Raw genomic sequence first — 72,089 nt, 5'->3', positions numbered from 1 at the left:
TATTGTTAAGGGCCCCTAAGGTGTTTAATCATGTGCTAGGGGAGCTGTGTTATCCACAGGGGAGAAGGAGGCATATGGATTTAAAGGAATAGTTCAGCGTGAACATAAAAACTGTGTAAACAGATAGGCTGTGCAAAATAAAAAATGTTTCTAATATAGTTAGTTAGCCAAAAATGTAATGCATAAAGACTGGAGTGACTGGATGTCTAACATAATAGCCTGAACACTACTTCCTGCTTTTCAGCTCTCTAACTCTGAGTTAGTCAGCGACTTGAAGGGGGGCCACATGGTACATATCTGTTCAGTGAGTTTGCAATTGATCTTCAGCATGCAGCTCAGATTCAAAAGCAACAAATATGACCCATGTGGCCCCCCTTCAAGTCTCTGATTGGTTACTGCCTGGTAACCATGGTAACCAGTCAGTGGAAACCAAGAGAGTTGAAAAGCAGGAAGTTGGGCTATGTTCTGTTATGTTAGACATCCAGTCACTCCAGTCTTTATACATTACATATTTGGCTAACTATATTAGAAACATTTTTTATTTTGCACAGTCTATCTATTTACCCAGTTTTTATTTTTACACTTAACAATTCCTTTAAGGTTATTCTTAATAGACTCAACTTTTTTCACATATTAATGTGGACATGGTCTTGTGTTAAAATGGGTGTGGTTTAAAGTGGGTGTGGTTTAAAGTGGGTGTGGCTTAAAACCCTGGCTTCCATTATCGGCCCTCCATCATGTAGGCCAGAAAAATTCACAGAAGTTGGACAGCACTGGTCTAGAGTATAGTACTTTACTCCTAGTGTTATCTGAGAGCAGTCTTGGTCTCCCTGGGCCTTGGATAGTATGTCATGATTCTCTTTGGATATGGTGTGGCAATAAGTCTGTTCTGCTTCAAACAGCATATTTTCTTCAGCTTTAATATTTGCCTTTTTGCCCTCTATAGTTGCATGTATAATATCAATAAGTTCCACTAGATACTGCCTTAGATGTTTCCCATACCACTAGGGGTGAAGCTGTATTTTGGTTAATGTCCCCGTATTCCCCAAATTCTTTTACACAGGTGTTGGCCACGGTTTGATCCGTAAGCCATACTGGGGAAAGGCACCAAAGTTGCCAGCAAGGGTGGTCCTATTCGGAGTTCTACCCATAATGGGGAGTGGTCTGAGTAATGTAGGTAAGTAGGAAATATTGTGGATATTGTAGTATTACATAGCGACCGTAGAAATCATTATGGACATTTAGTAATTCAAAAGGCGGCAAGATATACATGAACGACCCAATTTTTCTTAAGGGCTTACATTTTCTTCCCTGTAAAGTGGGTCTCATGGAGTAGCACAATGTCAGGTTTGTACTTATTGATATGATTAAGAATCAGTGCTCACCCTGGAAATATTTAACGGAGTGATCAAAAAGGCTTAGATGAAAATTAATTCAGTTATCTCTCCGTTGAACGCTGTTTTTTCAGTGAGGGCTAAATCCTCCCCAGCCAGCAATCAGGCTTTTTAGCCCTCAGTGAAAAAACAGCGTTCAACGGACATTGATTACAGGTAATGCTAAAATGCACATAAAATATAAAACAAGTTAGAGACCGCCATTCGGGGTTTACCTTGACGTGGTATGGTGGCTTATCAATTTTATGATCATAACTTTGTAACAAAATAACCCCTGTTTTGGGTACATATGCAATAGCATTTATTATACTTATATATATATACTTTAAAGCCTTTAGAGTGCTCCCACAACCCCCCTGTTTTGATATTATATATATATATATATATATATATATATATATATATATATACATATATATACATATATATATATATATATATATATATACACACACATACACACAGTATATTATATACGCATACATATTTTACTGGCTAACATGGTACAGCAACTACATACATAAATATATTATATATATATATATATATATATATATATATATATATATATATATTATATATATATATATATATATATATATATATATATATATATATATATATACATATACATACACATACATACATACACATACAGAAAGGCAATGCTTGGGGAAAGTGGAAGAGTAAATTAACACTGGCAGATAACAGAAAATTTTAAACCATACTTACCGAAATTTTCCTTTCCTGATAAGTAACATGGCAGTGGTCACTCATGGGTTAACACCCCGCTGGAATGTGAGGACAGGAAGTATCAAGCTAATAAAACTCCTCCCCCAAGACTCCCACCTCGTCTTTATTATACTGTTGGAATTGTAGAACCTTGGGAGGGGTTGTGACCACTGCCATGTTACGTATCAGGAAAGGAAAATTTCGGTAAGTATGGTTTAAAATTTTCTGTTTTCCTGATCCTCACGTGGCAGTGGTCACTCATGGGAAATACCAAAGCTTACCAAAAAATCAAGGGAGGGATTAATGCAAAAAAGTATTATTTATTATGTAGCGGAGACAGCCTCCAGTACTTTATGCCCTATATTAGCTTGGGCTGCTGAAAACACATCCACCTTGTAGTGAGATATGAAGGTGTTAACTGACGACCAAGCAGCTGCTTTGCAAATTTCTTCAGGGGAAACCTGAGCCCTGAATGCCCAAGACGTTGATAACGCTCTAGTAGAGTGCGCCCTTAAACTCTTCGGACTAGCCATTGCACTTAAGGAGTAAGTCTTGCTGATGCAGTCTTTGATCCATTTGGCTAAAATGTTCTTAGAAGCTTTTTTACCCTTTCTGGTTCCTTCTGGAAATACGAAGAGAGCTGTAGTACTTCTGAAACTTTCAGTTCTTGTCAGATAGCATTTGAGACACCTGACAACATCCAGGTTATGCCATAGAAGTTGTTCCTCATTTTGAGGATTAGAGAAGAAGGTAGGTAGCACCACTAGTTGATTGATGTGGAAATTTGATACCACTTTAGGCAAGAAATCGTCATTCAGTTTTAACACCGCTTTATCTGAAAAAATGGATAAATTTTTCTCAGCCATTGAGAGTGCATGTAGTTCACTGACTCTTTTAGCTGACACAATTGCCAGTAGAAACACCATCTTCAGTGTCAAAAAACTTAGAGGTATTTCTTCAATAGGCTCAAAAGGATCAGTCATCAACGCTTTTAACACTAATGGTAGATCCCATGGTGGTACTTTGTCTCTGCAGCTTGGTTTAAGGTGTTTAATGGCTTGGATAAATCTGATCACCAAAGGATGAGAGGCCCATTGTATTGACGTTAGGGCAGATAAAGCTGATATGTGACTTTTTAGTGTATTGATACTAAGTCCCTTATCCAGTCCTTGTTGAAGAAATTCTACTACCGATTTAGGTTTGGGATGGAGAAAACTCCCTCCCTGGGTATTGCACCAGTCAGAGAACACACCCCAGATTCTATAGTAGGTATTGGATGTAGAAGGTTTCCTGGAAGCCAACATTGTGTTTATCACTTTCTCTGAGAGGCCCTTTTCTTTCATGATTTGCCTTTCAACCTCCATGCCGTTAAAGCTAATCTTTCCAGGTTGGGGTGCACCAGAGGACCTTGAGATAACAGGTTGGGGATCAATGGAAGTTTGATCGGGTGATCCAAGGCCATCAAGAACAATTGTGGAAACCACGGTCTCCTCTGCCACCACGGCAAAACAATGATCACATCCGCATTGTCCTGACGAATCTTCCTGAGAACCTTTTGAATTACAGGAAATGGAGGGAAAATGAATGCCAGGGGAAATTCCCATTTCTTCGAAAAAGCATCCATGAACAGGGCTTCCTTCTGTGGGAACCTCGAGCAAAACGTCTTTACTTTTGTGTTGGTTCTGGTTGCCATGAGATCTATTAGGGGGGTTCCCCATATCTCTGTTAGTTTCTGAAATATTCTCTGGTTCAGAGACCATTCTCCTGGATAGACTTGACTTCTGCTGAGAAAGTCTGCTTCCGTGTTCAGTTTCCCAGGAATGTGAATAGCTGTTAAATTGGTTAGATGTTTCTCTGCCCAGTAGAGAATTTTCAAAGCGATTAAGAGCAGTGACGGACTCCGCGTTCCTCCTTGTTTGCTGATGTACTTGACCACTGAGGAATTGTCTGAAACAATTTTTACTGGTTTCCCCAGAATCTGTTCTTGGAAAGCTAGGATAGCCTTCCATACTGCCATCAGTTCTTTCTTGTTGGATGACCAGTTCTTTGCCTGTTGAGTTCAATGGACAAGAACTCCATCTAGGTGGGCCCCCCAGCCTGAAGCACTTGCGTCTGTAGTAATCTTTACCCAGGTTGGCTCCTTCAAACTTACTGCTTGATTTAGATTGTGGGGGTTCTCCCACCAGGTTAGATCTTTCATAGTGTGTGTACTTAGTATCACAGATTGTGACGAATTCTCTACCTTGTTCCATTGGAGTAGAAAGTCTTGTTGAAGCATCCTTGTGTGGCTCATGGCCCATTTGACCGCATCCATCGTGGAAACAAACTTCCCTATCATTTGTTGACACTGTTTTACGGATTTCTTGTTGTTCTTCCAAAAACTCTTTACTGTTTCTGTAATTGACCTTATTTTGTGCCTTGGGAGAGATATGATTTCCTTCTTTGTATTGAAGATTACGCCTAAATAGTTGAGCTTCTGAGTTGGGACTAGTTGAGATTTCTCTAGATTTACTATCCAGCCGTGTGTTTGTAGAGTCTTCAGCACAAACTGAGTGTGGACTTGTAATGCTTTTGGACTTTGACTTTTCACGAGAATGTCGTCTAAGTACGAGTATATTTGAATTCCTTGTAGTCTTAGGTGAGCGATAACTGGTGCTAGTACTTTTGTGAAGGTTCTGGGAGCAGTTGACAGGCCAAATGGTAGGGCTCTGTATTGGAAATGTTGGTCGAGAATGCAAAATCTGAGAAACCTCTGATGTTTTCTTGTTACTGGTATGTGGAGATAAGCATCTGTTAAATCGATCATCACCATCCAGTCCCCTTGCTGGACTTCTAGTGCAATGGTTCTGACAGATTCCATCCTGAAAGTTTGGACATTGAGTAATTGGTTTAAAAGGAATAGATCTAGAATCGGTCTGTATTCTCCTGATTTCTTCTCCTTCAGAAAGAATATAGAATAAATTCCTTTGAATTTTTGTCCTTGTTCCACTCTTTGTATGATCTGTTTTTGTAACAGACTCCTCAAAATCTTCCTTAATTGTCTCTTGATTCTGTGATTCTTTGGAGCACTGGATTTTATGAAGAAATCTTGTTTTGGCTGATGTTTGAATTCCAGAGAGTATCCTTCTGAGATAATGGTTTTTACCCATTTGTCTGATGTAGTGGTGGCCCAAACATCTTGGAACTTCATCAACCTTCCTCCTACTGACGATGATTGGGCCTTCGTACCTTCATGCTTGTTTTTTATTGATTCTGTCTTCCCTTTTAAAAGGACGAAAGGAATTACCCTGGTTTCCTTGCTTCCTCCAAGAGGGTTGATTGTAAAATCTTTTGCCCGGTCTATAGGATCTGGCTTCCTGAAAAGGCTGTTTATCCCTGGGAGTCCTGAAGTTTTTCTTTCCTCTTCTGTCTTGAGGAAGAAATGAGCTTTTCCCAGCTGAAGCTTTAGATATGATGTCATCAAGCTTTGATCCGAATAGTAATTGGCCTTGAAAAGGCAGTTTACATAAGTTGTGTTTAGATGGATTGTCCGCTTGCCAATGCTTAAGCCAAAGAGACCTTCTAGCTGCTACAGCTAATCCCATACTTTTGGCTGACCATCTGATGACATCCAGCGATGCTTCTGCTATGTAATCGGTAGCCAATTTGACTACTTGTAGGTCATCCAGAATTTGCTCTCTGCTTATTCTGTTATTTAAGGACTCTTCCAGGTTGAGTAACCACAGTTTTGTGGCCCTAGCAACTGAGGTAATAGCCACTGCTGGTTTGCATATTGATCCTGCAACTGTATAAGCCTTCTTTAAAGTGTTGTCCTGTCTTCTTTCCATGACGTCTCTTAGGGAGATGCCCTCATCCACCGGAAGAGTGGTTTTACGTGCCACCCTTGTGATGGCTGCATCCACTTTAGGGGGTTCTTCCCAATCCTTTATCTCTTCCTTATCAAATGGATACATCTTGCTCATCTTTTTGGTGACAAAGAACTTTTGGTCTGGTTGGTCCCATTGTGTCTTGATTTCTTCTTTGATCACCTTGTGTATTGGTAAGAGATGATTCTTCTTCTTTTGACACTTGAACATTTTGTCATGTCTGGTAGATGTATCTTCTTCCGAGTCTAAGTCTAGAATTTTCCTAAGAGCCAAAATGAGAGGTTCAACTTTTTCCAAGTCGAAGTTAGAATCTTTGTCTTTATCTGAATGCACATCAGTTTGGCTATCCTCAGATGAGTATGCTCCAGACTCTTCGGAATCAGTTAAAGAGATGGGTAGTTTAGCGGTTTTAGCAGGAACACTGACTGACATGGTTTTAACTGCTTTTTCTGTGCCTTTGGAAATAGCTGAAGCCATAGAATCCACAAAAGACGTCTGCATCCAATTCATGAGATGGGAGATTTGGTCTGAAGTGTTGGGGCCAGCTGCATTAGATAAGCAATCTTGGCAGAGTCTTTTATTTTCTAGGGCAGTGATCCCCAACCAGTAGCTCGTGAGCAACATGTTGCTCTCCAACCCCTTGGATGTTGCTCCCAGTGGCCTCAATGTTGGTGGCCTCAATGTTGGAGGCAAGTTTTAGTTGTATAAAAACCAGGTGTACTGCCAAACAGAGCCTCAATATAGGTTGACAATCCACATAGGGGCTACCAAATGGCCAATCACAGCCCTTATTTGGCACCCCAAGAACATTTTTCATGCTGGTGTTGCTCCCCAACTCCTTTTACTTCTGAATGTTGCTCACAGGTTCAAAAGGTTGGGGATCCCTGTTCTAGGGCATAATGGTCGCAAGCTTCACATTGCCTTCTGGAGATTTTCCTTCTGTGTTCCTCCAGTTCATCATTGTCCCTAGGGTCCCTATTAAAAATAAGGACACATTAAGCCTCCAAAATCAACAACATACATATAGGCATGCATATACATATATACATATATATACACAGACATCTATGCCAAAAAGCACAGGCTTGTATCAACTCACCCCCTGTGAGCAGAATGTGACCTTCTGTGGGAACTCATAGCTGCAAGAACAAGCAAGCATATTAGTAAGCCAATAATTCAGTTTGACACTGATGTTAGGCAGGTAAGTTATTTACCAGTTGTTTCTGTCACTTACTGCAAGGCTAGTCAGTGGTAACGGCGGGCAGAGCATCGCAGGAACGCCAGGAGCACCCTAAAAACTTTCGCGCCGGCTTTTAAATGGTCTCCGCATTGAAAAACCCGAACTTCCGGTTTCGCGTCATGCATTCCAGGCTGAACCGCAACGCCATTTTGATTCACCGCTGAAAGCTAATACACGCTTACCTGAATAGTTCCCTGGTCCCAGCAAAGCATGCCTCAAGAGGACTTAAAGCCTAGGATTGTGAAAGACAATCCCCATATGCCCAGGTCACTAAAAGGGCTCCTGGGAACGGTTGGCAATCAGCGTTACACCAGGACTTCAGCAGGAGGAGGCAGGCTGCTGGCACATAACGTAGATTCTCCTCACTCCAACAGGATAAAAAAAGACGAGGTGGGAGTCTTGGGGGAGGAGTTTTATTAGCTTGATACTTCCTGTCCTCACATTCCAGCGGGGTGTTAACCCATGAGTGACCACTGCCATGTGAGGATCAGGAAACAGTAGTTTGAGTAAAAATTCTATAGTTCTAACCACTATTCCCCCTGCACACAGTTTAGGTGGGGGGGGGGGGGAGTTCAGGGCAGAGGGGGAATCTGGAAAGCAGTCAGCCAGAAAGTTTTTTTTTTCCAAAGTGTTTTTTATTGTTTTCACACAAACATGTCATATGCATACAATAAGTAAAAACATAAACCAGCCACTAACTTACCCAGTTTTTCCAGAGCCCAGAGTGAAAGACAGTGGAACAGTGGGCAGGTCAAATCAATGTGAGGGTGCCTGTAGCTCTTAGGTTGTTCTGCTGTTCTGGCGCTCGTTTGCTCTCCCCTGACAAAGGAAGATAACCAGCAGGAGGCGGGCCTCAGATTGAAGACTATCGGGCAAACTTCTGTAAGTGTGCAGGAAGGAAAAGCTGCTCCTGGGTCCTAGTGGTGAGCGGTCTGCCGGCCCTGTGCTTCCCCCTCAGTCTGAGCAGCAGGGTAGTCCACAAAAATAAAATGCCTGCAGCTTACAAAAACGGGCGCAGTGTTTAATGATTGCAGTGCTGCATCAGGCAGCCCATTTAAACACAGGACAGAGCGGCCCCTCGGGCATTTGCCCGAATAGGCAGGTTATCAGTCCGGGCCTGTCCCACAGACTCCTTTATAATCAAATAATTCAATTTTTTAAAAATGATTTCCCTTTTCTCTGTAGTAATACAATAACCTTATATAGGTACCTGATCTCAACAAAATATGTAATTTATCCTTACTAGAGGCAAACTAATCCTGTTGGGTTTATTTAATGTTTAAATATTTTTTTAGTAGGCTTAAGGCAGTGCCACCCACCCAACTTCTGTGGTACAGAGGGCCGGCATATTTCTGCCCTACGTGGTGGAGGGCCAATGACGGAAGCCAGTGTTGACTATTCCCCCTTTTTAAGCCATACCTACTTTAAGCCACAGCCATGGTAACAGACAAATTCACTAAAGCACAATGCGCCTAACGTTAGCGCAAATTCGCCAGCGTGACATAATTTTGTTACTTCGCCGATTTACTAATGGGTGCTGGCGGAAATTCGCTAGCAAAGTGGACCTACTCTAGCGCTACTTCGCACCCTTACTCCAGGCGAAGGGTCAACGTAACTACGCTAATTCACTAACTTGAACGTTACCTCTTGCGCCAGACTTGCTTTCGCGACCTCAGACCAGGCGAAGTGCAATAGAGTAGATAGGGATTGCTTCAAAAAATTGAAATTTTGAAATTTTTTCTAAGTCCCAAAAATGCTGGCGTCTTTTCCTTTTTTTTAGTGGTAGGCTGAAAAAGATCTTAATTTTTTTGGGGGCACCCTCCTTCCCCCCTACATTTCCTAACAAATGACACCTAAACTATACAGTGGGCACATGTATAGGGCAAAATATCAACTCTACTTTATTTAATGAAGCTTTCCCAGCCTTGTGTAGTGTAATGTATTTGCTGCTACATATACGTCCATTCAACTTTAACTTGGCGCTGTATGCAAATTAGGCATCGCTAGCGTAACTTCACTTTGCTCGACGAATTAATGCTAGCGCAAATTCGCTACCGTTCACCTCCCTGAGCACAACTTCGGATTTTAGTGAATTAGCGGCTCCCTGGCGAAACTTTGCCTGGCGAAGTGCGTGCGAAGGCATCGCTAGTGCATTTTCGCTGCTTAGTGAATTTGCCTCAAAATGTCATGGCAGCAGACAAAAAAAAAAAAAAATTGCTTAACAGAAAGCCCCAGGTACCGAATATTCTGGATAACAGGTCCCATACCTGTACTACCGTTTGCACAAATGATAAAACAACATTTTAGTGTCAGGGCACAAACAACAGTTCATCAAGTAGATTTTCTGCATATGACTTGTGAAATCAATACACTGAAACAGACATGCCTGTTTATTTGTTGCAATACAATGTCATAAATGTAGTATAAAATCCTTGCATGCCACCAACAGTGGCAGCTCAGTGTTTCCAAAATACTCATTAGCCCATCAATCAAGTTTCACACCACTGGCTACATTAGTAGGTGTGAAATCTAGAATGTAAGATCTCTTCTACATCCCGCAGCATTTCTGAAGTTTACATAATAGAGATACAGGTATGGTACCTGCTATCCCAAATGCATGGGACCTAGTGTCTTCTAGATATTGGATTTTTCCATAATTTAGATTTTCACACTGAATATACTAGAAAATCAAGTAGACCTTAAATAACCCCAACAGTCTGGGTTTGCTTCCAATAAGGATTAATGGGGTTGTTCACCGTTCTATAACATAATAAAAGTTACCTTAAAGGTAAACCACCCCTTTAATTACATCTTAGTTTGGATCAAGTGTAAGGTAATTTCTCCTCCCTGGCTAGCTCTTATAGAAGGCAGGGAGGAGAAATAGAGTGCCACACAATGGATCGTTGCTCTGTCACCTTTTCTGAAGAGGAGCGCAAGCAGAGTATCGGTAAGTTATTTCTTAATAAAGACTTCGCAAATTTAAAGTAAAATGTGTCTTGGTGTTTTTTCCCCGTTATGTGCAAACTAATTTTTTTAAAAAAAAAAATCAGTTACTGGTCCTTTAAAGAGAAAAAGGAAATAATTTAAAAAAATGTATTATTTGGATAAAATAGAGCCTGTGGCATTTCTGTAATTCTGAGCTATCTGGTTAACGGGTTTCCAGATAACTTCTCATACCTGTAGTTATAAGCACTGATTATATTGCACCAGAAACATGTAATAGATAAAAATGCTAAATATCTTAGGATTTTTTTCTTTATGCTAAAAATCAGGTCACATTAGTATTGTGCAACTATGTAGAAGGTCCTTATAATTTATTAATTTATCATGGTGACATATGCTGTTGTTACCTTTAATATCCTTTGCTGCGTCCAGTCATTAAAAATTATGAATGTCGCCAGAAATGCGGGGCAGAGCAGCAGATGAGCTTTTAGAAAGGTCAGAACGGAGATGTGCAGAGCTGTGAGAAATAATCTTCCACTCAATCTCACACCAAGTAAAACAGACTATAATTGCCTAATATTTCAATGATTGGAACTGGTTATGTTTTATGGTTGCGCAGCTCCTGTAATTCGTACAAAAATAATTACGCATAAGCAGTGTTTATCTCAGCCAGAGAAGCGGCGGAACAAGTCCAATATGGGGGGGGGGGGAACGTGAAAGGTGTCTTTGGGGCAGTTATATATAAATATTAAGAGGGATGTAGTTTACATATTTCAACTGAATAGAGCAATAGGGGCATAGAGGTGCTGTCACACACAGGCCGTTTCATTTCTCACAATGCATGAATATTTTTTACTAGCCCCAAAGAAAGCAATTGGCCTGAAACAGTCCATCTTATAGAGTAAAACTAAAATGATCTGACAAGTGCCCATTTCAGCACTTGACAGGGAACAGCTACCTTAAAAAAAAAAAAAAAAAAAAAAAAAAAAAAAAAAAATCGCACAGGTGCTATGGAGGACTATTTCAGAAGCATTACCAGTGTGTTTTTCTGGGGCAAGTGTTTAAAGCACAGCCCTGTGTGGCATTGCCTTTCTCCAATCAATTAGGTTCGGATATGGACTATTTGACCACCCTAACTTTTCTTTGTTCAAATGGACCGGTCAACCTAAAAAATACCAAATTTGGTTTATGAGGTTAGTCAAGCAAAATAAACTTCACTTAAACGTTATAAATTATTTAAATCTGTTTTTTTGTTTAGTCTTGGAATTCAAAATCAAGTGAAACAGGCAGCAGCCATTTTGTGGACACTGTAATTAAGGCAGGCTTTAGACCATGCCAAAATCTTGTTTATGCACCAAAGTGGGCCTTCTGATGCCCATACCCTGGCTACAAAATCAAATGTTAGAGACGGAGGGGGGAGAGGAGGGGCAGGCAATATATGATTGACAGCAGAAAGTTTTTTAAATGTGTTTATAACCTGTATGGTTGTTTTAATTGAAAAAAATTGTAAAAGGACTTTTATAACAGATTCAGGTGTGGGTGAGAGGTGCCCTTTAATTCTAACCATCGGTTGCCTGCGGTTCTCCCCTTAGTTTCACACAAACTACATATACATGGGGTATTGGCTAAATACAGTGTAAAACCACAATTTCCTCACTGCTGTAAATGGTCATTTTCAGGGCAGTGCCATAAAATGTCCAAACTGAAGCACTTCCATACATCAATAGTGATATGGAGGATAAATTACTTTCTGCAATTCTTGCACTTTAAATTGATAGTGGGGAACAGTAGGGACTGCACATTGAGGTATAAAACAGTGTTAGAAATAATAGTTTCACAAAAGTGTTCATATAGATATAATAAATATATATATATATATATTAGACAAGTTCTGTATACAGTATATATATTTTTTTTAAATTACTACTGCTTCATGTGTGTATCCCTAGTCAGTCAACTTCCATGCTTGCAGGGTGGGGGAGAACACTTACTGGATTGGGAATCTGTCCAAATGGAAAATATCATCTGCTGATGTTAGCATGTACACAATACATTGGCAGCCAAGAACTGCAGCTGCCCTTCATGTAGTTAGGATGGCTCGGGCTGTCAAGTCTCAAAAAAACATTAGAGAAAGCAGCCATTCAGATGTATGGCCAGACTTAGATTAGTCACCTGTTCTAGCCATGGGCCAGTCAAAGATACCATGAAGGGTGAAGCAGTGTACAGCCAATTTAAAAGAAGCAGTAAAATATGGTATGTGGGGAGAAAGGAGTGCATTTGAGCCTCACAGTTTAGAAAGCATAATACTAGATAAGCTCTAATTACCCAGGAAAGCAATGGATAACCTAAGCACATAAAGTGGGATGCTGGACAGCAACTGGAGGGCCACAGGGTTTTAAAATCCTTTATGTCTGGGATTTTTCCCAACCATCCTGTTAAATTAACGGCAAAGTAATATTCAGCATTCAAAAGTACTCTTTTTCCTAGTCGTGACCAACCAGTACATTCATATGGGTAAACAATCTATAACCACAAAGTAGGCCTAGTAATTAATCAATCACACTAAAATTGGAATTCCCTGAAATTTCTTTCCAATGCAGTTATACAACGGTCATGGCAGCAACGTAAACACATGTAAATTTTCTAGAAATTATCTGACCTAGGCCAAAAGCTATTGCTTCTGTTCAGTCTGGACACTACTGAGCTTTAAAGTTTAAAAATAAAATTATTGCCATGCACACCAAGGCAGTAACCTACCACAGCAAAAACATTGACTATTTCAAAGGATTCTTTAGCTGGAGCTACATAAAAATACAAGAAACATAGGATACGCACAGAGGTTATCAAAAGCTGAAGGCCCCAACCTGTGCATTTTGCAGAAAAGCTGAAGAGTGAAGGTAGCTACAGACAAGACCAATCATACAAGATCTGGTAACAGATCAAGTTGCCAACCAGTTCTTATAGGTACTGAAAAAACAGAGACTACACAAACTACATATGATGGCAATTAAACATTCTGTGAGCCTGAGAATAAACAGACAATGCAATGTCAGTGTTTTTAAAATTCACATGAAATGAAGCGTGTATTGTTTCATACATGGCTAACATCAATAGCTTGGTCCTTTCTAAACCAACAGTACACTGTAAACACCCTACTCTACATTAGTCTAGCATAACCTTGGCAGAATGGGTAGTAGGGAAAAAGACAGTAGGGATATGCCCTAGATGTTTATGCAAGTCATTTAAATGTGAATAAACATGAGCTTGCTGCTGCATGCCCAGAATCCAGCCCCCTTTGGGTATCACTAATGCAAATTTGCGCACATTTAATATTTGTGAAGAAATGCAGCACTACACACTATACAGCAATTACATCTGCAGGGTCAGAGGATGGTTTAAAATGGATACAAAACAGGACTCCCAAACACACAGTGCAAGGGGTGTTTACTTGGGTGCTAGGTTTTATTCATTGGTAAGGTACAGTAAGGACTCAGACATTGTGGTTATTTGTGAGTATTTGGTTCATACTGTAGTCTCTGATTTGTATGGACCCATGTGCACTATATATCTACATTTTCTGCAGTCAGCAACTATCCAAATAGAGAATAGTCTGTGGGTTACCTAAAACTAATAAATTGTTTTGAACGTTATGATGATGATCAGGGGTGGATTGATCTAAATGCAAAATCAAAATGATCTTTAATGTTACTAGGAAGTAGAGTGCACACATTAGTGCCGCAGTATTCATATTTACCGTCTCCAACTCATACTGAGCACACCAAAAGAGGGCAAGTCAGAAGAGCTTACGACTTGGGCTACCTGGATTTGTCTGGTCACACGCTGGACTAACCTATGCCAAGTCAATAACAAACAGTCCTGAAAGAATTGATGCTCAGTGTTCCTCAGAAAAAAAAATAAACAAATGCTGGACGGGAAAACATTTGGCTGGGTGGGGGAGAATAAAAAAAAAAATGTGCTTCCCCAACCTCCCGTGCGCTAAAATGAATATTTTACAAAATGCTGATAGGACTATGTGCACAGTGCTACTGGCTTCTATATGAGAACTTTCCGTCTGAGCGCAATGTAGGGGCAAAGCAGAGCAGCGGAGAAAATAACCAGGCAATTCACCTAACTTAACTGCCTGGGAAGAACATTGGATGCCCTTACGTCAAACATACACAGCTGTTGTAACTGTTTTGATTGTTGGCTTGTCTATATTTCAGTCTTATTGCAGTCTGTCACTCACACCATTTGATCATATAAGTCTAAAGTTTAAGCTTTTGTAGAAATAAAGCAAATACAAGGTACCCTGGGGAGAAGGAAGGATAGGGGAAGCTCATAATTGTACTTGACCAAAGATATCAGTTTACTCTTCCTGGAAGGTTGACCTCCATCAACCAATTCAATGACCATTGCTGCGTGTCACAGGAACACACGCAATTAATTTCCCTGAGATATCATGACATGCCATACATACAAGTGGTAAAAACACAACTATCAATATATTTCTGCTGTTAATGGCAGACATGAAAAGGATCCAAAGCACCAAAATAAGTCTGCCATATGCCCTGCGATTTGCATAGAATATTAAGAAAATACAGGGCAGCTCTTCATATTCAATCAACTAAATTTTGCAATCATAAAAGCCCCAAGTGTAGAAACATAACCAAACTACTTTAGCAACAACAACAGTCAGGACCATTTAGGTAGGATACAGAAAACAATTGAGCACCCAATAACGATTTTACCAAGACTATCAAGAAAGAATTACTTTTGTTAATGAACAAAAGCAGCAGGATAAGTACATCTGTGGCAACCTCTATAAGCCACTACTTTGGAGCTGCAAAGTGAGGTATGTGACATACCTAGACATATACTGTCCTTCTTGAACGCAACAGAGGACAAGAGATAACTTTACATTTTATGAAAAACAAATTTATTCCAAAGACAGATAAAAGGTGTTTTATGTCCCCATAAAATCAAAATAGATTTTTTTTTTTACGGGAACCGGAAACAGATTTCCCAGAGTAATACATGCCTGTCTGTACAGAAAATCACAGCTCAATTTAAAAAAATAAAGCAATTTTTTTTTTGGAATGGGATGGGATATTAAAAATAAAATCATTATCCAACAGTTATAATGAACCCCTGATAAGAGGTTGGGGAAAGGCAGTGAGCTAGCAAGAAAGGGAAGAGATAAAAGCAGGAGTGCTTGGTCTGTAAATTCAATTTTATAGACCAAACAGATGTAAGGTAAATGCTCACCAAACAGAAAACAGATCTTAAGGAAGCTAAAAATCAAACCCCACAAAGTGAGGGTGAGATGGTTCCGCAAAATAGAAATAGGAAAAAAAAAAAAAAAAAAAAAGAGAAACAGACTGAAATAAAACAAGAGTCATGCAGAGGGTAAAGTCAGAAACATTTTTGGTTATGTTGGATGACACACAAACAAAATGGTGCCAGGAGGGGCAGCTCCACAAAAGTGTGTTATTTATTATGGACCAATTAAAATGTTTCTATGTTGTGCAAAAGGGAGGACTGCAGCATTGTTGCTACACTCCACTCAGGCTGACTTGGTCAATAAGTGTTTTTTTTGTAGAAGACGCGGTCAGCTTCTTTTTCGCACTAGAAGGACAGTGTGCTGACCTCCACTGGATACAGACAGGACCTCCCGGTCTTCAAGTTGTTTCCCAGTCATCTGCTCGGGACTCCAGACATCCTCTTCTTCACCAGTACCTAGCTGAAGGTTTGTACCCATGCCCCAGGCAAAGACACAACCTAAAAAAGAAACAAAAAGTGAGAAAGTCAGCACAAGAAAAAACAGGCATAAAAACTTTAAAAAGTAGGAAAACAAGAGCAGAGTAGCAAAAAATGCACTAACCATCAGTAGACACAGCATAGCTGACAGATGCTCCAGATGCAACAGAATTGATCTTAGGTAAGTCAGGAATTGGGGTGGGCTCACTCTGTTCTTCTGCATTTTCCCCAAGACCAAGTCTGCCATATTCTGCACGGCCAAGACTATAAGCCTTCCCTAAAAAAAAAAAAAAAAAAAAAAAAATGTTTTAGAATACAGAATTACAGGAAGCATTTGGCTGTGGAAAGAATATTACAAATGAAAGGTCTGTTAAAAAAAGTTGACTTTTTAAATTTTTTCAGAACCACTCACCTTCAGAGTCCACACAAACGGTGTGATGTTGTCCTCCAGAGAAACCGATCCAGGACTTGGTGGAGTTTTTAAATGATGTTAAGTTCTGTGGTGCATAGCAGGCCTGAGTGTTTTTTGTTCCTAAAATGGAAACAAGTATTTTATTCAATAACAGATTACAACTTTCATTTCAAAGGGGTTGTTCACCTTAACAACACTGTTTTCAGTTCATTTGTTTTCAGATATTTCAGCAGAAATAAAGCATCTAAAGTTATTCGGTCATGATTTTTTTATGTTTAGTTTTTATTTCTAAATCACACTGTTTACAATGCAAAAATTCACTCTACAATATTACATTTTATTCCTGAACCAGCAAGTGCATTTTTCTATGGAACTGCTTTCTGGCAGGCTGTCGCTTCTCCTGCTCAATGTAACTAAATGTGTCTCAGTGCTGTTCTTAGATCTACCAGGAAGCTGTTATCTTGTGTTAGGAAACCGTTATCTGGTTACCTTCCCATTTCCTGACGGGCTGCTGGGGGGAAAGGGAAGGTGGTGATAACATTCCAACTTGCAGTACAGCAATAAAGAGTGACTGAAGTTTTATCAGAGCACAAGTCACATAACTGGGGTCAGCTGGGAAACCGACAATATGTCTAGCCCAATGTCAGATTGCAAAATTAAATATAAAAAAAAATATATATGCTTGATCTTTTGAGAAACCGATTTCAGTGCCAAATTCTGCTGGAGCAGCATTATTAACGGATACATTTTGAAATAAAAACATTACAGTATCCCTACTTGTGACAGTCTTCGAATACTGAAATCCAGCTTTAATTTTTCACCTAAAGCAGCTCTGGGGGGGTCACAGATTATTATTTGACCCTGCCGAGCATTTCATAATGGCAGCTGTTAGAAGTGATACAATAATTGCAAATATTAGAGAGATGCTGCTGAGAAATATATCAACTAATGTAGCATATGCAACAGTTCAGAATCTGCACCTGGATTACTGGGCTGTCAGACCGAAACACCAGAGACTAATATTACACTTTGGTGAATTTTTGAAGGAAAAAAAAAATGGTACAAATATGAAAACAACTAAACTGAAAGAGTGTTTGGAAGGTGAAACCCCCCCTTTAAATCAGTGTGGGCAAAACAAAGCATTTTATATAACCAGAAAGTTATAATTATATATAAGGCACACTGGTTGTTGTCTTCCCCTCATCTAGATTAAAAGAGAGAGTTTATATAAACCCCCTTTGTTCTCACCAAGCTGATGATAATTTGAAAGACCAAAGCCATATACATGGCCTTCTTGGGACACCGCAAAGGTGAAGTATGCGCCACAAAACACATCCTGGAAATGCACACGCCCGCTTCCCTTTGCCTTTAGGTGGATACATTGTGGAACCAACAGTCTTTCTGCAAAGGGGAAAAGAACAATTATATTTAGATGGTTAAAATACTACAAGTAAACACACAGTTAAGAACATTATAAAGACATCTTAGAAGTAATTAGTTACCACATTGCATCAACAGTTTGATATTCTTAAGATTTTGAACCATGGATTTAACATCTCTACTGTAGATCGAAAGTTTGGAATTTGTTTGGAATTTTGTTGCTTTTTAAAACAAAGATTTTGAATGGTGTAAAAAGTATTTGTAAGTGTAATTGTTAAAAAGCAGCATTTATCACTTTATGTCCTCCAGTTAAATTGTTTTAAAAATCAGTTCTCCTCTATACCTTTAAAGCAGCTGGCATAAAACAATGTAAGAACAGAGAAGCTGCTTTTAAAAGGACACGGAAATTGGGGGTGCCAAAACAGATTTTAGAAGACTAAACTTCAACCAATTACAAATGTATAAGAGGTATATATGATTGATCTTCAATTTGTGTAAAAATAAATAAAAAAAAAGCATAATGGATGGCAGAGATACACAGAAAAAAAAATACAGATAGTTTATAAAGTTGACTAGCAAATGTGCTTCTGCATTAAGCTCACCCTAAACAGCTCGCAAATGCTTCTCTCACTCTGCTGTGGAGTGAGACTAATTGCAGCCCATGATGAGAACTTGGAGAACAAGATGTTCTCATAAGACATGGCTACAAGAGTTTTACATTTGTTCTTATGATTAGATTCTGGTTTAAATTAATTTGGTTGACAAGCAAGAAGAGACATGGTCACTTACCTAGCCCTTTGCGCCCTCCACGATTGGTAAATCTCTCTGGAACTCTTCCCAACTGACCCTGCTCTCCGCATCCCGACGTGTATAGGTCACCATCCACGGTAAGCAACACAAGATGATCATTACCTGTCATGGAGGGGGGGGGATGAAGTTTAGAAAGACAGCCACAGAATTTTAAAGAAATGTTTGCATGCTTGTATTCCACCTTACCAGAGGCTATTTTAATTACTGGCGTGTTTATTTGCACTTGAACAGGCACCATGCTTTTCTTCATAGGTTCCAGTAATCCAATAACACCGTTATTATCCTACAGAAGGAAAATAAAAAAAAAATAAAAAAAAAAGTTATTGCAGTGGAGCAGAAGCAGTTTATGGCTGCAACAATGTGTTTACTTTGTCTCTGTTAAGCTCTATGAAAACAGGATTTTTGTTACTCACCGTTAAATCTGTTTCTCTGTGGTCGATAGGGGGACACAGGGACTATGGGGTTAAGCTCCACCCTCCAGGAGGCAGGACACTTATGTTAATGAAAAAGGGGGCGTGCCAGGTAGTGTGGCTTAACCCCAGACTGTAGTGAAACCATTCAGTTGGTACCAAAGACACTGCGAACGATAAAACAGAAGTCATAGAAAAAATGCAAAACTGGTAACTCAGGGAGAACATTCCCATAGACCAACAGGTCAACTCGCACAGGGATGGGAAGCCCTGTGTCCCCCTATCGACCACAGAGAAACAGATTTAACGGTGAGTAACAAAAATCCTGTTTTCTCTGTTGTCTCAAGGGGGACACAGGGACTATGGGGACTTAACAAAGCAGCCCCAAAAGTAGGGTGGGAGCGAGGAGAGACACGTCATTGCACGACCGCGTGCAGCACCTTACGGCCGAAAGCGGCCTCTGCAGATGAAAACGTGTCAAGTTTGTAAAATCGTGTGAAGGTGTGAACAGAGGACCAAGTGGCCGCTCTACAGATCTGGTCGAGGGAGGCCGCGTTGCGCCAGGCCCAGGAGGCTCCCACAGACCGCGTGGAATGTGCTCTGATGCCGTCCGGCGGAGCTTTGCCCTTGGCGATGTAGGCCTGTCGTATGGTCTCTTTCAGCCAACGTGCGATGGATGTCTTGGAAGCAGCCATGCCCCGCCGGGCTCCAGAAGGAACGACAAAAAGGTTCTGAGAACGTCGAAAAACCTTGGATCTCTCTAAGTACCAGCGAAGTGCCCGGACAACATCCAAACTGTGGAGTCTGCGTTCCTTATCGTTCTTAGGATCGGGGCAAAGGGACGGCGCCACAATTTCCTGGTTCATGTGAAAGGAAGATACCACCTTAGGAAGAAAGGATGGCATAGTGCGTAGTACAGCTTTATCCTTGTGGAAAATGAGGTAGGAAGGATCGCACGACAATGCACCGAGCTCAGAGACCCTCCGAAGGGATGATATGGCAACGAGGAACACCACCTTCCAGGTGAGCCACTGTTCTGAAATCGTAGCTAAGGGCTCAAAGGGAGGATCCAGAAGAGCTTCGAGAACGACGTTGAGGTCCCAACCCGGAACAGGCAACCGGAAAGGAGGACTGATGTGCGCCACACCTTGAAGGAAGGTATGAACGGAATCATCCAGGGCCAATCTGTGTTGAAGGAGAACCGACAGGGCGGACACCTGAACCTTGAGGGAGCTGAGCTTCAGACCCAGCTGGAGACCGCGCTGAAGAAAGGACAGCACTCTCGGAATGTCACACTCCAGGAAGGAAACAGAATCTGAACAGGGAACGTCGGAGGCTCTGCACCAGTCCCAGTAGGTACGCCACACTCTATGGTACGCCCGAGAAGAGGTTGGTTTACGTGACTTCAACATGGTTGCAATGACATCTTCCGCTATTCCCTTACGCCTCCATATGGTTGCCTCAACAGCCATCCCGTCAAAGCGAAGAGGCCTGGGTTGTGATGAACTATGGGGCCCTGACACAGGAGATCGTTCCTGAGATGTAACCGGATGGGAGGTGCGATCGACATCTCCTGTAGATCCGAGAACCACGTTCTTCTGGGCCAGAATGGGGCTACCACGATGACCGTGAGGACAGACTGTCTGATCTTCTTCAGAACTCGAGGCAGCATGGGAAGCGGGGGAAATACGTAAGCCAGGTCGAACCGCCAACGCTGTGTCATCGCGTCCACCCCCGTTGCGAGAGGATCCCGCGAGCGGGCGAAGAAGGTATTGACCTTTCTGTTTGATCTGGACGCCATGAGGTCGATTTGAGGGAGACCCCAATGACGGACCAGGTCGGCGAATGAGTCCGGATGAAGTTCCCATTCCCCGGGATCTAAGGTGTTTCGGCTGAGGAAGTCCGCTGAGACGTTGTTCACGCCCGGAATGTGAATGGCGGAGAGTCGGACTGAGTGAGACTCCGCCCAGTGCAATATCTGTTGTACCTCCGCTAGGGCCGCCTTGCTGCGGGTCCCTCCTTGTCTGTTGATGTATGCGACGGTGGTTGAATTGTCGCTCTGGACGCGGATTGCTTGGGCCTGGAAAAGAGAGGACCAGTGAAGGAGAGCCAGTTTCACTGCTCGCAACTCCAGGATGTTGATCGGTAGTTTGGACTCCACGGGAGACCATAGACCTTGTGCGGATAGTGTATTGAATGTTGCGCCCCAACCCAGGAGGCTGGCGTCCGTCGTGAGAATCATCCAATCGGGAGTCGCCCAGGACTGACCCCGGGAGAGATTGTTCGGGTTGAGCCACCACTGAAGAGAAATCCTGGTGGATGGCAGGAGTGACATCTTCTGCAGAATGGATCCCCCCCGCCATGCCGACAGGATGTTGGCCTGCAGTGGGCGTAGATGCAGCTGAGCGAAGGGAACCGCCTCGATGGTGGACACCATGGAACCGAGCACTTTCATGGCTATGTGAACCGTGGGTCTCTGAGTCTGTAGCAGGTTGGATACCAGAAATCTGATCTTCTCCCCTTTGTCTGTCGGGAGGAGAACGCGTTGAGTCAAGGTGTCGAATTCGAGACCGAGAAAAGTCATCCGGTGACTGGGAAGGAGGTTGGATTTCTTCCAGTTGATCGTCCAGCCGAATTCTTGGAGCAGAGCTAACGCCTTCTGCCGGTCCCTCACGCTCCTCTCCATCGTTCTTGCTTTCAGAAGAAGATCGTCGAGGTAAGGAGTGATGGAAATGCCTTGAAGTCGCAGAGTTGCCGCGGTCACCGCCATAAGTTTGGTGAACACTCTGGGAGCCGAGGAAAGGCCGAAGGGGAGTGCCACGAACTGATAGTGCCGATTCCGGAAGGCAAATCTCAGAAACCGATGGTGAGGAGGCCAGATGGGGACATGGAGATAGGCGTCCTTGATGTCCAGTGACATAAGGAGCTGTCCCGGTTCCATCCCTCGTATGACTGAGCGGAGTGTCTCCATCTTGAACCGTACCGAACGAAGATATTTGTTGAGAAATTTGAGATCCAGTACCGGCCTGAAGGAGCCGTCCCTCTTGGGAACTAGGAACAGATTGGAGTAGAAACCGGAAAAGGCTTCCAACTGGGGAACTGGAATGATCACCCCCTCTCGTTCCATCTTGGCAATACAGTCTAGAAAGGCTTGTGCCTTTGTGGGATTGGTTGGTAGTCGCGACATCAGAAATTTTCTGGGAGGACGGGAGGAAAAATCGAGGTGGTAACCTTCTGTGACGATCTCGTTGACCCAGGCGTCTGACGAGTATCGGTTCCAGACCTCCCGGAACCGCAACAGTCTTCCTCCAATGGACTCCTGCGGTTCCGGAGGGGGTGCCCCGTCAACCGGAGACTGGCTTGTCTGTGGAAGGTTTGTTGTGGAATTTGTTGCTCTTCCATGCTGGTCGTCCTTTGTCTGTGGGTTTGGAACGAAAATTAGATCGTTGGGGCGGACTGTAGCGCCGCGAAGATCGGCCGGGCTGGCCCCGAAAGTACCTTCTCTGACGAAACGTGGAGGAGGATCGAGACTTGGACTGGGGTAAAAATGTACTCTTACCCCCAGTGGCTTGGGAGATTATCTTTTCCAACTCCTCACCAAAAAGTCGTAGTCCTTTGAAGGGTAGTGAAGTTAAGGACTTTTTCGAACTGAGGTCAGCCGTCCAATTCTTCAACCATAGGGTACGCCGAGCCGCTACGGACAGTGCTGAAGTGCGTGCGGTTATCTGCGCTGTGTCAAGCGTAGTCTCGGAAAGGTAGGCAGATGCCTCAATTATGGACTGTACAGATGAAAGTATATCAGTTCGAGGTACACCTTCTTGAATGTCCGTAAGAAGGGATTCGGCCCAGGCCTGAATGGCCCTAGCTACCCAGGCTGAGGCCAGTACGGGACGGAAGGTAGAACCAGCAGACGAGTACACAGCCTTGAGAAAACCTTCTAGACGTCTGTCGGAAGAGTCCTTGAATGCTGCAGCATCTGTGACTGGTAGTGTAGTAGATTTAGACAATCTGGAGACGGGAGCATCCACTGTAGGAGGCATAGACCACTTGTCCACCAATTCCTTAGCAAAGGGATAGGACTTAGTGAATTTTCGAGTGGCTTGAAATTTCCTTTCAGGATAGTTCCACTCCTCTTGAATAATATCCAGCAATTGGTCATGTGACGGAAAACAGAGAGAAGATTTGTGTTTTCTCTTAAACAGGCTGGAGGAGTGAGACCGTGTATCTTGTGACTGAGATACCTTCAAAACCTCAGTAACTCCCTTAATGATATGTTCCATGTCATGTTGAACATCATGGCCCTTAGACTCATCTTCAAGCAGATCGTCGTCGTCAGATGATATATCACAAAGGGGGAGTTCGCCTTCTGAATGAGAGGAATCCCCCCCATGCAGAGAGCCGTCAGAGGGAGAAAGGGCCCCCGAGTGGGCTCTGGATAATTCAAGGCTCTTGCGCTTACTGCTGGGGCGTTGGTCTAGTTTGGCCAGGGCCCGGCCCAAATTATCTGCAATAGAAGGGAGATTCTGAAGAGAAGCCAGAGATTGTGTGAGTTGCAGGGCCCATAGGGGGGCCGGGGGCTCTGAAGAGGTACCGGCCATGTTGTCTTGTGGAGTGTCTTCTCCAGAAGGAGGGCTAGACATAGCAGGTGTGGCAGTAGTGGCACCTCCTGGTACAGGAACAGCGGGGGCTCCCTTGGCACAAGATCTGCAGAGGGGCTCACCTTGACCCCCAGTGATCTTTGATTGGCAATGCTTGCAGGCAAAATAGGTAATTTGGGCTGCAGTTGCTGGTGCTCTCCCCCCCCCCGCCCTAGGGAATAATCCCCCTGATTTACCTTCTGCCATAAGCAGGGACTATGGTACCAGCTGAGGGGTTTGGCAATGCTACAGAGCTGTAGACTGGGCGAGTGCTATTGCCTCTGGAGAAGGGACTTAAGTTAATGAAGCCCGTGCGCTGAGAAGCAAGAGCCTGTGAGCCGCGAGATAAGGAGCCGCACAGAGAGCGTGGAGAAGCGCGCGAAACAACAGCGGCGCTGGAACGAGGCTTGGAACGCAAGGGACCGTCTCCTCCCATGCGCGCTGTAGTATGCGTTCCACAGGAGGCGCGCCAATGGCGCCGCCAAAAACAATTCCCCTGCAGTGAAGGAAGAATGCGCCTATGAAGCGGCTCAGCGTGCGGCACCTAGGGAACCAGGGAATGCGCAGTAGTAGGCAGCACAGCTATATCCTAAGGGAGAGCAGCCCTGGGGGAGGGAGAGCGACCGTGAGGGGGTAGATGAAAGAAGATCTACTCACATGTAGCCGCACTGCAGGCCCTCTGCTCTCCCTCCACGGAGCGCAGGCACGCCTATGCGAGTCGTGTGTAGCCAGAAGGCCAGGGACTGACTCCAGTGGGCATCCCACGAAGGGGGCTTTATACTCAGCAATCCAGGTATCCCTGAATGTGGTAGTGACCCCAAATCCTCTTAAAAGCTGAGAGCTTGTTCTTGTCCATCCTCCTAGGAAGCAGGACACTTAAAAACTGAATGGTTTCACTACAGTCTGGGGTTAAGCCACACTACCTGGCACGCCCCCTTTTTCATTAACATAAGTGTCCTGCCTCCTGGAGGGTGGAGCTTAACCCCATAGTCCCTGTGTCCCCCTTGAGACAACAGAGAAACATCCAATTCCCTGCTAAAACTCTGCACATAACCACAATTGTATGTAAACCAATTCCAAGTAGCCATCTATAACGATCTAATAAATACTGCTGCATGGGTCTAAAGCTGGCCATAGATGTTGAGATTTTTAAAAGAGCCGATCCTCATCGTGAGTCCATGATTTTCTCTGAAAGATCGTACGAATTGACCATCAACTAAAAAGACCAATTTTCCAGGAAAACAAAGGGGAGCTGTCTGCTTGGCCCTGTAAACATAGATAGATTGCACTGGGGCCGACAAAGATTTTTTTGACCTGGCCGATCAATTTCATGACAGATGACGGCCGAAAAATCGTAAGATATACGATCGTTTGAATACCAATAACCGCACGATAATTTCGAAGGATTGGTCGGACTTCTCTAAAATCAGTTGTTTGGCAAGAAGAAAAAACAGATATATTGTAGTATATTGTATTCTACTGGGGTCACTACTACTAACAAACTGATGCATTATTCACAGAGTACAAGGGGATCATTAGGTTGATGCTTATAGCTAGTGACTTGATAAAAGCTATCCTTGAGATACAGCAAGCACATTCTTCCTATACTCAGAGATAATGGCTGCTTGTGCAGGGGGTCATTGGGATCATATAAAACATCCACTGTAGCAGTAATGTTATCTGGTAGTCTAAAAGATGCAGGGTGCCAGTTTGCAATTTAACATAGTGCTTCAGACAAAATTCATGAAAATAATCATTCAGTACCCTGAATGATCCAAAGACAAACACTCTGCCATCTTCTGTCAGAGCAGCTGTATGACTGTCTCCTGCCGACACCTGCACCACCTTTTCTGCAAGCTCCACCTTGCCAGGCTGCATTTCCGATCCTTCTTCTGAGGTATCACGACCCAGTGCACCCTCATCATTGCACCCAAAGGTATATATCTGATGGGAGAAAATGAAAGGAAGGTGAGTGAACAAAGTAAAACATCAAGAATAGACATTCTTTGTTTAAATACTCACACTTCCAGATGCTCCAAGGCACACAGTGTGCATTCCTCCAGCTGCTGCTTGTACTATGTCCTCAGTAAGGGTAACCAGGGCAGGTTTTTTCCTCTCCATTATGTCTTCTCCAAGACCCAGCTGCCCTACATCTCCCTGCCCAAGGGTTAATACCTGGCCCCCAACTGTGCCATGTGAAGGATGAGTGACTATTGGCAGAGATAAAAAGAAAAGTTGTACCTCATTAATTTATTAAAGGGGTGCCATCAAGTTCCCAAACATCATGTGGCTTACCCTGACCACCCTCTAAGTTTCCACCAATAGCTATCAGAGGCAACCAGTGGTAACAGTTTTCATTTATCTGCTCCTCTACAAAAAAAAAAAAAAAAAATAGATTGCACTTTAAGGAAATACCAAAAAAATGAAAAGTGATTTAAAGTAATGAAAATATCATGTACTCTTGCTCTGCACTGGTAAAACTGATCTGTTTGCTTCAGAAACACTACTATAGATACATATAAACAAGCTGCTGTATAGCAATGGGGGAAATTGAAAAAAGGCTATATGGCACAGGTTAAATAGTGGATAACAGATAACACCATTATGTTCTACAGAGCATATTTGGTATCTGCTGTGTAACCTGAGCCTTTTCTCCTTTGAATGGCTCCCTCCATTGCTACACAGCAGCTTATTTATATAAACAATAGTAGTGTTTCTGAAGCAAACATACCAGTACAAGGCAACACTGCATTCTATTAGTACTTCTTTAAAACACTTTCTTTTTTTGATGTTACTGTTCCTTTAATTATTCTCATAAGCAGGGATGCTGGCGCTATCCCTATTTCAATACATAAGGACATATTTATCAAAGCTGATAAGTTCTGAAAAAACATTTCAAAAGCTCACACAACTACCTGCAAAATGGATGTGTGAATATTTTATTTTATTTAAAATTTTGCGGAGAATTGTCTTTTCATGATTTCAGAAATACATTTTATATTCAATGGACGATTATAAGGCAATTTAAAGCGCTCTCCCTATGTACCAAAAAAAGGCCAGACCCCTTGTTTAAAACATTTACAATAGGATTTGCCTGAGTTCAGGATTCACAGTTTCCCTTTCATAGGATTTAGATTTGGTGCAATCCTTACTACACAGCCAAACTTAATTCAAATCCTTGAACATGTGACTTTAAAGGAGAAGGAAATGTCCAATTCACCAGAGGTGCCAAGTGGTAGTCACTACAACCCTTGGGGGGGGGGGGTCCTAAGGGTGGACATACGAAGGAAAACTAAAGCTGCCAATATCGGTCCTTTTGACAGATTAGGCAGTTTATCAGGCAGACATCAACCGGGCAGGTTTGATTTTTCATGCAATCGAGGACCACATCGGCTAGTTTATGCAGTCCTATGACCGGTCGGTGCCATTTCCTTAGTTATAATTGTTTGGCTCTGAGGCTGAAAGTTCGGATTAACCCGATATCGCCCTGCCATTGGTGGGCATAATGAGGTAGCTCCACTTGTTTGGGGACCTTGCCAAACAAGCAACCATTACAGATACCTATAGCCAGTCCTCCAGTTAGCAGAAAACTGCACTGGCCTAGGGTACTTGTGAGCAAGTGATTCTCTTCCTTCCTTCGTGTAGGCATGAATGCGCAGTAAAATTAAAAGCCAGAATAACAAAAAAGCCATCCTTTTAGATCCACTGTGCAAGAGTCAACCGCTGGATTTTTAAGAAAGAAGAACGTGCTCACTCGCAAGTATCCCAGGCTGATGCAGTTTTCTGATAACAGATGCACTGGCCCAGAGTATCAGGTAAGTCATTACAAACCTTGGGGACCTTTACTTCTCCTTTAAAGCACTGTATATCTAAAGGGGACAATTTCAGATAATGCAGTTCTTGGGGAGAATTAGGCCTAATACAGAACTGAATCCAAACCCTATTTTCATATTAGAATGTAAGCAAACTGCCAAGGACTTAAAGGAGAAGGAAAGGCAAATTATAAATACGCCTCTAATCAAAGGCGTGTAGAAAAGGAACTTACTTGGCCTTTTAAAAGTTTTCTCCCTAGTACGATGTGGAAGGAGTAGCGCTCATAGGCAGACTGCAGCGGCGGACTCGGGTGACGTCACGCTGCACACAGTCTTCTTGTATCCTGCTGCCAGAGGCAGCCTTGATGAGCATTGGGTGTAATATACATCTACTGAGCAAGTCATTCGTGCTGACACTACTGATCTGCTGGCGCTGATTCCTAATGAGCGCTATGTCTGTATTGATGTGCTCCTGGAGTCAAGTTGTTTTTTTTTTGCGCATGTGCAATATGGAGAAGGAGGAGAAGGAAGCTTCCTTTACCTTTCCAAGATGGCACCTGTCTGATTAATCATCAGTAATCCTTGTCCTCGTTCACAGCGCTTATTTAGAGTGGACTATGACTCGCTACCTTAGCGATTTCAGAGGCCTTGGGGTGTACATTACTGGGAGATAAGTTTTTACTTTTGCCTTTCCTTCTCCTTTAACTAAATGCAAAATTGTGAGATTTGGAGCTTTTCTAATTTGCAAAAGTTCTACAAACATTGTGCCTCATATTCCCATCAAACATGCATTCATTAGCCGATATTTTTATTTGAAAACAGATATTCCGTGTTGGATCATCTACTGGACCAACTGATGGCTAACCTTTTGTTTTCTTAACATCGGAAGTTCCATTGCTTTCTTCAGCTGCAATAGTTCTCTTCAAAGTCTTTTTGCCTTTCATAGTGCCGTCTTTAAAAGAGACAGTAATATCATTAAGCATAAAAGTCAAGTTTCACCACCGATATGTTTCACGTTTAGAAAAACTGCACCTGGCTTATGGGACTTCAAAACCCAAATTACGGTTTACAATTGAAAGTTAAGGTTTAGCAAAGCATTCCTTGTGGCAGTCATTTAAGGGAACTCAGCCTCTTCACTCATATCACAAGATAATTAGGTAGGACCAATAATCTGGATACTAAATAAAAAGTGCAAAAACATTTAGATTGCTCCTCTGAGAGAAATAATGTGCTGTTGACCCTTTTCTGTAGGTTGTAAAGCATACCTGTCATCAGCAGCTATAAACTTAACCTTGTATAATAACACACAGCCCCTTGTTTATTCTGCAGAATCTACATTATAGAATGTGTGATATAGTGAATAAAGTACACCCTATTGTAAAATAGGATATTACAAGTTACAGAGAAGTTCAATGAGCACATAAAAGCACAAGCCTGAGGGACAAGTGTTTTATACAGGTCATGGATCTCCGAGGTGACGTTTAAAAGCCTCATATTTTGCAACAGAGGGTACTTTATTATAATACACAAGTTTCAGTGAGTCATGTGACAGAAATATCACTTAGCTCCGATTATAACCGATGACATCACTAAACACCTTTTATAAGAATATAATTTACTGGATATTCATGGCTTTTGGGCAGTGATCCCCAACCAGGGGCTGTAAGCAAACCTCTCCAACCCCTTGGATGCTGCTCCCAGTGACCTCAAAGCAGGTGCTTATTTTTGAATTCTTGCCTTAAAGACAAGGGTTAGCTGCATAAAAACTATGTCTACTGCCAAACAGAGCCTCCTGTATGTTGCAAGTCCACATAGGAGCTGCCAAGACCCAATCACAGCCCTTATTTGGCACCCCAGGAACTTTTTTCAGGCTTGTGCTACTCTCCAATAGTATTTTACAGTTGTTATGCAAATCCGAATACAGGAACCTCTCCAAACACTGCTTCTCAGTAGGCATACAATATGCACCAGACCAGAAACCTTGATGTAGGATTAACTTCCTGTCGGAGCCTTAAAAACTGAACACACACAGATACAACCGCATAAACCAATCGGCGGGGAAAGCAATAACAACGCACCAAAGCTTCTCTGATGGCGCCTACTCACATCCATAGATGAAACAGTAAACACTGCGTTCAAGTACCTAATCTCCAAGAGCTTGACCCTCCTTATACAAACATAAACAGCTAAATAATCACCGACACATTCAATAACCGCTATGTACAGACTATGTCTTAAAATCGTCAAGCAATAATAAAGCATATTCACCTTCTATTCGAATTCACACATAAGCAGATGCCAGCGAGTTACGCAAACGCTTGTAAGACATGCAGCAAAAACCAGACAAATACACTTTGAGACACCCAGGAACGATTTGTAACCATGTATATTATTTAGCTGTGCCGACTATTAAAAGATGTTGTACTGTGACCCACAGAACCTCACCTGTTCTACACGATTACAAAATAAACCGCGCTCGCCTCCTTTAAGCAACTTCTTCACACGTGCGGCGCATCTATGACGTCTGGTCCAGCGACGCTGGGAAGTACAGTGGAAGGGCAGCTGTTAAGCCACGCCTGTTCGCCTGTAGGAAATGGGCGGTCTGTGGGTTAGGACAAAAAGAATTCGAAAAAACGGAGGCTTTTTGTTCTTTTCACTGTTAGTTTGTACACATCAAGTTATCCGGCTGCTCTAATAGTGGCTGGGAGAATTTACAGGTCCTACCTACAGTGCAAGTTACAGAGAAATAAATTGTAATACTTTGTAAAAGCCATCATCCTTGATGTATATCGTATAATATTACACAGTGCTTTAAATCAATATATGCTTTAAGGCTCAGTGGGATATTGCTTAAATTAGTTAAATGTAGAGGTTATTTTAATACAGATATGGGATCTGTTATCCAGAATCAGTGCATGGCAAGGTCTGACAGTCCCTGTCAGGCCCCAGGCAACCCAGATGGCCATTAGCAACTTCGGTCCCCGCAGCAGCTGTGCGCAAGGGCGGACAACCGAGGGCAAGCGTGCGTAATTGTGCGTAACCGAGGACGCAGGTTCCCCAAAGCACTTCGACTTCACAGAAGCGCACCCACTTTTCAATGTGGTAACACTTGCCGGACATGGGGTAGGCTGCAAATAAGGTAAGTGCCTGGCGCCCCCAAGGTTTGCGCCCAAGGCACGTGCCTCTTGTGCCTACCCCTAGTTCCGACCCTGTCCAGAATACTTAGGACCTGGGGCTTTCCCGATAACAGATCTTCCTGTAATTTAGATCTTCATACCCCAGCGGAGTTGCACACATCCATCTTCCGCGCTGAGAGATCAGCAATTTATGTGTAATTCTGTGCATGCGCAAACTGCTTTCGGTCAGCTTACAGAGATCGCGGAAGATGGATGTGTGGAACTCCGCTGAAAGAATCTGCGGCGAGGGGTAAGTATGGAGTATGGGGCATTTCCCCGGGGGTGGGGGGTAGTTAGCCTGGGGGGAGGAAGGAAGGGGGTCTACCTGGTGTGGGGGGTACATGTTTTTTCCAAACAGGTTGAATTCTCTTTTAAGTATACTAGAAAAACATGTAAACATTAAATAAACCTATTTGGCTGGTTTTGCCTCCAATAAGGATTAATTATTAAAGGATTAATTATATCTTAGTTTGGATCAAGTACAAATTATTGTTTTACCATTACAGAGAAAAAGGAACTCATTTTTAAAAGTTTGGATTACTTCGATAAAATGGTGTCTATGGGAGACGGGCTTTCCAGTGGCGGAACTACCGGGGGAGCAGGGGGTGCGAGCGGGCCAGGGCCCACACCCCCTCAGGGCCCCCCGGCAGTCCGTTCGCCGCTGAAAATGTGGCCAAATGCGGTCATACAGTCATAGGAAAAAGTTTGGGAACCCCTCTCAGCCTGCATGATAATTTACTCCACTTTCAACAAAAAAAGATAACAGTGGAATTTTATTTCCCAGGAAGTTCAGGGACATCTGAGTACTGGGATGTTTTATGAACAAAGATTTTTAGTGAAGCAGTATTCAGTTTTATCAAATTAATTCAAATGTGATAATCTGGCTGTGCAAAAATGTGGATACCCTTGTAATTTTGCTAATTTGAATTGCATGTAACTCCTCAATACTGATTATTGGCAACACTAAATTGGTTGGATTAGCTCGTTAAGCATTGAAATTCATAGGCAGGTGTGTCCAATCATGCGAAAAGGTATTTAAGGTGGCCAATTGCAAGTTGTGCTTCTGTTTGACTCTCCTCTGAAGAGTGACAGCATGGCATCCTCAAAGCAACTCTCAAAAGATCTGAAAACAAAGATTGTTCAGTATTGTGGTTTAGGGGAAGCTTCACCTGTTGCACAAATAAATTAAATTTTCACTATATTGGAGTGCTGCTTCAATATGTTTGGAAGTATGGATTATACCTGAGCAGACAGAGTCACAGTCAGCACCCCACACTACAAAAAGCATTGAGGATTGTGTAGCATTACTTTGTCAGTTTGTGAATGGTTTAGGGGAAGGCTACAAAAAACTTTCTCATAGGTTTAAACTGTCAGTTTCAACTGTAAGGAATGTAATCAGGAAATGGAAGGCCACAGGCACAGTTGCTGTAAAACCCAGGTCTGGCAGGCCAAGAAAAATACAGGAGCGGAATATGCGGAGAATTAGAAGAATGGTTACAGACAACCCAAAGATCTCCAAAGACCTGCAAGAACATCTTGCTGCAGATGGTATATACGTACATTGTTCTACAATTCAGTGCAATTTGCACAAAGAACATCTATATGTTCTTTAGTGATGAGAAAGAAGCCCTTTCTGCACTCCCGCCACAAACAGAGTCGCTTGTTGTATGCAAAAGCTCATTTAGACAAGCAAAAGTCATTTTGGAACAAAGTGCTTTGGACTGATAGGACAAAATGTAGTTATTTGGTCATAACAAAAAGCGATTTGCATGGCGGAAGAAGAACTACTGCTACGTACTGTCAAATTTGGTGAAGGTTCCATCATGCTGTGGGGCTGTGTGGCTAGTTCAGGGACTGGGGCCCTTGTTACAGTCGAGGGTCGGATGAAATCAAGCCAATATCAACAAATTCTTTAGTATAATGTTCAAGCATTAGTCACAAAGTTAAAGTTACGCAGGGTTGGATATTCCAACAAGACAATGGCCCTAAACACACTTTGAAATCTACAAAACGGTATTTATGCATGTCACGGTCAGCACCCAACACCAGAACAAACACCAGGCACCCTGGTCTCGGCTCGTGCTTCACCAGCCGGCTCGTGCTTAGTGTGACCGCCTTTGGGCCTCAGGAGGAGCCCTCGGCTTACTTGGATGCCACCTGGACTTAAACAAGAGGTGCAAGATGAGGGTTCTGGATAGGCAGAGGGGCACAACTGTAGATAGAGTCTTTAAGGCCAAAGGTCACAGTACAGGCAGGAATAGGCAAATTCGTGGTCAGACAGGCAGGATTGAGGCAAGTAGATAGCAGGAACATCAGGCAGACAAGGGTCAAAACCGGGTAATCAATTAGATGGGGTTAGGCAGAAACGGAATCAAATAACAAGCAGGAGTCTAACCAGGAAGTCAATCAGGAGGGACAGACGGAATCAGAGTCGGTTTCAGGCAAGGGTCAGGTTACGGAGGTCAGAGAAGTCAAAAGCCAGGCCGGGTCAAAACACAGAAGTTCAAAACAGAATTCAGGCAAACAGGTACTAGCACAAGGCTCAGGAACCACCAGGAAACTAATCCTATCACAGGCAAAGAATAAAGTGTAATGGCCCTTTAAATACCCATAAGGCCTTCCGCCATTGCGCGCTGACGTCACGCGCCAGCGCGCCTGCACCTTTAAAAGGAACAGAGGTGCACCCTTAACAGATCGGCGCATCAAGGGGAAGACCGGCGTGGCGGGCATCCCCGCCGGCCCGCTAGACCACCATGGTAAGTTACTATTACAATGCAGAGGGAGAAGTACAATATTCTGGAATGGCCGTCACAGTCCTCCGACTTGAATATCATCAAAAATCTATGGGATGATTTGAAGCAGGCTGTCCATGCTCAGCAGCCATCAAATTTAACTGAACTGGAGAGATTTTGTATGGACAAATGGTCAAAAATACCACCATCCAAAATCCAGACACTCATCAAAGTATTGATGTAATATCTCTGTTGGGGTGCCCAAATTTATGCACCTGTCTAATATTGTTATGATGCAAATTGCATAGTTTCTGTTAATCCAATAAACGTTATGTCACTGCTGAAATACTACTGTTTCAATAAGGCATGTTATATATTAAAAGGAAGTTGCTACTTTGAAAGCTCAGCCAATGATAAACAAAACTCCAAAGAGTTTCAAAGAATTTCTCCAAACTTTTTCATTTGACTGTAAAACAGATTTTTTTGTTGTTGTTGATAATCTGTTAGTAGAAATTTGAATTTTGAAGGGTTTTAATTTCAATATAAAAAAATGTTCACCTTTAGTAAAGTTGACTCAACATGGTTGGAATGAGCACACGGCCAGATTTAATAACTAGATAATTACAATGGCTTCCCAAAAGCCAAATATATGTCTTACATTTTCCTATTAAAAAAATAATTCAAACAATGTGAAACTTTATTAAAGAGTGTAATATTTAGATCAATGTGTAATTGTGTTTGACCACAAGTTTGTAATTGAAATGATGTACTTGGAATTAATAGGTGTCTTTACTCATACAAAAAGATTCTAGACCATCAATATTTTAATTATTAACAAAAGCTTTGTTGTGTGACTGCTCTTCACAATCCACTCAGCATGAGCAGTGTGGAGAAAGTGAAAATAACCTTGGAAAGAAACCTTTAATGCCCATTAAAATAGAAATGTAGTGTTTTGTCAAAAGTGTAATAGTATTGATACAACTAACATAAGGGAAACATCATATAATATATTATTAAAAGGCAAGATACTGATTAAGGTCTCGTATATTAGGTGGATGCCTTTGCTCTCCGATCATTTTCAGATTAATTTCTATACTTTCTCTATGTTGGCAATAATGATAAAAAAAGGGATGTTGTATGATGCATGAAAATTCTTCATCCATGACATAAATAATATTGGCAATTTCTTTGCAACACACTGATTCAGGATCGGTTGGCATTGCCACACAGTTGTCAACTTGTCACATATGCACCAGTCAGTGTTGCCAATTCTAGGGGAGGGGTGCATTGCAGAGTTTTCAGAATTCTGATCTGAAGATAACCTCTGAGGATTTTGAGGGAAGCATGGTTCATTTTTACTATCCCCATGCTTAGCCATTAGTTGAGCATTGATGTAAGCCATCTGTAAAATATGAAGACCTAAATAAAAGATAAAACAACATGGGCAGAAATTGCAAATAGACATAAATGCAACTGATATATTTTAGGGTAATTGAATGCTATTGAGTGTTTTGCATCCTAGAAGTATTTCAGCTTGGCAAGCAGCTGTTAGAAATTCAGAGAACTTGCTCCCAGTCCTGGATTGGAATACAAAATAGACCCAGGATCTTGCGCCTTTTGTGCTTTTGCACTTGTACCCCTCAGGGTCATAGATGATGCCTTTATCTACCTCTGTCTCTTTAAATGGTGTAACAATGCCTTTGGAAATGGGTGTTGGTCTGGGCAGTTTCTCTCTCTTAAAAGCCGCAAGCGGGGGAGGATTAATCTCATGGAACCTATGCTGGCGTCTAGGTTATCTCTCCCCTTTGAAAGCTAATGGCGGGGGAGGACTAAGCCCTATGATGAAAACCAATGCCCAGGTCGGGAGACCTTATTTTTCAGGTAATGCTCTTATGCCGGGAGGCTTTAGCATTTGAAATTATGACCAGAGGTAAATAGTTAGGGACCGCCATATGGGTTTTACCTTGACGTGGTATGGTGGCTTATCAATCTTATGATCATAATTTTGTAACTAAAAAACCCCTGTCTTTGTAAATACATGCATCTGCATAGATTACTGATATGACAGGGGACCAGGGAATGTGCATTGATCAATTTTTCTTTTTTTCTATGTCTATAGTTAATTTGGCCAGATCAGTAGCACTTCCAATGTATTTTAGTAAATTTTTATTAAGCCATGGAGTGCTCTCACAACTTTTCCTTTTTGCCTTTATCTACAATACTTTGATATAAGCAAGTGCAGAGCAGCTCACTAATCCCACATATTTTATTTCATTATAAGGACAATATAATATAAATTTACACTTTCATATATAATTTTATTTTAAAATGTACCTTTTCTTCTCTTGTGAGTGGCATAGCAATTGAGGTAGAAGTTTCCCCACATTCCATGTGTTCTGTATCTATTTGTAAATGTTCTTATAACGTTAAAAAAAAGACCTTTAGACACTATGGTATGCACACAAATTGCTACTTTCACTAGTGCTTATATGCTTCCCCACTGCTGTCCCCTTGTACTTATAAGACACTGCCCCTACCTAATCCTACTGTCTATATGCGTCCCCCCTGAGCAGTCCTGTGGTCCATATACAGTTGCCCCCTGTGTGGTCCTTTTGTGCCTACATGCACACCATATGCCTTCCAATCCCCTATATGTGTCCCTTGTATGCCATCCTATCCCCCGTCCCGTACAGTCCTATGGTCTATATATACTGACCTCACCTGTGTGGTCCCCTAGTGTCTATATGAGACCTTTTAATTCAATTCAATTTATTCTATTCAATAGTGCCTTGTTTTCCATCCTATCCCCCTATATGCACCCCAATACAGTCCTGTCATGTATATATATATGCCCATATGCATCTAATCTGATGTCCTCCAGTGCCTATATCCCACCCTGCCATGCAGTCCTGTGGTACACACACACACATATATATATATCTGCCCTTGTGTGGTCCTCTATATATATTTATACTGTCCCCCCTGTATGGTTGCCTAGTGCCTATATGTGGCCTAGTATGCCATCCTATCCCACTAAATCCATCACCCTGTACAGTCCTGTGGTCTATATATATATATATATATATATATATATATATATATATATATATATATACACTGCTCCCCCCCCTGTACGGGCCCCTAGTGCCTATATGAGGCTTTCCTACTTTTCACATACTTTAGTGCATACAGTATATGCTTTCCAACTGCTGCCCACTTGTGCCTATAAACCGACCCCCCTACCTTTCCTTAGTGACTAAATAAATCCCTCTGTGCAGTCCTGTGGTCCAAATATGCCACCACTGCCCCCATGCAGTCCCTTAATGCCTATATGTATACTGCCCCATCCCCCAGTCCGGGCCCCTAATGCTTATAGGCGGCTTTTCTACTTTTCCCTAAAGCCTATATGTGTCAACTCTTATGTTCCCTAATGTCTATATGCCATACCCTCATGTTACCCTAGTGCTTATATTTGTCCCCCCATGTATTCTTGTGGTTCATATATACCACTGCCTCCTGGGCAGTACCCTAGTGCCAATATACAGCTTCCCTACTTTTCCCGTGTGCCTATATGCATACCTTGTATGCCATCCTATCCCCCTATATGCACCCCCCAACCAGTCCTGTGGTCTGTATATACTACCCCCCCTGTGCATATATTGCCTTGTATGCCATCCTATACCCATATAGCCCTGTGGTCTATATATACTGCCCCCCCTAGTTCCTACACGCGTCCCCCTTATGAAGTATTGTGGTCCATACAGTATGTAAATGTCTGCCCCTGTATGGTTCCCCTAGTGCCTATACAGTATGTGTCCACTACGCAGTCCCCTAGTGCCTATAAACAGCTTTCCTACGTGTCCCGAGTACCTATATGCGTCCCGCCCGGTGCAGCCTTGTTGTTCATATACACCACTGCCCCAAGTGTGGTCCACTAGTCCCTATATGAGGCTTCCTGAAGGTTTCCCTAGTACCTTTATGTGTTCCCCCTGTGCAGTTGTGTGGTCCGTATATATATGGCCACCCCTTGTATGGTTCCCCTAGTGCCTATATGTATGCCTATATGCAGATTTCCTACTTATCCAGTGTGGCTATATGTGCCCCTTTTTATGCTATCCTATCCCCCTATATGTGCCCCCCCATGCAGCCCTGTGGTCCATATAGTCTGCCCCCCTCATGCAGTCCCCTAGTGCCTATGTTAAGCCTTGTATGCCATCTTATAGTGCCTATAGTACCTTGTATGCCATCCTATCTCCCTATATGCACCCCCTGTACAGTCTTGTGGTCCATATATACTGCCCCCCCCCAGTCCAGGCTCCTAGTGCCTGTATGCAGCTTCCCTACTTTTCCCTATTGCCTATATGTGTCAATTCTGATAACCACTGATTTCTAAATGACAGCACCCTTAGTGCCTATATACGCCCCCGTACAATCCTGTGGTCCATATATACTGCCCCCATGCAGTCCCCTAGTGCCTGTATGTGATCTTGTATGCCCTCCTAAAGTGCCTAGTATGCCATGCTATCTACCTAAATGAGCCATCCTATCTTCCTATATGGGCCCCTGTGTTTCATATATACTGCCAGGGCCGGGCAGGGCCGGATTTGGATCACGCCCTAGCGCCCGCCGCGCGATCGTACACGTCTGAGCACTGGGGAGCTGTGCGTCCCAAGTGCTCCTTAGCGAACGACCCGGCCCACATTCCGCCCCAAATTATTTGCCGCCCCAGGCCCTGCATGAGTCCGGACCCCAAATGCTTAAATGTAGCTTACCTACTTTCCCTAGTGCCTAGATGTGTCCACTCTTTTATCCCCTAATGCCTATATGCCACCAGGGCTGCCAGGTACAGGTGTCTTGGGCCTGAAAGGGGGCCTGGCAGTGCTGCACTTTCGAAAGAATTGGGCCCCCCTTGACAGCGCCGAAGCTGTGCGGCCATTTCCCAAGTCATGATCAGCCGAAATGTGGAAGTGTCGAAAAGCCAAACAGCTGAAGTCCCGAAGCGGCGAAAAGACCCGAACACACGAAAACAGCCGAAATTGGAGTCCTGAAGCGGCGAAAAGACCCAAAGTCACGAAATTTGTATTTTTTTATTTTTTTAATCCCCTGGCCACCAATGCATTATTTTAATGCACCGAATCCACTATTTTGGATTCGGCCGAACCCCCGAATCCTTCATGAAGGATTTGGCCGAATACCGAACTGAATCCTAATTTGCATATGCAAATTAGGGGTGGGAAGGGGAAAACATTTTTTATTTCCTTGTTTTGTGACAAAATTTCCCGCTCCGCTCCTAATTTGCATATGCAAATCAGGATTGGGATTCGGTTCGGCCGGACAGAGGGATTCAGCCGAATTCTGAATCCTGCTGAAAAAGGCCGAATCCTGGCTGAATCCCGAACTGAATCCTGGATTCGGTGCATCCCTAATTTTAATACTCTAAAGGCCCCTGGCGCCAATGTTTTTTAAAAAATATTCAGGGGGACCCTGGGCCAATGTTTTGTTTTTAACTTATAGGGGGGCCCTGGTCACCAATTATTTTTTTTAACTTGTAGGGGGGCCCTCAACCAATTATTAAAAAAAACTTTTAAGGGGGGCCCTAGCACCACAGTTATAAGGGGGCCCTGACCATCAATAGCTTTTTATAACTTGTGTGTGTGGGGGGGTTACCTTTTTAGCACTGAGATGTGTGTGTGGTCTTTTAAGTGTGGAGTGGGCAGGATCTGGAGTCCTAACCCACTATATGAATTCCTAAACGTGTTCTCCTGCCATGCAATCTTGTGTTTCATTATACTGCTCCCCATGCAGTCCCTGTGTGCCTATATGTCATCAACCACTGCAGCCCCCTTGTGTGTGTATATGTGTGTTGCTGAAGCAGTGCATATATGCTGCCCCTCCTGCAGTTTCTGAGTCCATATATGCTGCCCCCCACTGTTCCATTATTCATATATGCTGCCCCCTGCTGTTCCTGTTGTGGCCCTCAGTAATATGTTAACCCCAGTTGTGCCCTGCAGTAATTTGTTAACCCTCTTTGTGCCCCGCAGTCATTTGTCAACCCCTGTTGTGCACCGCAGTAATTTGTTAACCCCTGTTGTGCCCTGCAGTAATATGTTAACATGTTGTGTCCCGCAGTAATATGTTAACCCCGTTGTGCCCCACAGTAATATGTTAACCCCATTGTGCTCCACAGTAATTTCTTAACCCCCTGCTTTCCCCGACTGCTTTCTAAACTATGGTCTGTTGGGCTTAATAAAATCGTTTGCACATGGATAGAAAGCTGGCTACAGAATCGGGTACAGAGGATCGTTATCAATGGTACATTCTCTACTTGAAGTAAGGTTCTTTGTGGGGTCCCTTAGGGCTCGGTATTGGGGCCACTTTTATTTAAATTGTTCATTAATGATTTAGCGGAGGGTATTGTAAGTAATGTATCCGTGTTTGCAGATAACCCAAAACTATTCAGCAGGATCTTCATACCTTAAATCTACTAGAAAATCATGTACAAATTAAATAAAGCCAATAGAATTTTGCCAATAAGGATTAATTATATCTTAATTTGGATTAAGTATAAGGTGTTGTTATATTATTACACAGAAAAAGATTCATTTTTGAAAATTTGGTTTATTTAGATATAATACACAAAAGCAAAGAATATCCTGTAAATTATATCCTTATAAACGGTGAGTTCTGATGTCATCAGTTATAAATGGTGAGTTCTGATGTCATTTCTGTCACATGACTCACTGAAACGTGTGTATTATAATAAATAAAGTACCCCCAGTTGTAAAATATGAGGATATTAGAAGTTACCTCGGAGTTCCATAACCTGTATAAAAACACTCGTTTATATGGTCATGAAACTCCTCGGTAACTTATAATATCCTTATATTTTACAAGAGGGGGTACTTTATTCACTATATATTTGATTCTATGGGAGATGGCCTTTCCATAGTTCGGAGCTTTCTGGATAATGGGTTTGCCAATAACGGATCCCATACCTATATATTTTAGTCCCGCTGATAACAGCACAGGAGTGGATGCACAGTGAATAAGGGGAAAAGTAATGTCTTCAGAACATGTGCCTCCCACATACATCTCAAGTTTAGGGGTTACTGATGTAACTAAGCCATTCATTGACAAGGGGATTTTCATCTATTGACAGTAGAGCAATGTTCTGGCGAAGACTCCTCTTTTTATGCTCATTGCAATTCCAAGACTGACTGAAGATGTGATAATTTTGTTTATTATTTGGGAAAATGTTTTTTTTTTTTTTTTGGTTGGTAGAGAGGAAACTGTATCTTATTTTATATAATTTTACTTTCATTGATGTATTTTGTTATTATCTTTATTTGATATTTAGTTATGAATGAATTGTTGTGTACTAATTCTCTTCTTATTATGAAATTGACAAATGTTTGGCCGAGCTATTGCTTTGCTGCTTTCTGTTCTTTTTGTTTATTCAAAAATGCCAATAAAAACAATTGGAAAAGAAAAGACAGTAGAGGAATGGAAGGGACAGACATTTTAGCAGCAAAAATTGCATAACGAAAATTCCCAGCCCCAGAATCAATAAAAGCCATAACAGAAACAGGTATATTATTCCAGGACAGAGAACACACATCCTAGAACTAGTGTTACAGGGAGCAGAAATACAGCCCAAATGACTCTCCCCAACCTCATTCAGGGTCAGGAGTTTTCCCACTTTTACTGGACAGGTACAGACAAAATGGCCTTTAGCGCCACAGTACATGCAGAGACCCTGGGAACATCTGTGGAATTGCTTAGCGGTCCCAATCTGTATTGGATCCTCAGGGGATTGAATAAGAGTAAAAGATTCAGAGAAAATAAAGACCTTGCTGGTAGGAACATAACCAGGCTGTGAAACCTTCTCCTGATGCTTTTCCGTTAATCTGTGATCCACCTGTATAGCTAGGTGCATTATAGGGGAACTAAAGTCTAAAATAGAGTAATGCTAGAAATGCTGTATTTTGTATACTAAACACAAACATGAACTTTCTGCACCAGAAGTAAATTAAACAAATGATTTATATTTTCAAAGTTGGCCGCAGGGGGTCACCATCTTGTAACATCTTTGCAAGACCAAGGCCCTGCTCATGCTCAGTGTTCTGGGCTTTAGTTGGGAAGTTAAGCTTAGGGATCGTCATAAATTATCAAAACAGCACGAGTCAAATAATATCTGCCATTGAAGCTGATACAGAAAGACTGATTAATAATCAGAACATTCAGACTGGTGTCTGTGGATACGAATTTCTACACGGTCACTGGCTGCTTCACAGGGAAACAAACAAAGCTGCTTGAGTTGTGGGAAGTAAGGTGGGGGGCTCCCCACTGCCCTTTGAAAGTATGATCGTTTCCCTGCAGAGCAGTTAGGGACCGTCTGAAGTTTCCTATCTTCAGCAATCAGAGAAAGTTAAGCAAAGGGGGAATTTCACTGCATACAGTCAGGTTTCTTTTAAAAATGATATACATTTTTAAATTAAAGTATATTGTGTCTGTTGTGGCTGTTCTGGGCTCTTTGCCAAAAGCCAATAAAGTTAGAAACTTTGTTTATTTTTCTGGCTGTTCAGTGCAGAGAAAAACTGGACTTTCCAGAAGAAATGAGGGACTGCAGGTTGAGCTGTCAAAAGAGGGACTGTCCAGTGCAGTAACTATTGCATAGAGCAGCCCCCACATATATGAGACCCTCAGCTGGTGGAGCTCTACATTATAAAGTTTTGACGTTAACTGGCAAAACATTTTATTAAGGAATGTCAACTTTAGGGTAGACTTAGACCTTATATAGACTATAGGACTTTACTAGGGATGAATGAGTAAGCCAAGTATTTCCAGTGGGATAACTTGTCCATATTTTAATGTTCACTTCACCTAAAACAAATTACCAACTCAAAAATAATAAATCGATAACATCCAATAGATTTATATGTCATGGCATAAAAAAATATGCACTGGTTACTGATTACCTAAAGGAATATTTTAGCACTGGTGTCAACACTGAATTGCTAACCCCACCTGGTAAAAGTGACATGAGGATGCTCAACCTGAAGCCAACCTGGTTGTCCATGACCCTGATGACCACTTAGCATTTAAAAAAAAGATGCAGACTAGGAATGCTTATAAATTGAAAAGTACAAAAGAATATATGAAAACCAACTGAAAAATGTATTAGGGTGTTTTACTTAGAACATTGGCAGACCAAGGGATCATTGACATTCACGATGGACCCCTTTAGTACATATGTTTAAAACATACAGATACTGACTTGACACAAATTGACGTAATTGTCACAATTTATCATCTAGGTATCAAAAACAGTGAATAAGCTCTTACCCCAAAAAGCACCCTTACAGGCTCTGCTTTGCACCTACCTCTCAACCATGTCAGGCACTCTCCAAAATGCCTGCAGGAGTCCCCAGCTCCCTGCAGACTGCGATCAACTGCTTTCAACAATTGAACACCATTCCACTATAGCTCATTAGATCTCAGCAAAATGCTCTACATAAGCTGACGAGGAAAGACTGCCTAAATAAGGGCTAAACCAGTCTCCAGTTGGGATCTGATTCACAACTGCTTTGGCTGTGCATTAAAATCCAGTATTCCAAGAAAATTTACATTTTAACAGTGATATTGGGTTTGCTTTGCTGCAATCCTTTGAGAGAATTAAAGCCTAACTAAAGAAGTAGGGCAGGAATGATGTACATGTATGTTTTCAGCTTCTATAACAGCCTAAGGGAACTCCAGCCCATTACCAGTAAAGATCTGTGCCTTCAAGATACCCCTGAAGCTCTCCATCTTCTTTTATGCTGATTCGCTGTACATGTTCTGTGCTGCTGTCAGTTACTGAGCTTAGGGACTGATGTACAAGATACTAAATATATAGTGAATAAAGTACCCCCTCTTGTAAATTATAAGGATATTATAAGTTACCGAGGAGTTTCATGACCATATAAAAACAGGAGGTCATGGAACTCAGAGGTAACTTCTAATATCCTCATATTTTGCAACAGGGGGTACTTTATTTATTATAATACACAAGTTTCAGTGATTCATGTGACAGAAATGACATCAGAACTCACCGTTTATAACTGATGACTTCAGAACTCACCTTTTATAAGGACATAATTTACAAGATTGTCATGGCTTTTGTGTATTTTATATCATATAAATGTTACCATATAAGGCTGATTAGTTAACAATTCAGATAATTGGTACATGGCAGCTCAGAAACCAGCATGATTAGCATCAGAATTTAATAATCAGCTCTGTAGGATCAGCTTATATGACAGGCAACCAGGGTTGCCTGGTCCGATCTGCCGGGAAACCACCTTCCCTGTGCGCCGCTCATGCATGCATGCCCATTGGCATACATTTTGCCAGTGCAACTGGGGCCTGGGAGTAGGGTTGCCACCTTTTTGAAAAATCTTTACCGGCCAGGGAAGGGGGTGGGTCCACAAGGTGGAGGATCGTTCTAAAAATGGGCAGCGCTGTGATGTCACTGGGCGGCATAGCGCTGTCACTGGGGGCGTGGTGCATAGGAGGCAGGCTGGGAGCAGTTTGAATGGTGATCACACATTAAAGTAAATTTAAGTAAATTTGTAATACCGGCCCGGGCCTCGGCTGGTATTTTACCGGCTAGGCCGGTGAAATACCGGCCAGGTGGCAACCTTACCTGGCAGGTAAGGAGGAAGAGGAAGCAGGTCTGGGCCGGCCAGTGGACCCCACGTGTGCGCTAGGGTTGCCACCTTTATATCTGGCTGAGACCGGGTGGTGGCAGGTCAGTGATGTCAGTGGGCGTGTCTGTGATGTCAGTGGGCGGACCCATGACGTCAGTGGGCATGGTTATGACGCGGCGATCAGCGATTCGTCGATCGTCGTGTCAATCAAAGGAATCCGGCCCGGTTATCCTTATTTGGAAAACCGGGCAGGAAGTATAGACCCGGGCAGCCCCTCAAAATACTGGGCTGTCCGGGTCAAAACCGGACAGGTGGCAACCCTAGTGTGCGCGCATGAATACCATTTGCCGGCTCATCCAGGAGGTAAGGACAGTGTCGGACTGGGACACCAGGGGCCCACCAAAAAAACCATAGACCAGGGGCCCACTCTCAGTATTAATATTCTTCTTCTCCTCATTCAACCTCTATTCTCCTAGTCTCCTTTACATACTATAATCTATTATTCCATCTATTTAGCCTCTTTGTTCTCATAGAACTAGGGAATGGCCATGAAACAGGCCAAATGTTTAGCAGCACATAGGCCCACAGAGACCTGGGCCCATCGGGAGTTTTCCTGGTTTCCCGGTGGGCCAGTCCGACACTGGGTAAGGAGCTAGTGCAGGGAGCGGTTCTGGGCTGGTGGGGCCCACCAGGTTTTTTGCCGGTGTCCAGCCAGCCCAGTCCGACCCTGCAGGTAACACTTATTTTATGTTTAATGATTTGCTTGGACCCCCAAGCTTAGCTTCTAAACAGCTGTTCAAAGCACACTGAGCATGTACCTGTTCCTTTGACAAGGCTGCAGGCCTGGATCATTATTTCTATAGAGATGCTTAACGTTTAGGCTGACTCAGTGAGTTCAGCATATAAAAGACGGCATATTCATATTTCAGATTTAGTTCTTCCTTCAAGCAGCATTTGTTTAACTACTCCTACAGCTGTGTTTTCATAGGTGCAGCCTTAGCAAGATCACACTTGTGCCTACTTCTGAGAGAATTAAATAAAAATGATGGGCTGGCTTTACAAATTACAATCAGTTTCACTGAAACTTGCAATTGCGGAACGAGTCTACAACATGCTGTGGCAGAGATACATTTTAAGCTCTGACAAATTTATTTCTCAAGGGGACCGCTTCCAACATCTTTTAGTCTTTACTTGTAAAACGCCCATTTCCTAAAGGCAAAGAGGCGTGGCTTACTGCTACCCATCCACTGTACTTTTCGGCGTCTCTTGGAATTGACGTCACTGTTGCGCCGCACGTGTGAAGAAGTTGCTGAAAGGAGCTAATTCTAAGCGCGGTTCACTTTTGTGATCGTGGTGAGCAGGTGAGGTTTTGTGGGGGTTTCGGCAGCACAGCGCAGACTCTCGTAACTATAAACCGATACAACTAGTGTGTATTTAGAGAGCTCATTCATAACCATTACAGGCAATCACCACCTTCATACATTACATACAGATTCTCTCATGTCTTGGCTGCCCAAGAAATAGCTTGAAGAAAAGATACATGTAGCAGAGTCAGCTTTAATGCACAGTAACGTCAGGAGAGAACATTCTAAATTCTACAGCTTTTTCTTGTTTACATTTCCTGCCCCAGCAGGTTCAACATATTTAAAGCAGCCACAAAAAAAAAACCATTAATACATCTATTATACTATATGAGACTGGGATTTGATTGTGGATGAGACAAGATGACCCTGCTTTTATCAGTCTCTTCTTTTAGATTATCATTTTATGTTTAATTCCATTTTCTGTCACATTAGAGTTTCATATATTTTGTTAATAAAACAACGCATTGCTTCTGTTTTACTCAGACGCTCATTTTATCTTCGTTCGTAGTAGCAACTTGTAGTTGCACTGGCACATGAAGACGCTTTGAGTGAGTGTTTTGATTCCCAACTGACTGGCCATGGCAAACACTGGAGCCATGCAGTTTACTTGTGGCTCAGTTATCCCTCAGAAATACTCACCACCACATTTCTGACTTATGCTGAGAGTCCTGGCCATTACTATTGAAGGCAACGGACAGGCAAATGTCTATAGTCACAGATTTTGTATACCGGTATGCAAGTATTATTGTTCCGCTTGAAACTTAAGCGGTAAGGTGACTGATTTTAGGCTTGACATTTGTATTAAAACTTTGATTACTTTATTTTCAAGCAGTCAACAATCTGATTGCTTGTTAGATGTCATATGTACCCCATGTGATAGTGCACTGATGTTCTTTATACACCACATCCTGGATATAGCTTGCTTTAACAGGATACTTAGTCATTTGACAGTGAAAGAATTAAAACCTAACCCACAGCTATTGCTGCTTTCCAGTGTTTACATACTTTACTCTGTTCTGCTTCTCACTGTATGTGTATGTCTTGTTATCCAGTATGAAGTATATACTGGTTACAGGTGGAGTCATCTCTGGCATTGGCAAAGGGGTCATTGCCAGTAGTGTTGGGACCATTTTGAAATCAAGCAACCTGCATGTGACTTCAATCAAAATTGACCCCTACATCAATATTGATGCAGGGACCTTCTCCCCGTATGAACATGGTAATTTTTTTTTCCTCTATGTTTAAAGCTGAATGAAAAGTAAAATTTACTGGCCTTGGTAAGTTAGTTAAGCACTCCCCAGTGATTCAAATTGCCCAGATACAGGTACTTGAACAATGTGGCGCTCAGAGAAAAAGGTGAGTGCTGACCTGTGTTAGCAGGTAAGCAACTAGAATCACTGGAGATGACTCAACTTGGCATGCCTATGTGATTTTTCTTTTCATTCTTCTTAACAAGTAGATTTCCATTTTCTCTGCACCTAAATTCCTTTATGTAATGCCAATTTTTGATATAAAACCGATTATATTATCACATTTTAAAGTACAGTCCCATCCATGTAGAGATAACAATAGATCTGGCGTGAGCAGTCTCTCCTTATTCAGTTTTGATTGGATCGATTCTTTGACTTGAAGTCTGCCTGCTTTTCAGAGAACCTGTGCACCACACACTATTAAAAGCAGAGGAAATTTAAACTCTAGAATCCATCACTTCATAATGGAAAAAGGTGAAGGAGGGGCTGCCTTACACTGCCTGAGGGATGTTGGGAAATGGATCATTGGTGACTCATGGTTTCCTTTCACCTTTTCCAACTAAGCCCAACTAAAAGCTAATTTAAAAGTGGTGGTATGTTTTCCACTGAAGTATGTAACCATAAACCTTAAAACTTGTGTGTGTGTTTTTTTTTTTTTTTAAATAAACTGCATATTTAATATTTTATTCTTTTCAAGGGGAAGTATTTGTGCTGGATGATGGAGGTGAAGTGGATCTCGACCTTGGCAATTATGAACGTTTTCTAGACATTCGGTTAACAAAAGATAATAATTTAACAACTGGAAAAATCTACCAGTCTGTTATTAACAAGGAGAGAAAAGGCGATTACCTTGGAAAAACAGTTCAAGGTGTGTGTGACTGTGGGATGCATTGGGGGGGGGGAGGTTATTATATGGAATACTACATTAAAATGACTTACTGTTACTATAATGACACTTTTTGCAGTTGTTCCTCACATCACAGAGGCAATCCAAGAGTGGGTAATGAGACAAGCGCTTATTCCAGTGGATGAAGATGGTATAGAACCGGAAGTCTGCGTGATAGAGGTTTGCAGATTAGTTCAATTTAATCTATTGCTGTATTTGTCTATTAAAATGCCTTTCTTAGTGCTATTACATGTCATACTAAATGTTTCATTTCTCCTTTAGCTTGGGGGCACTGTAGGAGATATAGAGAGCATGCCCTTTGTGGAAGCATTTCGTCAGTTCCAGTTCAAAGCTCGCAGAGAAAATTTTTGCAATATTCATGTCAGCCTTGTACCACAGGTAAGCATGCAACCCTGAGTTAAGAGGGACGATGATTTTCTGTATGTGCTTGAAGAAGAGATGACTTTTTTTTTATGCATGTTACCAAATGCTTCTCACGTGCAAACTTGTTCAATCTATAGACAAAATATTTCAGAAACATTCTGGGCTCTAAAGCTGGGTCTAAAAAAGTTTTAAAAACACAGCAATATTTCATGCTTATTTTTAAAGGTCTTTTTTGAATCTATGTTGGTTTTGAAAATTGTTCTTGATATAGTAATCTCTATGTTGATTTAGCCTAGTGCTACTGGGGAGCAGAAAACCAAACCTACACAGAACAGCGTGCGGGAACTCCGTGGACTAGGCCTATCGCCAGACCTGGTGGGTATAAATAAGTTGGTGTATAAAAAAAAAATGGTGTATGTCATGATTACGGTACTTCCATCTACGCATTACTGTAGGTGTGGCTATCAGTGGTCACTAACTCGGTCTCTCGCATCTTGCACACAGGTTAGACTAGCACAATAGCACCCCAACACCCACAAACTCATACAAAACTTGCTGCCACCAATCTCAAAAGAGAACTTCATTTAATACACACGTGATTCCTCAACCACTAGAGGGTGAACTAGCATACACACAGACTAGCATTTTCATTCAACATGCAGAGGGCTAATGTTCACAGGTACACACGTTAGAGCGTCAAAGACAAACTTATTACATTTTATATTTAATATTATAAAATGTATAACAGTGCAAATGAACACGTTGATACAAAAAGACATACATTCAATAATACAAACAAGTAAAAGGGAAAAACATGGAAAACCTATACTTGGCTTCAAAGATATATAATTCCTGGTCCTGGAGGCAAGGGTAAACAAACTGGATAACCCTCCACGGAAATGGGTCCTCCTAAGTAATCCAGTTTTTAGTCGGAAGAGTGGAATCGTTTATCAATGAGTTCGGGGTATCCTGTCACTGCACACTCCCCCCTCCCTCAGGAATGCAAGGGGGCATGGCCTAGCAGGACACAGATTGAGTTTATGACTTCTTGTGAGTAGGAACTGGGCCAAGAATATAGTGATCATAACTCCTTATAGGAACATTATGAGAGATATTGTATTAGTTAGTTATTAATTCTCTCATGGATTCCATAGATACTAATCAATACCGTGGGACCTGCCCCTGCCCAGATATTCACATCTGATAGAGTACCAAACCTAGTCATGTTTGGACTTGTTTGAAAACTAATATTACATTGCAACCATTACCAGCTTTTTTTATACTGTTGGTACAACAGGTAGGGGTTATGTGAGGATAAATGTTTGCATATATTTTGTGTGACCTCCACTTCCCCTGTGAGGGACTTTGCTGGGAAGTTCCCCCTCCTTGGGTTTTCGCCCTACCACATGGAATGGCTGTTGTCAGCCAGAACTTTGAGAAGGGCATCACAGACTGTGACTCCTTTTCACATGGCTGATTCCAGACCTTAGTGACCTTAGATTATCCTGCCTTGTTTTGTTAACTATTACAGGCCTGTATCATGACCGTGTATTTTGCTGGTTTTGCTCTTCTTTTATATCCATTTTTTTTTTTTAAATTTAATTTTTAAATTGCAGGTGGTGTGTAGGTGTTCCACTCCACTAGACACTTCTGTTAAGGAGAAAATATCCATGTTCTGTCATGTAGAGCCGCAGCAGGTAAGATGAGATTTTGGGCACCCTAGAAAGTGTTTGGGTGTTTGATTGTTTTTCTTTTTTAAATAACATTTAAAGACATTTAAAGTATATAAATACAGTAGGTTCTTTGCATGTGTGTGGGGGGTTATTAGGGTTTTACCAACAGTGTAACAAGGAGGCACCAGGCCCCCCAGGAAAAAGTCTACTGGGGGACCAGACGCATGCTACAAGCAATGCTATACCTGGCATAGTTAATTGCGCTCCACCTTGAACAGCTTGTGCCTTTGGGGCCGTTCAAGTGTCCTGGATTATAGCAGCTGTGATTCTTTGCTGTATGTGTTTTATGTGTTTATTCTTTTGGTAGGTGGATTTTTGTTATTCACTGTTCCCTTCCTACCATGCTATATAATAAGTCCTTAGGAGATGCCTTTGCCCAGTGAAATAATTACACAAAGTATCTCCACAAAACATTTGTACATAAAATGAAGGAGAGCAGTTTTGCAGCTTTTGTCGTCTTCTGCACTTGAACATAAAATGTTTTCACACTGTGTTCTCTTAAGCCGTCACTCATGCTGAATGCTGTGAAATAGAGAAGATGGAGACAATTTGTTTTATTCATGAATGGAATTAAAGCATGTATGTGTGTATTGGAGTGCTGAGGTACTGATGCTTTATATGAGATCAGTGACAGAGTGAATGGTGAACGTCAAGGTTAATGAAGAATATGGCACCGCTGCGATGGGACTGGACAAGTCACCAAAGTACTAAAATAGACCTACAGAGTAAAAGCAGTGAGGTCTCGCATTATGAACACAGGAAAATTAATATAAACATTTAAAGTAGAGCTATTTGTTTAAGATGATGCAAAGAAAGTTTGTGTCTGTATGTAATGTTACTAATTCTGTTACTGGCTGTAGATTTTTTGTTTGTTGGGTTGCTGAAGCTTTCTGTGTTCTTATGTGGAGTGATTTAAATTTTAAAATGGCAATATGTATTTACACTGAATATATATTTCCATTTAAGAGTAAATGCAGAGGAGAACTAGGACAAAAATGGCTTTGTTTCCAGAACCTCTTTTCATGTCCTATGTAGCCTTATGTTGTGCATCAAAAAAAAGGTGGGTATATTTCTGTGTTTAGCTTTGCATAGCGGTACTAGGCTTCTAACTTTTTTGATTTAGACTTGCGCAGTAGTAAGTTTCACATCCTCTACAAATGTATTTGTACCCTCAAAAACAATCACAGCTCTAATTTACATAAATTTAAATGGGAAAATACATTTTATTCAGCATATGGAATGCACACAATAGAGGCATGGCTATACTGTTAACTTTTATTGCAATACAAGCAGCAGTGATGTGCACTAGTTAGAACAGGGATGCTGCCTCCACCCAAGAAATAATAAAACAACAACATTTAAACATTTAACTTTCTCCTCCTTTCTTTTAGGTTATCTGTGTTCATGATGTCTCCTCAATATATAGAGTACCTCTTCTGCTGGAGGAACAGGGAGTTGTGGACTATTTCCGCCAGCGCTTGGACCTTCCCATTGGTCGCCAGCCTCGAAGGTTGCTCATGAAATGGAAAGAGATGGCAGACAGGCAAGAGATCTATATCCACTCATCAGGGCAGCCATCAGGGGGGGACAGGGGGGAGTGTTGTGGAGGGCCCGGCCATGCCACACTTACTTGATTAGTTGGGCCCCCCATCTTTCTGAGAGCTGCTGACTTCGGGAAGGCATGGTCGTTTAAGGGGCCCTGGCCACCAATTTTCTTATAATGTGGGGGGGGGGGCCTGGCCACCAATTTTTTTTTTCTCATGCGGGGTCCTAGTCACCAATATTTTTTAATGAGGGGGCCCTGGCCACAAATGTTTTTTTTTTTATGGTGGGGCCCTGATCACCAATATCTTTTTATTAACATGTGGGAACCCTAGCCACAAATGTTTTTTTACTGTGTGGTGGGGCTTGCGGTGGGCGCAGCCCAGGGAGCCCAGGAAATGTTGTCGTATGGGGTTCTGTGATTTCTGATGGCGGTCCTGTTCAGAATAGTCCCACATGTTTGCTCAAGTGAAAACCAAAATAATATAATATTATCCGATAGTACAGAACTACAACCAGAACTTGATTCTAATTAGTATATCCAATAGCAAGTTTAAAGTTGCAATACTGAATTGCAGTATTAATATACGTCTAGTAAGGTTATGCCTTCTCTCGAGTAAAAAATGTTCCCTTCATTCCGCCTCCTGTCAACACCAGTTATTGAAGGGCCGCATTAGTTATGCCCCTGATCTTCTCCTCTTCCTGTCTGCAGAATAGGGTGTAGCAACTTATGAGTGATATTACGAGTGTGCATTGGTAAATCCTGTACAAGTTGCCCCAACGGTGTAATTTCTGGCACGCCTCCAGAAACTGCATTAATGTTCAATTTCTTAGGTGCAAGTCAGTTGAATGTACAGGTGTAGTATACAAAGGGCTTCCTTCAAATAGCACCTCCTAAGGGCAGCTTTTCATTTTAGGGCTCGCTTTGGTCATTGCTTTGTAAGTATCTCTGCAAGTACCTTTATCAATCATATTTAAAGGCAGGTAAATGCTTGTCCACCTACACCCATAGGAAATAGTATGTTCAGTGGTATTCTCCTATTTGCAGTTCCTTTTCCACATTTGCCATTGTAGGCACCCAATGGGGGTGAGGAGCAGACATGGACCCCTAAAACAAGATACTGTCAAACTTGTGTACGTGGGAGGTCTGTGTAACCTTCTGATACTTGTGTGCGGCCAATATTTGTAATCACTATTTGTATTTCTATCACCTATCTATATTATTTGCAGTTTCCAGTTCTCAATTCAAATGAATACACATAAAATATACTTTCAAAAATGTTAAACATTTGTTAACCTGCCTTAGACATGTTGTGGATTTAGCTTAGTCACCTGTATTCAATTGCTTATTCTTGTGGACTTAATTATATGCATAACATAAATCCAGATTCACAATGTAGGTGCATCAGTGGTGGCAATCAATCCCAAGTGGCACTACTAATAAGCACTGCCCTTTTTTTTTACAGATATGAACGGTTGTTGGAGTCCTGCAGTATCGCTTTAGTAGGAAAGTATACTAAATTCTCAGATTCCTATGCTTCTGTAATCAAGGCTCTGGAACATTCTGCACTAGCTATAAACCATCGTCTGGAAATCAAGGTATTTATACACTACACCTAACAAACTATGTATTTAAATGACACTGTATTTATGATTCTTACCCGCATACACAATACATTCTGTATGCAATACATCTGTATAATGAAAATAAGCATCATGCAAAGTATATTGTTTTTGGAAACACGTGGATTTATGATTCTGGTTACAGTAATTTGGTTAGGGTTTTTTTCTGCGTTAAGAGATTTCATTTGGAAGGACTGTTTTATTTTTTTCTTTTTGCAAGATTTTATTCATAATATTTTGAGTGTTCGTCAGTAATTTCATAGATCAGTGGGCGAACGCTATACAAGCGAAAACAATACCTTATTTCTTCTGGAAGCAGATGCAATCTATGTTAAGCTCTAGAATAAGAATTCAGTTAGTTGCAACCCACCCTAATGATTGGAATGTTATATTGATTACAGTTCACAGGAATGCAGGTTAAGTAGAGATCTTGGAGATATCTTTACGTATTAACTTCCATGCACTATATTATCTCTTTAAAAAATGAATCAAATATTTTTAAATATACTAAATGACAGCATTCTTTGGACCAAGCATGGCTAGTGAGTTATTACTTTCCCTGAGCATGTGTAAATACACTGTGTATTCTCACACTGACTGGGCAAGTTAACTGGACTGTGCTTTTCCAAAATGACTGTGATTGCATAGTAGTGAATCCATCATACCAACTGTGCTTTATGTTGTGTTTATTTATTTAGTCACATTCTCTCTTTCAAGTATATAGATTCTGCAGATTTAGAGCAAGAAACCCTTCAGGAAGAGCCTGTGCGTTACCATGAAGCTTGGCAGAAGCTTTGCAGTTCAGAGTAAGCATTTTACTAGTTGTCTCCATTCTCCCTTACCCTGAATATTGGTTTACATTCTCTTATTTAACCTATTGGTAGCACAGCTCTTCAGTTATTTAGCACAATATGCATATTTAAAAGGCACCTAGGTTAGGTATGATGTGTCTATACCAAAACTGTCTCAAAAGCTGGATCTCCTGATGGGAGTTTTTTCCAGCATGTTATTTGGTGACCACAGAGGACAGATGTACAGTGTGCTGTTCTTCATTGTTAATGTTATGGAATCACCTGAGCAGTCAAGTTTTGCCAACTATATGATTGGCCAATTGAAAAAAGATATAGGTGGCTTTACTGTTGATGGCATTCCTGTGATTTTTAAATCATAAAATTACCGCTTCAGTATTGTACTTCAATCATCATTGTTGCCACACTCCTCCCTAAGCTTATTTTGATAAACTGGGAAAGAACCTTTGTGTGTCCAACTTTATAGCCATAGAAAAAAACCCTGTTTCTCTTGCCTAAATTGGGGGACACAGGCACCATGGGGATGAAGATCCTGCAGCTGGAGACTGGACACTAAACAGTTAAACTCTTGACTCCTCCTCCTGCTCTGGGCTTCATCCCCTGCCTCCTCCTACTATCTCCAGTTTCTTTAGTGTCCTCAGAAGAAGACACAGATTTTGGTGGCTGGAGCAACTGATCAAGACTCCAGGTTATGATCACGCCACACTATGGGGCCATTGATTCTTTCAGGAGCCTCTCCAGCTTTTAACTTTTACCTATGCCCTACAGCTTTCCCGCTCTACGGAGGTCTGCAGGCTTGCTCCTATCTCCCTGCGCTGCTTCCCGCTCTTCGGAGGTCTGCAGCAGCGCCATACACCCACCCTGGGTGTATACTCTAGTACAAATACTGATATATGTGTTCTCATATATATTTTTATTTGTGTTTGTATAGGGAGATCGTCAGACGGGCTTGGAATAGCTGGCACCAATTGTGAGTATTTCTACTTATCCCCCATAGTGGGAACGAAAAGTACGGGACCTTTGGGTCCTTCGAGTTGTCTCACAAGGACTGTTGATCGAATTTTCCCAACCCCCACCCCACCGCTTCTTCATCTCACGTCTCACTTCTCACAACCACAACAGAGCCATGTTCCTCAAGGTCATCCAGGATCTTGCCAAGGCTGGTACTATCCAACCAGTACCACGAACAGACAGAGGCAGAGGATACTATTCCAACCTCTTTATGGTGCCCAAAAAGGACGGGTCCCTCAGGCCAGTCCTGGACCTAAAAGATCTCAATCCCTTCGTGACAAAGTGCCATTTCAAGATGGAATCAATTCAGTCTGTTTTGGCCTTCATGGAAGACGGCGAGTTCATGTCCGTCATCGACATCAAAGACGCCTACCTCCACATACCCATTCACCCAGCGCACCACCGGTTCCTTCGATTCTTTGTCAACGGTCAACACTGGCAGTTTGTAGCGCTCCCCTTCGGGCTGTCATCAGCCCCACGCACATTCACCAATGTGATGGCGGCAGCATTGGAGGAGTTACGGCTCCAGGGAATTCCCGTCATACCTTATTTGGACGATCTTCTCGTCAAAGGCCCATCGAAGGCCGTTGCACAACTTCATACAACTTTGGTCCTTCAGACCCTGACCGACTTGGGGTGGATGATCAACTTCAAGAAGTCCAACCTATCCCCAATGCAGACCATGGACTACCTGGGACTCACACTGGATTCCAGAGCAGGGAAGGCCTTCCTCCCACAGGACAAATCCAGCACCCTACAACACAGGGTGAGAACCCTAATGAATACTCCTACAGTGACCCTTCGGACGGCTATGCAAACCCTAGGGACGATGGTGGCATCCTTCCCAGCAATTCCCTATGCTCAGTTTCACACCAGACCTCTGCAACATGCCATACTGCTTCACCAACGCAAGGATCGGCACGATCTAGATCGACCGATAGTCCTTCAACAACAAGTGAAGCTCTCCCTAGACTGGTGGCTGCAACCTCTTCGCACCACCACGGGACGCCTCTTCCCTCCCCACCACTGGCTGGTTCTCACAACAGATGCCAGTCTCAGGGGGTGGGGTGGTGTGCTAGGACAAACCACGATCCAAGGTCTCTGGGATCAGGAGGAGACAAGGCTGCCCATCAATCTCCTAGAACTGAGGGCGATTCGTTACTCTCTCGAGCACCTGACGTCCCTGCTCCAGGGCCAAGCAGTTCGGATCCAGTCCGACAACGTTACAGCAGTAGCGTACATCAACCACCAGGGTGGCACCAGGAGCCAGGCGGCTCTCCGGGAAACAAACGGCATCTTCCAGTGGGCAGAGACCTATGTGCCAGCCATATCGGCGGTCCACATACCAGGAGTCGAAAACTGGATGGCGGACTACCTGAGCAGGGAAACTCTAGATCAGGGAGAGTGGAGCCTTCACCAGGAAGTCTTTCAACTTCTCGTGGACAGATGGGGCATGCCAGACATCGATCTGATGGCATCACGGAACAACAGAAAGGTTCAAAGCTTCGTGGCAAGAAGCCTAGATCCACTCGCACACGCGGTGGACGCTCTGGTGATTCCGTGGCGGTTCTCCATGGCCTACATATTTCCTCCGCTAGCGCTTCTGCCAAAGGTTGTCAAGAAGGTCAAAAGAGAGAGCATTCCAACGATTCTGGTGGCACCATACTGGCCCCGGAGGGCCTGGTTTGCGGACCTAGTGGCGTTGGCAGCAGACGCTCCTTTCCACCTTCCCCTACGAGAGGATCTGCTCACTCAAGGTCCTATTCCTCACCCGAATTCTCATCAGTGGGTTTTAACGGCGTGGCTCTTGAAGCCCTAGTCCTACGCAGAGCGGGTGCCCCTTCGTCAGCCTTACCCACCATGCTCAGGGCACGTAAACCCGTTTCAGCCAGAATATACCACAGGGTTTGGAAGACATTCATCACTTGGTGCGAAGTTCGGACTCTGGATCCACAGAGGGCAAAGGAGCGTGATGTATTATCCTTCTTACAGGGTGGCCTGTCCAAGGGTTTGGCTGTTAGCTCCCTGAAGGTTCAGATTTCAGCGTTGTCCATTCTACTACAGGTGAAGCTGGCCCTGAGGAATAACATCAAGACATTCATTCAGGGAGCGACTCGTCTGACTCCACCTTACCGTTATCCTGTCCCACCATGGGACCTCAACCTAGTTCTTTCTGCCCTACAGGAGGACCCGTACGAGCCTCTCGACAACATTCCTCTGTCCACCCTTACTGAGAAGGTGGTCTTCCTTTTGGCCATCACTTCTGCCCGGAGGGTTTCCGAACTTGCTGCATTGTCGTGCAGGTCGCCATTCACCATCATACACGCTGATAAGGTTGTCCTCAGGCCTACTCCGGACTTTCTACCAAAGGTTGTTTCCGAGTTTCACCTTAACCAAGACTTGGTGGTGCCTTCCTTCTGTCCGAATCCTAAGAACCCCGCTGAGTGTAAACTGCACAACCTCGACGTGGTTCGAGCTATCAAGTCGTACCTGGAAGCTACCAAGGATGTAAGGAAGACGGATGCATTGTTCATCATCCCACAAGGGCCAAAATGTGGCACAAAGGCGGCCAAGGCCACGTTGGCTAAGTGGATTCGTGCCACCATCATTAGAGCATATGCGGGTAAAGGTAAACCGCCTCCGCTACATGTGAAAGCACATTCTACTCGTTCCCTCAGCACGTCTTGGGCAATTCGACACCAGGCTTCGGCAGAACAAGTTTGCAGAGCGGCAACCTGGGCATCCCTTCACACTTTCACGCGCTTCTACAGGCTTCACACACAGGCCTCAGCCGAAGCGGTTTTTGGGAGGAAGGTGTTGCGTACTGTACTTGGTTGAACACCTAAGGGGATCATCAGTGTCCCACCCTCATGGTTGCTTTGGGACGTCCCCATGGTGCCTGTGTCCCCCAATTTAGGCAAGAGAAAGAGAGATTTTTGTACTTACCGTTAAATCTTTTTCTCTTGTCCTATATTGGGGGACACAGGCCTTCCCTCCCTGATCGACACTGTTTTTACTGATTGTTATCAGCTCCGGTTGGAGTGTAGTGTTTACTACGGTTCATGTTCTTATAGATGTTCAAATTATTATCATACATTTTTGGGGGTTGTGGTACTCCTCTTCTGTTTTTTGGGTCATTCTGCTCCTTCTTCGGTCGAAACTGGAGATAGTAGGAGGAGGCAGGGGATGAAGCCCAGAGCAGGAGGAGGAGTCAAGAGTTTAACTGTTCAGTGTCCAGTCTCCAGCTGCAGGATCTTCATCCCCATGGTGCCTGTGTCCCCCAATATAGGACAAGAGAAAAAGATTTAACGGTAAGTACAAAAATCTCTCTTTTGCACACATATTTAAAATTACACAGCCGTAAGGACCTTATTGCTACCTCACCAGGAGCCATTTGGTCTGCCCTCTTACAATCACATAATATGGACTAAATTAATACACTTGTATTTACGTAAGAAGTGGCTGTATATAAAACATGCTCTAATGCTTTTGTCATTTTATGTCTGTCCAGTGGCATCTTGGTACCTGGAGGATTTGGGGTACGAGGAACAGAAGGGAAGATTCAGGCAATAGCCTGGGCGCGAAAACAGAAGAAGCCTTTTTTGGGTAACAGATTTTAATGTCAACATTTAAATGTAGATGAGTCCAATACACATGTTTTAATATACATTTGCTTTCCCTGAACTTGACTCTTATTTTATCTTTGTGGGCAGGACAGGTAGCACTTCAGCTTTTTTTCTCTGACAAACAGCCACCTTGCATTTTGTATTGTATCCAACTTTAATTATACCGTTGTAGTATTTATAATGCACAATTGTACATAGGGCTGTTAGACATTTATTAATAAACTTCTTTTATATTATTGCAGGGGTGTGTTTAGGAATGCAGTTAGCCGTTGTTGAATTTGCACGTGATGTCCTGGACTGGAAAGGTGAGGCGGCTGACCCGTTGTCTGAGGGGGGGGACCGTTTCTTGCTGCACACAAACTTAATATAGATTATATATTCATTTCTCTTGCCTCCAGTTCCAAAGCCAAAATCCAACACAAACATTTGTGATCACTTCAGATCACCACTTAGGTTCCCTCTTACTTTGGATAAGGCCAGAGGGTAGAACTAAATTGTAAGGATTAGTAATAGTAATAACCTTGACTTGGGGATTTTTTTATACTCTTAGTAACATATAAAAATCTAATTTGCATCTTAATTCTTTTTCTGATATGGGCAAAAAATTCCCTCGCTACAGTAAAGAAAAGAAAAAAAAGTATTTCTGTAAAGAAAAGCTTCTAGCCATTTAGTTGTTAAAGACCCCCCTTTTTAATTGGACAAGTTATTTTGTGCATAACTGTGGGGTGTTTCCTGAGACCCAGTAGTGATGTGGGTGGGAGATTGCTGAAAAAGTACAGATTTTCCCCAGACAAGCCTTTTTTGGCTTTTAATGACTGTAGGCGATGTTACCTTCTATATTCCTATTTCTGGTTGTAGGCTTTAGTAAGAAGCCCTTGCAGCTGGCACTGCTTTATTAAATATTTACTTTCTTTAACTAAAAAAACGAAATAGTTAAGCCTTGCCTTACCTTTAATAGATGCGAATTCCACAGAATTCAACCCTAAAACAAGTCATCCAGTGGTAAGTTTGAAATTTAAGTTTATTCTGAATCTGATGTACTGAGGTTTGGGTTCTATATAATTAGACTGAATTGGGTAAAATAGAATATCCATAGCAACTAAGTGGGCTATTATAACCTACACCAATGCTTTAATACTGCTTAATTCAGCTTTGACCTATTCGGTAGTGCTAATCATCGAGTAGTCAGCTCTTTCATTGTTTATGGACTTGGGTTGAAATGTCCTTTTCATTTGTTTATCCTGGTTTTGAATATTGGCTGGAATACAATGTATTTGCTCTGCAGGTAATTGACATGCCTGAACATAACCCTGGTCAGATGGGTGGAACCATGAGGTTAGGCAAAAGAAGAACCATCTTTCATTCCCAGAATTCAGTCATGAGTAAGTGAGTGCATGTCTCTGCATTTCATTCAAGGCATTGGTGTGCATTGTATCTATCATGTCCCAAGCTACATTGTTCTTTTGTTTTTTTTACAGAGAAATTATATGGAGGCCATGAGTATGTGGAAGAGAGACACCGCCACAGATATGAGGTATGGTACCTTCTTAATATCAAGTCCTTCGTAATGCAAATTTCAAAAGTAAAAGTAGTAACCTCCACTGTATGCTGGCAAATGCACAGAGTTTGTCAGGTAAAATGGGAGACCTGGATTTAATTGCATGCTCTAAAAAGTATGATATAATTGGTATCACTGAGACCTGGTTGGATGAAACATGACTGGAATGTGAATTTAAATGGTAACACCCTTTTCAGGAGGGACAGAGGGATTAAAAAGGGTGGAGGAGTGTGTTTTAAATCCCAGGCTTGGAGGCAAGTTCTGGTTGCATAAAATCCAGGTGTACGGTCAAACAGAGCCTCAATGTAGGTTGACAATCCCCATAGGGGTTGCAAAATGGCCAATCACAGCACTTATTTGGCACTCCAATAACATTTTTCATGTTAGTGTTGCTCCCCAACTCCTTTTACTTCTGAATGTGGCTCACGGGTTTAAAAGGTTGGGGATCCCTGATGTATGCTATAAACCACCTTGTATAAGTGACGAGTATGAAGCCCAGCTACTCTTGCAGATACAAGCGGCTTCACAGCTGGGTAAAGTTGTTGCTATGGATGACTTTAATTATCCAGACTGACTGGGGTAATGGGATTGCCAAGCTAGTAGGTTTGTAAATATGCCGAATGACTTTTATTCCAGCTCGTTCAAGAACCTACTAGGAATAACTCTCTTTTGGACCTTGTAATAACTAATAATACTAAACTCATCTCTTACATTTGTGTGGGTGAGCATTTAGGGAATAGTGGTCATAACATGGTCTCCTGTGAGATTCTGTTGCAGAAGCAATTCTATAAGGGAGTAACTAAAACACTAAATTTCAAACGTGCAAACTTTGAGAGTATAAGGGCATCTCTGCAACATATTAAGTGGGAAATGCTTTTCACATGGTTAAACACAAAACAAAAATGGGAACTCTTTAAAATGCTGCTTAATAAATATACACGTTAGTATATTCCCCTTGTAAGCAAGGAACGTTGTTGCAAAGCAAAACCTTTTTGGTTCAATAGAAGTGTTGGTGTTGAGGTGGGTAAGAGAAGACGTGCTTTTGAGGCTTTCAAGTTAGCTGGTACAGCCGAATCATTAAAAAGGTACAAGGAGACCAATAAATCATGAAAAGCTAAAATTGATATGAAAAAGGATATTGCAGCAAGTAAAAAGAATCCATTTTTTTTTTAAATATGTTAATAGTAAAAAAATTAAGCAGGAAGGGGTGGGACCTTTAATATTAGAGGGGGGTCAGCTGGTTGATGAAAACAAAAAAAAAAGCGCGGATTCTGAACTCCTACTATTTTTTGTCTGTCTACACAAATGAGGAAACCGCTAATGAAGGTTTCCTTATTTATAGTCCCAAAACTAATGATGCATGTTCACACATGAGGAAATTCAAAAGAGACTAGAACATGTTAAGATAAATGAAGGTCTGGGGCCAGATGGTATTCATCCCAGGCTACTTATCAAGCTTAACTCTGATTGCCAAACCTCTTAATTTTTCAGGATTCTTTGAAATTGAGGTCTGGCATAGTGCAGAGAGACTGGCGAATTGCTAATGTGGTGCCGCTATTCAAAAAGGGATCCCGTTTTCAGCCTCAAAACTATAGGCCAGTCAGTCTGACGTCCGTGGTAGGAAAGCTTTTCGAAGGGTTAATAAAGGATAAGATACTGGACTTCATAGCAAATCATAATATTATGAGTTTGTGCCAGCATGGCTTTATGCGTAGTAGATCTTGCCAGATTAACTTAATTTCTTTTTATGAGAAGATAAGTAGCGACCTCGACTCTGGGATGGCAGTGGATGTGATTTACTAAAGCATTTGATACAGTGCCACACAGACTGGTTAAATTAAGGAATGTTGGCCTGGAACATAGTATTTGTACCTGGATCGAAAACTGGCTAAAAGATAGACTACAAAGAGTGGTGGTAAATGGAACATTTTTTAATTGGACCAGTGTTGTTAGTGGAGTACCACAGGGCTCTGTACTAGGTCCCTTGCTTTTCAATTTGTTTATTAATGACCTGGAGATGGCCATTGACAGTATTGTTTCTTATTGTACCAATGATACTAAATTGTGCAGCCATTTTGCAGAGTGATTTGTCTAAGTTGGGAAACTGGGCAGCAAACTGGAAAATGAGGTTGAATGTTGATAAATGCAAGGTTATGCACTTTGGCAAAAATAATATAAATGCAAGTTATACACTAAATGACAGTGTGTTGGGAGTTTCCTTAAATGAGTAGGATCTTGGGGTTTTTGTAGATAACAAGTTGTCTAATTCTGGGCAGTGTCATTCTGTGGCTACTAAAGCAAATAAAGTTCTGTCTTGCATAAAAAAGGGCATTAACTCAAGGGATGAAAACATAATTATGCCTCTTTATAGGTCCCTGGTGAGGCCTCATCTGGAGTATGCAGTGCAGTTTTGGACTCCAGTCCTTTAAAAAGGAATATAAATGAGCTGGAGAGAGTGCAGAGACATGTAACTAAACTGGTTAGAGGGATTGAAGACTTAAATTATGAGGTTGTGGATGTTTTCTCTGGGGAAAAAAGGCGCTTGCGAGGGGACATGATTACACTTTACAAGTACATTAGAGGACATTATAGACAAATAGCAGTGGACCTTTATACCAATAAAGAGGATCACCGTACCAGAGGCCACCCCTTCAGACTAGAAGAAAAGAACTTTCATTTGAAGCAACGTAGGTGGTTCTTTACAGTGAGGTCAGTGAGCTTGTGGAATGCACTGCCTGGTGATGTTGTGATGGCTGATTCAGTTAATGCCTTTAAGAATGGCTTGGATGATTTTTTTGGACAGACATAAAATCAAAGGCTATTGTAATACTAAACTCTATAGTTAGTATAGGTATGGGTAAATAGAATTTATGTGAAAGTAGGGAGGGGTGTGTGTATGGATGCTGTGTTTTCATTTGGAGGGGATGAACTTGATGGACTTTGTCTTTTTTAAACTTGATTAACTATGTAACCTTGTCAGGTGGTGCCAGATATTTAACTACAGTTCATATTTTGTTTTTAAATGTAGTATGTGTTGCCACAGTGGTGTTTCCCCTTAAGCTAGTGCAAGATGTCCTGCTGTTTTCCTGAGAACATCTGTCTGCCTGTGAGAGCTATATGGGAAATGAACCAAGACAGATTTGGTGGTGACCAGTGGAACACAACCCAGAAACTCTTGCATGGTTTAGATAGGTCTCTTTGGCAAGTGGTAACAGGTGGGGTGTTCCAAGAGCTGCTATCTTTTTGGGTGAGTGCTGCATTGATATGCTTATGTTTTAATGCTTATTTTGCTGTCTCCCAGGTGAACCCAGAACTTCGAAGAGAACTGGAAGCTCGAGGCTTAAAGTTTGTGGGTCAGGACACAGAAGGAGAAAGGATGGAAATTGTTGAATTGGAGGGTGAGTGACCTTTCTACTTCTAAAATGTTCAAAAATTTATATCAAAATGCTTGACTCAATTCCATTGTCTTAACCACTGCTTACCTGTTTTCCCTTCCTATGAATTCTTTTTCTGCAGATCATCCTTATTTTGTTGGTGTTCAGTATCATCCCGAATTTCTGTCCCGTCCCATCAAGCCCTCACCCCCATATTTTGGCTTGTTACTGGCTTCTGTGGGAAGACTTTCTCAGTATATAGAAAGAGGATGCCGGCTTTCACCTAGGTACAATACTGTCTTGTAAGCAAATATATTTATAGCATATAGATGTCAACTAGATCAGCCATCATTAAGCTGGGTACATGTGGACTGATCAGCTATTCAGCTCAGTAGATTGCAGTTCAGTTTTTCTTCTTACACTGCCTTCTGAATTGGCCAATATAGGCTGAGTTACTGTTTATTTTGGCTACTGTTCAAAACAACCACGAAATCTAGTCATCTCTGCATGTTTCTAACACATTGCGAATGAAAATTGCCTTTTGTTCCTAAATGCAGAGTACAGTATTCAGCATGCAGACCTAATTTGACAAAATATTTTGATTGTGTGAAAAGTTGTCTTTTTTTAGACACATTTCTAGCATTTTGAGTAGAATTGTGTAAAAATTGCTCTGTAAAACATACACAGAGCCTCACCCATCTGCCACATCTATTCCAAAGGGCAAATGAAGAACCACTACTTTTAATCTGCTACACTTTTCACCAGTTGAATGGCAGCTCCTTTGAGCAGACTCATTAGGGGACACAAATGTGAAAGCATGGCATTTAGTGCTCCGTTAACAATGTTTTTGCACTGAGCACAGGATGAAGACGGTGAAAAGTGCAGGGTCAGGACACATGGCAAAGCCCTGTCCTTACCACCTGCATTATGGTGGAAAGGACAGGGCCTCAATGTGTGCTGCACATCCTGCTGTTTCTACCTTGAGCCTCAGAATGATGTGCAACTAACACAGTCAGTGTCGTAGCAGCAAATGGAGTCACTGGTCCCTGCTGCTATTTGCACAATGCCCAACACAGTGGGCAAAGTCCAAATTTCAGTTTGTTGGTTTATTTTTTATTTGCAATTTGCACACTGCGTTGCGGCATGGTATATGAGCATTAATATGTTACATTAGTTTGTTTGCTGGGACGAAGTATCCATGTTTGTGTGGGGTCAGTGACAGGTTGGGAGTGAAAAGGAATTTGGATGTTTAAGAAGGTCATCACTCTGGTTACTTTTTCTTTACATACTCTTCAATGCTCACCTTGGCTTGCTTTTGGTATAGGATGGTCCACAGTTCTTACCTTTTGGTTAAAATTGTGCCACAGACTCTACAATTCATTGGAGGGGGTTACCAAACATGTACTTCACTAATCAGTCTTCTCTTAAACCTCTGGTACTGTATACTTACCTAATAGAGATTTGCTGACCCTCACACAACCTCAGTTTTTCTTAGCCTTTTCAACAGTTGTGTTCTTGAATTTAATTATGCTTTGGGTTAAAAAGAACTTTGTCTAAAATCACATGAACATTTGGGTCACTTGATTGGAATGGGGCCTGCGATGCAGAATTCTATATCCACTCTTTTTAGGATATTGCTTCAATTTAGTGTGGGACATCTAACATTTAATAAAAATTGGTATTCTGACTTGGGCTAGCATTTTATCTCTCTCCCTTGTTTAACATTCCACCAAACTGTAGCTGTTAAGTTTCTGGAAGGAATTACCATATTCTGTAATAAGAGCTCAACTTCTATGGCACAAGCTTAATTTCAAAATGTAGATGTTGTACTTGGTGCCTTGTCAATTTGAAAAATGGAGTCTGTCCATACAACCTCTAAACATGTATTTGTATTTTCTGGCTTATCTGCCACTTGTTCTTGTACATCTTATAGATGTATGTATGCCTTCTTACTTTTTGTTCTGTCCCTCAACATCTGTCAGAACACCTGTTTAATCATAAGATGTAGATAATTCTTATCTGTAAGTTTATGGAAAGATATAGAGGGAATGTTAACGTTAACCTGTAACTCCAAATGATTTTGTCATCTATCACTACATTTTTGTCTATATTAATAACACTATCTTTTTTGATGGTAATTAAACTGGCTAATATCTATGCTGGTGGCAATACAATCCTATTGTTTTTTCTTAACTATATTTACATTTTCTTACAGCTATAGGGTGCTATATATTATGGAAAGATCTTCTCCCCCCCCCCCCCCGAATAATAAACCCCATACCTTTACTGTGGTGTAAAATACTTGTACAGAGAGGCGGATACATTTTCGGGGGGAAAAAACATGGATGGGACCTTTTTTCCAGAATGCTCGGAATCAGGTGTTTTCCAGATAAGGGGTCTTTCCTAATTTGGAATGTTATACCTTAAGTCTGCTTAATATCATCTAAACATACACCCAATAGGATTGTTTTGCCACCAATAAGGATTAATTATATATTTACTTGGGATTAAGTACAATATACTAGTAATTTATTATTAGAGAAAAGGGAATCTGTTTTAAATTGTTGAATTATTTCATTAAAATGGCATCTAAGGGGGATAACCTTCCCATAATTTGAAGCTTTCTGGATAACGAGTTTCCAGATAATTGATCCTATACCTTTAATTAAGCTTTCACAATTCGCAAGAACTCTTAGCAAGCAGTTGTCCCCAGCAAAAAAAAAAAAATATAGCCAGGGGGATCCGTGGAAAAAAACCCCAATTAACTGCTTCCACCACCACTGTAACCTTGGAGTGGCCATACTTGCACAAGTATGACAGGCTACTGATCCTGACTGATATCCATATACTGTGAAATTCGGTTGGTTTGTGTATTAGGCCAGGGGAATATTTATCATATAGGCACTCGAGGGCCTGTGTCTAGGATGGGAGCTTCAAAGGGACGGCCATTGGATGCCTATATATGGTAAATACAATTAACAAAAGAAACTTTTTACCCTGCCCCCTAAAATCTGTTGGTAGGGAGTTCCCAGCGCCAAAGGAGCAGAAGCAACATCCCTGTGCCTTGTGGTCACATCCCTCAGGCCAATCTGTTGTATACTGTGCCTTTTAGCAGAAATGGATTTATTGCTGTTTTCAACTAATAGTAGAACCTCTCTCATCCATGGACTTACCAGCAGCTGACAGAGTAGCTTAGTCCAATCTTAAAGGAGTGGTGCACCTTTAAGGCAACGTATGTTATAGAACAGACTATTCCAAGCAACTTTTCAATTGGTTTTCATTATTTATTTTTATAGTGATTTTGCCTTTTTCTTCTGACTCTTTGCAGCTTTCAAATGGGCGTCGCTGACTCCCGTCTAAAAAAAACAAATGCTCTGTTGCTCTGTAAGGCAACAAATGTATTGTTGTTGTTGTTACTTTTTATTACTCCTCTTTTTATTCAGACCCTCTATTCCTATTCCAGTCTCTTATTCAAATCAATGCATGGTTGCTAGGGTAACTTGGTCCATAGTCACCAGATTGCTTAAGATTCAAATTGAAGAGATGCTGAATAAAAAATAAAAATTTCTTCCTGCTTAGAATTGAAACTTGATATTTACTGTATATACTGTACCTCGACCCATATTTGTCTTGCTGATTTCTGGCAGTGACCCTTTTAAATTCTTAGACCAATAGATATACTGCACATTGTATAGACAAAGCTTGGTTGTATTGCACATGTGCAAAATCATGGACCTCAGATAGGGTTGCCACCTTTTCTGGAAAAAAATACCGGCCTTCCTATATATTTATCTGTTTTCCCTATTAATAACATTGGGATCAACCATCGATTTTACCGGCCAGGTGGCAACCCTAACCACAGAAGAGGAAGATGAAACCAATTCTGCTCTTGTTAGGAGTGTTAAGTGATACTGACCCTAAAAACATATTATTGAAATATTAATGTGGTAACATAGTAGTGACTTACGGTGCCTATTGCATGATATACTTTCATACAGAGAACACTAAATCTTTCCTCCTATTCCCCTCACTCAGGGACACCTACAGCGACAGAAGTGAGAACAGTTCTCCTGATGCAGAAATAGCAGAGCTCAAGTTACCGATGATTGATCACGAATGAATGGTAATGGCATATGAACGTTTAGCTACAACTATGTGCTGTATAGTAGTCTTTGCTGTATTTCAGAAAGAGAGTAAGCTAATTAAGGGGCAGATATTTGTTTAAACTGATTTGGATCTTGAAGGTACTGGTATTATTAAAGAACCAGTTTCAATTACAAACATATAGATTTTTTTTTTTTTTTTTTGCTGTCTTTTCCTGAGCTTCCTTGAGAAGCGCCGTTTCATAGTACAGGTATGGGACCTGATATTCAGAATGCTCTGGACCTGGGGTTTTCTGAATAACGAATCTTTCCATAATTTGGATCTTCATATCTTAAGTCTACTAGAAAATCATGTAAACATTAAATAAACCCAATAGGCTTGTTTTGCTTTTAATTAGGATTAATTATATCTTAGTTTGGATCAAGTACAAGCTACTGTTTTATTATTACAGAGGGAAATTATTTTTGGAAATGTGGATTATTTCATTATAATGGAGTCTATGAGAGATGGCCATTACATAATTCAGAGCTTTCTGGAGAACCGGTTTCCAGATAACGGATCCCATACCTGTATTTGGATTTTGTAAGATTTACACCGGTTGGAGAACGGAAAGAAACGCCTCACTGCAGTATCTTGAACCAGAAGACTATTTAAAAGATCTGTAGTTTTATAGCAGTAAAGGAGTGTTCACTAAATGAGGAGTCCTTTACTTCAATAAAACTAAATTTTGCTTCACAAGACCGAAGTATGTGGATCTTTCTCTACCTGATGTCTTGTTGAGGGAATAGAGCAAGGGAGTCTTTGCTAGGGCAGATAGATAACCACTTCTGCCTTCTATCACACCAGCTCTGTTTTACTTCATTGTTCACCTGATTTTTACCTGTATTCCTGACACATCCATACCTATCCATTTTATGTTTATGCAAGTCTCTGCAACTGACTCCACATCACACTCTTTTTGCTATCAGTCTTTCATTTTTAATATACCATGGACATGAACATCTTTCTGAAATCACTTCTTGCACATTTTCTTCCATATGTTCTTACAAACCGTCTTTGACTTTTACACTCACATATTTGGATATTTTTCACAGATTTGTTTCAACTATAATGCATTTATTTATTTATTTTGCTTTTTTTTATTTTCTTCTGCTTATACATACATTTTGGTGTCTTCACCTTAAAGTGTTCCCCTCCATAGAGTTGGTTGTTGTATGCAAGAGGATTCCCATTGTGACAGCACTATGTTGAAAAATTGCTTCGAAATACCCCCTCCTTTTTTTTTTTTTTTTTTTTTTTTTAAACCCAGCAAATTGTTGTTTTGCAAGTTAATCTATATAATTGGGCCTTCATAAATCCCCAATAGGGAACTTTAAGTGGCAACATCGTGGAAAACCAATTAAGGGTGAGAAAAGAAGTTATTTGAATGTTGGCAAACAATCCCCTTAATGTGCAATTCAACTGCAGCATAAAAAATCTCTTTAGTACCTATGTGCTCCTAACGTGTTTTCAAAATGGCACCATTAGACACTAGAACACCTTACACTTTATAAAATATCTTAATGCAATAATTGTTTGTTTTTTGTAGGTGACATTCATTCTCTCTTTGGAAGAACAGACTCCTGAAGGATATACACCTATTAACATCCCAAGGCTTTTTTTCTGTTTAATTGTATTTCCTTTTCTCTTGTTTTGTATCCTCTATAAGGGTAAGATTTCTTTTTCATTTCTGGTCTTTTTTAGCATTCATCTTATTCTTTGCTCTATCTTTGAGCAGCCAGTATTACTGAGATAATCTGCTCAGTGTTGTCCTACTTGAAGACTGTTGGAATTCCCACTCCACTCCAGTACTGACACTGACTCTTGGCATGACAGACTTCTGCCTCTATAGCAGATTTATTTATATGTACTCTACCTAACCATGTATGAGATCTGATACCTATGGAGATCTACCTGGCAGATGTGTATATATTTGGAAGTGGGGTTGCTGATCTACAATTTTTTTTTTTTTTTTCTTAAGCTCACTGGCAAACTGCAAATTATCTCAAATGTGCTTTATAAGCAAGTGTCTGTAGGACAGCCTTATAATCACATTTGTAATTTCTATTTGTAATAGAGAACAGTTTTACACAGTTTTAAATAGTGCTGTGTAGCTGTTTTCTTTCCCTTTGTACTTGGTTGTGATAAATCAAAGGGTAGCTGGATGACCCTTTGTTGTATTTAATTGCCATGGAAAAAAACCTATTTGGATATGTGCACTGTACACACAAACACTTGTACAAATAATTATATTGTTATGTTACACAACACATCTGTGCATTCTGGCAGCTGATGGATACACACAATCTACCTGATTTCATCTTTTTTTGGTTTATATCACTTGGACTGCAGTCTCACAGGAATTGGTGCATCTGCAGAGCTGAGTAGCGTAGGATAGGGGTGTCCTTGACCCATTTTACTTGTATTCGGCCTACAAGTAAATAAGTTAAAGTATTTTAGTATGAATTAATACACTTTTAATTTTTCTTAATTCTCAGGTTCAGTAGATGTTTCATAGGAATGTATACTAATCATTCCTATGGATTTTTAGATACCAGTTTGTGTCCATGACAATCCTACACACACTATGCATTCTGTCCTCCATCTGCTGCCCTATTTAACCCTATGATGGGGGCGCCTTTACAGCATACTGGCTTTTAATCCTATTGCCCTTTTATAGATTGGCATGTTATGACATCCTTTGATGTATGCAGGAATGATTCCCAACTTGTATTGTGAAGTTCACCATTAAAATTAACTTTTAGCATCATGTAGACTATAGTATACATATAATATAGATATATCTATATTTTGAAACTCATAGGACCTGGGATGTATATTAAAATGGTTGTTCACATTTGAGTTAACTTTTAGTATGATGTAGAGAGTGATATGCTGAGACAATTTGAGATTGGTTTTCATTTTTATTTGTGGTTGTTATTTGGCTTTTTATTCAGCAGCTCTTCAGTTTGCAATTTCAGCAATCTGGTTGCTAGAGTCCAAGTTACCCTAGCAGACTGGAAAATGAATAGGAAAGATGAGTAATAAAAAGTAGCTTTACAGAGTATTTATTTTTTAGATGAGATCAGTGACCCCCCCCCCCATTTGAAAGCTGAAAAAAGGCAAATAATTAAAAAAAATTTGATAAAAAATAAATAATAAAGACCAATTAAAAAGTTGAGTAGAATTGGCCATTTTATAACATAAAAAAGTTAACTTAAAGGTGAACGTTAAGGATTTTATTGGGAATTTAGAATTTTATTCTGAAAGTATTGTTTACTTAATACAGTGGCTTTGCAATCTGTTTTGGTTATGTTGGGTTAGTTGACATCAGAGACAAGGCAATAACTCCTTGTTTAGAGTGGATCAGGCAAGAATGAACAATTGTGTATTGATTTTCTACATTGTGGAGAATGGCATTGCCTATGTTTTTAGATGGTAATCTCATGTTTGTTCTATGCCATTATATAAAATCTAGCCTATGAATCCATTCATTGAGACTGCTAGTGATGGTATTTTTAGTAGTACCATTTTGACCTCGTGTAAGACAAAACTCAGTAAAGGAAAACCTTTAGTAATAGTCAGGCAATTTATTCATACATAATACAACATAACAGTTTTGTCTGGGTAAGCTGTTGGTGTAACACACAGAATGTCACCCAAGGACTTACCAAAGACCCACCTCTTGGTCCAGGCGTTATATAGCTTTCAGAAGGCATTTACAGTAATTGTGACAAGGGGTTCACGGAAATACCATACATGGTCTGACTCCTCCTTGTACAATTAATGTCTAAATGATTTACTTAGTCTTACATGTTATCAAAAGAATGTTGTAACATACTGTGCCTAGCTCCAACGGTCCACAACCTCGCAATCAGCTATTGGCTAACCAAGGCCATTGTGGTATTTCCAGTAATTTGAGCAGCACTTCTGCAAAAAGGGGCCCCACCAGACAGGCTGGCGTTATGCTGACACTCTGGAATTTAAGTAACAGAGTGATGATCTTTTGTTTGTATGGCCTAGTATAAGCTATATGAGTGACCATTGTCCACAGTAGACCATTAGCCCTTATAGTCCATCCTGCCTTGGGCCATATAGCGTTATGGCGTCATAGAGGGCGGGGGTGACAAATATCAACCCTCTGACACTAGCCATTCGTCCGTCTTAGGATTTAGACCGTTCCAGATATATATTATATAAACACTAGCCAGGCACTATTTTGAATTCCAGCTTATAGAGAGGCAAAATACAAAGGCAAATAATTAAAAAAACAAATAATATTATAGCAAATTGTCTATCACTGTCTCCATCGTCATAAAAGTTAATTCCAAGATGAACTTTAATGGTCATTGCTGTTTTGCAGCTGTATACATCTTGTCTGTGCCCTGCAGCATTATTGGCTGTTTGTCCTTTGGGCCTTACTGTAGTAATTTATAATGACTATTCCCTTAAAATGATCCAGTAGCTTGCTGCTTTTGTTTCCAGATGTAAACAAACAGTAATGGAAGAATTCTGGCCTATAGGAAAATGAAATATCTCATAGATTTGGTAATATTTTGTACAAGCAAAATTTGTTATTATTATTATGTGCCAAGTGCAATTCCATATGAGAATGGAAAGCATCTATGTAAAGCCAAATTTGATTCATACAGTTTCCAGGGAACACTAAAGATGAATTTGTCAGTGTAGTAACTTAAATAAAGCAATGCCTCTGGGTTCATTTCATTAGAAGGTCTATTTAAAAAAATTTTTTTTAAATTCTACAAGTCAGACAGCTTGTGAATGCTGAAAGTCTAA

General features: G+C 41.6%; 2 protein-coding genes across 8 annotated transcripts; one reads left to right on the top strand and one right to left on the bottom strand.

The window, feature by feature from the left end:
- Window positions 1–15,094: 15,094 nt before the first annotated feature.
- rcc1.L (regulator of chromosome condensation 1 L homeolog) lies at window positions 15,095–29,992 on the bottom strand. Of its 3 annotated transcripts, none has more exons than XM_018244855.2 (10): window positions 29,839–29,992; window positions 28,259–28,345; window positions 25,604–25,791; window positions 25,346–25,525; window positions 18,721–18,817; window positions 18,514–18,636; window positions 17,593–17,745; window positions 16,345–16,464; window positions 16,057–16,209; window positions 15,095–15,953 (listed from the first exon to the last, which is right to left on the bottom strand). In XM_018244855.2, exons 2-10 carry the CDS (start codon window positions 28,335–28,337, stop codon window positions 15,784–15,786), a joined length of 1,263 nt encoding a protein of 420 aa, XP_018100344.1. In that variant the 5' UTR covers window positions 28,338–28,345; window positions 29,839–29,992; the 3' UTR covers window positions 15,095–15,783.
- Window positions 29,993–44,329: 14,337 nt separating this feature from the next.
- ctps1.L (CTP synthase 1 L homeolog) lies at window positions 44,330–70,799 on the top strand. Of its 5 annotated transcripts, none has more exons than XM_018244802.2 (19): window positions 44,330–44,352; window positions 46,406–46,572; window positions 47,301–47,471; window positions 47,569–47,669; window positions 47,772–47,888; window positions 48,165–48,248; window positions 49,490–49,570; window positions 50,998–51,149; window positions 52,615–52,747; window positions 53,489–53,577; window positions 58,103–58,197; window positions 58,460–58,522; window positions 59,176–59,219; window positions 59,503–59,599; window positions 59,696–59,751; window positions 63,077–63,173; window positions 63,292–63,451; window positions 67,185–67,272; window positions 68,842–70,799. In XM_018244802.2, the coding sequence occupies exons 2-18, from the start codon at window positions 46,407–46,409 to the stop codon at window positions 67,267–67,269; spliced, it is 1,791 nt and encodes a 596-aa protein (XP_018100291.1). In that variant the 5' UTR covers window positions 44,330–44,352; window position 46,406; the 3' UTR covers window positions 67,270–67,272; window positions 68,842–70,799. The 5 variants fall into 5 exon arrangements, with proteins under 5 accessions (XP_018100291.1, XP_018100290.1, XP_018100292.1 ...); XM_018244801.2 differs by lacking the exon at window positions 44,330–44,352 and adding an exon at window positions 45,196–45,350; XM_018244803.2 differs by lacking the exon at window positions 44,330–44,352 and adding an exon at window positions 45,197–45,350 and having other exon boundaries at window positions 63,292–63,436.
- The last annotated feature ends 1,290 nt before the right edge of the window (window positions 70,800–72,089 follow it).

This window comes from Xenopus laevis, chromosome 2L (assembly GCF_017654675.1).
Source record: "Xenopus laevis strain J_2021 chromosome 2L, Xenopus_laevis_v10.1, whole genome shotgun sequence".
In the NCBI taxonomy this organism is placed as follows: Eukaryota; Metazoa; Chordata; class Amphibia; order Anura; family Pipidae; genus Xenopus; species Xenopus laevis.
The sequence above is the reverse complement of the archived record's forward strand: the minus strand, read 5'-3'. Positions and strand labels throughout refer to the sequence as shown.

What these genes read in the sequence shown, in the direction of transcription:
- rcc1.L (XM_018244855.2), bottom strand. Translation starts at nt 28,337, where the DNA reads ATGAAAGGCAAAAAGACTTTGAAGAGAACTATTGCAGCTGAAGAAAGC. An exon ending in TTGTCTTTGGATCATTCAGG is followed by an intron (nt 18,818 to 25,345) that starts GTACTGAATGAT and finishes TTCCTTCTGTAG; the next exon opens with GATAATAACGGTGTTATTGG. An exon ending in AGTAATTAAAATAGCCTCTG is followed by an intron (nt 18,637 to 18,720) that starts GTAAGGTGGAAT and finishes CCTCCATGACAG; the next exon opens with GTAATGATCATCTTGTGTTG.
- ctps1.L (XM_041580865.1), top strand. Translation starts at nt 53,547, where the DNA reads ATGAAGCTTGGCAGAAGCTTTGCAGTTCAGA. An exon ending in CAGAAGCTTTGCAGTTCAGA is followed by an intron (nt 53,578 to 54,511) that starts GTAAGCATTTTA and finishes GTGTTTGTATAG; the next exon opens with GGAGATCGTCAGACGGGCTT.